The sequence below is a fragment of the Monodelphis domestica genome, chromosome 4 (genome assembly GCF_027887165.1).
Source record: "Monodelphis domestica isolate mMonDom1 chromosome 4, mMonDom1.pri, whole genome shotgun sequence".
Taxonomy (NCBI): Eukaryota; Metazoa; Chordata; class Mammalia; order Didelphimorphia; family Didelphidae; genus Monodelphis; species Monodelphis domestica.
The window spans coordinates 440,405,919-440,478,007 of record NC_077230.1 but is presented as its reverse complement, the minus strand read 5'-3'; the positions used below and the strand labels follow the sequence as shown (position 1 = coordinate 440,478,007).

Below are 72,089 nucleotides of genomic sequence, written 5' to 3'. Positions count from 1 at the left end.
ACCAAGTGGGATTTATATAAGGAATGCAAGAATGGTTTAATATTAGGAAAACTATCTGCATAATTGACCAGATCAGCAACCAAACTAATAGAAATCACATAGCTGCAGAAAAAGCCTTTTACAAAATACAATATTGTACTAGAAATGCTAGCAATAGCAATTAAAGAAGAAAAAGAAATCAAAGGAATCAAAGTAGGTAATGAGGAAACTAAACTATCACTTTTTTTATTTTTATTTGGTCATTTCCAAACATTATTCATTGGAAACAAAGATCATTTTCTTTTCTTCCCTACCCCACCCTCCCACCACCTCTCCCATAGCCCACGCACGATTCCACTGGGTATCACATGTGTTCTTGATTCAAACCCATTTCCATATTGTTGGTATTTGCATGAGAGTGTTCATTCAGAGTCTCTCCTCAGTCATATCCCCTCCACCCCTGTAGTCAAGCAGTTGCTTTTCATCGGTGTTTTTACTCCCACAGTTTATCCTATGCTTGTGGATAGTATTTTTTAGATCCCTGCAGATTGTTCAGGGACATTGCATTGCCACTAATGGAGAAGTCCATCACCTTTGATTGTACCACAATGTATCAGTCTCTGTGTATAATGATTTCCTGGTTCTGCTCCTCTCACTCTGCATCACTTCCTGGAGGTTGTTCCAGTCTCCATGGAATTCCTCCACTTTATTATTCCTTTGAGCACAATAGTATTCCATCACCAACATATACCACAATTTGTTCAGCCATTCCCCAATTGAAGGGCATCTCCTCATTTTCCATTTTTTGGCCACCACAAAGAATGCAGCTATGAATATTCTTGTTCAAGTCTTTTTCCTTATTATCTCTTTGGGGTACAAGACCAGCAGTGCTATGGCTGGATCAAAGGGCAGACAGTCTTTTATCACCCTTTGGGCATAGTTCCAAATTGCCCTCTAGAATGGTTGGATCAATTCACAACTCCACCAGCAATGAATTAGTGTCCCTACTTTGCCACATCCCCTCCAGCATTTAAACTATCACTTTTTGCAGATGACATGATGGCATACCTAAAGAATCTGAGAAAATCAATGAAAAAGCTATTCAAAATAATAATTTTAGTAAATTTGCAGGGTAAAAAATAAATGCCCATAAATTATCAGCATTCCCATGTTTCCAACAAAACCCAGCAGCAAGGGTTAGAAAAAGAAACTCCATTTAAAATCATTCTAGTCAATATAAAATACCTGTGAATTGACTTGCCAAGACAAATTGAGGAATTATATTAACATAACTACAAAACACTCTTCACACAAATAAAATTAGAACTACACAATTGGAGAAACATCAAATGCTCATGGTAGGATGAGCTAATATAATAAAATTGAGAATACTACCTAAATTAGTTTATTTATTGAGTGCTATACTCATCCAACAACCAAAATTTTTTTTATAGAATTATAAAAAAATTATTACAAAGTTCATCTGGAAGAACAAAAGATCAAGAATATCAAAGGAACTAACAAAAAAAGTGAAGGATAAAGAGCACATCACAAACTATACTATAAAGCAGTGATCTTCAAAACAATATGGTATTGGCTTAGAGGCAGAAAGGTGGATCAATGTTATAGACTTGGGGTAAATGACCTCAGCAAGAGAGTGTTCAATAAACCCCAAAATCCCAGCTTTTGGGGCAAGAACCCACTATTTAACAAAAACTGCAGGGAGAATTGGAAAACAGTAAAGGAGAAATTAGGCTTAGATCAACATCTCACACCCTATACCAAGATAAATTCAAAAATGGGTAAATGACTTAAATATAAAGAGGAAAATTATAAGTAAATTGGGTAAACATAGAATAGTATACCTGTCAAATCTAGGGAAAGGAAGGAATTTAAGACCAAGTAGGAGTTAGAGAATATTACAAAATATAAAATGAATAATTTTGATTATATTAAATTTAAAAGGGTTTGTACAAACAAAACCAATGCAACCAAAATTAGAAGAAAAGTAACAAATTGGGGGGGGGCGATTTATATCAAAAACTTCTGACAAAGGTATAATTTCTCAAATTTATAAAGAGCTAAGACAACTTTCCAAAAAAAAAATCAAGCATTACCTAACTAGCAATTGGTCACGGGCCATGAATAGGCAGTTTTTAGATAAAGAAATCAAAATTGTCAATAAGCACAGGAAAAAAGTGTTCTAAATCATCTAATTAGAGAAATGCAAATCAAAACAATGCTGAGGTAGGTGAAGATTAAATTAAACTCTCCCCTGATTATAACAATGAAAATACTTAACTCTCCCCTGATTGTGAAGATTAAATTATAACCGCTGTCTATTTTTAGGACACCCTACTTAAAGCTGAGTATGAAGATCTGCCTATTTTAGATTTAATCACCAAAGATGTAAACACCCCATTTCACACATTAAGTGGGAGGTCTGTGACCCATGTGTGAAATAGTAGGTGACAAATCAGAATCGACTGACTGCTCAGGGTGGGTAGTCCTAAGACAAAGCATCAACTGTGATTGGTAGACATAAAATTAGGGGAAGACACAAGAAATGATGCAAAAGAAGTGTCTTTAAAAGGAGCTGTTTCTTCCTGTGAGGAAAAAAGTCTTCTTGCTTTTGAGTTGAGGCTGGTGAAGAAGGACAGAAGGATCTGCTGACTGGACTGACACATAGTGAGTGAAAAGCTGACTCTTAACTGCTGTTTTTTTTTTTTTTCTGAAGAGACTGGCCTCAGGAAAAACTATCCTCTTGAGAGAGGCTCCCTGTATACCCAGGGCCTCTGCTACAAGAGCTGAGGCCCCTCTGGCTAAGAACTAACTCTCCCTGCTCAGGGGCTGGGATTAAATTACTTAGTGTTTAGGCTAGATATCTTACCTTATCCTCTCTCTGATTTCCTGCTTCATTTTTTCCTACATTTTGAAAATAAATTTTAAATAAAATCTCTTTGGAATTAATTAAATTCCTGGTGATCACACTTATAAAATATACGTCTAATGCCCTTAACAATTAACCCCTTCTCCCCCGTATGGTACCACCTCACACCTAAATTGGCCAATATGACAGTAAGGGAAAATAATAAGTGTTGGAGGGTTTGTGGCAAATTGGGACACTAATGCATTGCTGATGGAGTTTTGAATTAATCTAGCCTTTCTGTAAGGCAATTTGGAATTATGCACAAAGGGCTTTAAAAGAATGCATACCCTTTGATCCAGCAATACCACTATAGGGTTTATACCCCAAAGAAATAATAAGGAAAAATATATGTTCAAAAATATTTATATCTGTGCTTTTAATGGTGGCAAAAAATTGGAAAATGATGGAGTGTCCCTCAATTGGGGAATGGCTGAAAAAATTGTGGCATCCAATGGTGATGGAATACTATTGTGCTGAAAGAAATGATGAACTGGAGTCTTTCTATATGAACTGGGAGAACCTCAATGAACTGATACAGAGTGAAAGGAGCAGAACCAGATGAACACTGTACACAAAAACTGAAATACTATAGCACAATCAAATGTAGTAGACTTCTTCTACTACCAATGCAATGATCCAGGATAATACTGAGGAACTTATGAGAAAGAACAATATCCATCTCCATAGAAAGAACTATGGGTGTAAAAATGCAAAAAAAAAAACATATGATCAATTACATGGTTCGATGGTGATATGATTGGAGTTTTGACTTTAAAAGATCACTATTGCAAATATGAATGATATGTAAATAGGTTTTGAACAATGGTACATGTATAATCCAATGGAATTGCTTGTCAGCTCAGGGAAGGGGGAGGGAAGAGGGATGGGAAGAACATGAATCATGTAACCAAGGAAAAATATTCTAATTTTTAAAAAAAAGATGGGATTTATGAGACTTACTCTTCCTATATTTCTTCATTCTAGTTTTCTTTTTTTATATCCTCTCTATCCTGAATACAGAGTTGCCATGGATAGGGCTGAGTGCCCCACATTTATGAATCTGTTGTTATATTTTGCTATGAAATCCACAAATTCTCCTTTTGTAATTTTCATTTCTCTTCTGAACTGTACTATGTAGGAACAGGGTGCTGTGGTTTCATTTCCTCCTCATAATCCTGAGTTCTCTGACACATCGTGTTAGTTCACGTTCCTTTGTTTTACAGTTTTTGCATCATTATAGATGTTTGAAATATTTTAATCAATCTGTAGGCTATATTTCTCTCCTCCCCCCCCCTTAATAATATATTGGTTTGCTTGCTTATTTTCAAGGCATTTGAGTTTTCTTCTTCTTGTGATCTTTGGTATTTTCATTTTTTCCTTCTTGTTTTCCATTGTTGTTCATTTTCTGATTCCCTTCCTGATGATGGTGGTTTCCTTGAGGGCAGGATCTCTAACCAAATCAGGTTCCTCCCATACTAGGCAATTCATGGTTGACCAGCTGCCCTAAGTGACTTTTGGTGGATAGACCTTGCTCCAGCTAGATGCTAGGCTTTTTTCCTCAGCCTAGTGGAGTGTTACAAATATTTCTCCTCCCCCAATGCTCAGTGACCTGTTCTAGTGTCCTGTGCTGCTCTCTCTGTCCCTCAATTCTTTGGACTATCCAACAGTAGACGTTTTATTCTTATAATTTGGTTCTCCATATCTCTGGGATGAGGTGGGATATGGGATATGGTTTTGAGTTCTATTTGAAGCCCAGTCTTTCCCCTTTCTTGCTGACTCTCTTACAGAGATCTTTTGCTGTACCCCTGGAATGCTGGTATAGCACTAAGTAGCCCCAATATGTTTCTACCCTTGGAACATTATCTATAGAGGCCTGAGCAAACTTCCATAGTCTGGAACTACATTTCTAGAGCACTGGGGAGACAGATGGAAGACCAAGGTATGGGGTTCTTTGAGAGCTCCTGTATTAAGTCCTGGGGTTAGATCCTTGGTTCAGCTAAGTGTAACCTTATTACCCAGTGGCATATGGAGGAGGCTTACTGAGGGGACTCAAGGCACAAATCAGCTGATTTTAAAAATCCTTTTTGTGCCCAGGTTTCTAAATAATGGAGACAGCTAAAGTCACTTTGTCTTTGGCTCATAATTTCTGTCTTAGAGAGGTTTGGGGAGAGTTAGAGAAAATGTCAAGTTCTCCATATTGTTGGCCATGTTTCTAATACTGTTGTTGACATCCTTATATTTTATTGATGCTTTATTGAGATTCATGAATAAATCTGCTAGCAATACAAAACTATTAGTAACAGAGATAACTGAAGTTAGATAATTAGCACCGAAGAATATCATGGCCTTTGATTATTTAATAGCCAGTCAAGGAGGGATCTTGTACCTTAGTGGGAGTTTATTGCTGCTCCTTTGCATCAGTTCAAATCCTCAAAGTTCCCTTTGATCTGAAACAAATTAGAAGCTTAGGATCAGAATAAGAATACATAATAAATGAGGGGATATCTCACTGGGACATTTGGTGGAGATGGGTTAAGAAAATTTTGATAACTTTATGCCTCATGATACCAATAATAGTTTTTAAATTAATTTCCCCCTCTTATTGTATACAATACTTTCCAATGATTGCCTCTTCCTTTGGGAATTCCTACCTTCAGACATATGGAATGGTATTCTGAGAAGCAATTGATAAAATATAGAAGAACATGGTCCAAGATTCCCCACAGATATGTTAGGACTAAACCCAGGAAGCACAATATGAGAAAGACCACGGTGGGAAAGAATCTCTGGCTCAGAATTTTACCACCACTGTGATAAGAGTTTCATAGCTTAGTGTATAGAACACCATGTCTGGAATCAAGAAGACTCATATTCTTAAGTTCAAATCTTGCCTCAGACACTTACTAGCTGTGTGATACTGGAGAAGTCACTTAACCCTGTTTGCCTTAGTTTCCTCATATGTAAAATGAATTGGACAAGGAAATAGCAAACATTGGGTCCCAATATTCCCAATCCACAACAAAGAACAACTGAAATAGGGCTCTGAGCAGTTATTAACTTATTAGAGAGTCTGGTGATTCCATAGCAATTGGATTCAAGACCTTCCTCCTGGCCAAGAAACCCGTTGTTCAGGTGATGAGGGATTTTGTAGACCTTGCAATATCCTTGGGAGGTCTCTTCAGAAGTCAAGAAATTAATAATATTGGCTAATATTAAGAATCAGGAGAATCTCTTTTACTTGCTCAGGGCAACAAATATCAACCACAACCCCTCTGACAGCAGGCCTTCCAAAAAGTCATCAGCTATAGGCCACTTTAGCAGGGACTTTCCACATGCCATCTCAACAGGGGCTTTCCACAGACCATCAAACATTAGCATTTGGCCACCATTATACTAGCAGCCCAAGGAAGTTGTGGTTTTTAAAGCAAAAGACACTTAAAAGTAGTCAGTAGTGATTCATAAGGGGGGAGGAGTATTGTTAACAGAACAAGTTACCAACACAAGTTAATGACAACCCTTGTAACAGGCCTAAGTAATGCAATATAATTCTATATTATAAATGAAACATAAGTAATATAGCCATTATTACAGAGTGGATTAGTTAATTGTAACTCATACTTATAGCATTGCTGTTTGTCCTTTCTTTTGAAGAGGACCAGTGACATCATGGGGTGATGTCTTGACTCATGGGTGAATTGGATTTAAGTGAAGTGGATGTGCATGAAGTCTTCAGGTTCACTCTTTCTTCCAGGGTCATCAAAATCCAGTGACAAGATGAAAGTCAGGATGAATGGCGATGGCTCAGGATGCAGCAGATGAACTTGGTGTCTTTGATGGCTGACCAAATTCTAAGCACGCCACACCTGCTAAAGCCACCTTTGTGGATGTTGGACCAAATTGTTCTTATCTGCGATAACTCACTGATGGGTTCAAGGCCTGTAGGTTACCTTTAACCTGGTACAATCCATCTGAATAGATGGGGAAGGGGTTGGATGCTTATGCAATAGCTTCTTGGAGCCACAGGTGAGAATTTGGGGGAAAGGCAAATAGCAAATGTAGATGAGGAAACCTGAGAAGGACTTAGTGAGTCCTCACAACAATGTCACACTTGCTGAATATGTCATACACCCCTTAAAGCATTAACTAGCACAAGCAACTGAAACAGTTCTATTTTATCCAGCTCCCCAAATCAGTCACTGATAGCTATTCAATCACAGTGATATGAGTAAATACTGATAAAATTGAGGAAGGATAAAAATATTATTTTCATAAACTCCACTTCAGTATCTTTGCCAAGAAAGCTCCAAATGGGGTCAGGAAATGTTGGATGAGACTGAAAAAAACCCCAAACAAAACAGTAAGAAGATATTGCCTCCATTGTACCATCTGTGTAATCAAGGTTCCCAAACATTCTCTAGCTCCCACAGCCACCAGTTTCTCCATTCTGTTGTATATACTTTTATCTTCCTCTTCTGATTTCTGTAGAATTTTATTTATGTTGCTTATGTTTTCACATGCTATGTAAAGTTACTGAAGTTGATGATGTTCTAGGCTCTCTGACTTTTCCTTTCAGATGAATCTGTACTCCAAACATAAATAAAATCTGCAAAAAATTATCTTTGTGTCACTCATGCAGTGATTGGTAGCAGTATCCAATTAATGGACCCTTTGATGAGATTTTAATTTTGAGGTCTGTCACAGTGTCAAGAGTGAAGAGCCTTGGCCACATGTTCTCCACATGAGCTCCTCACCACCATTCAACTCTAATATTGTGTTCATTTCCCACAGATATGTATGTATTTGTGGGAAAATGTTTCTTTGGAATACAAGGAAAATGCTCTGTAATTGATATTCATGGTATCTGATCTGAGAAAATCTCTTTTTTGAGCTTATTCTTTTTTTACAAGATAACTGTTTGAGGGGAAGCTCACTAATGGGGGCTTGTGAGTTATAGCAGTAAGGAGTGCAGATCCATGAACTATCCCTGTCACCCTAAAGCAGTGTCCAGAGGCTACTATGGAAACAGTGAATGGGTTGTGTTGGAACATTCTCTTGTGCTGTGGTGGGAACTGAATTATGTCTGGGTGGGTAAAGTGATCAGCATTACTGTATCCCTGAAAGTAGGAACAAGACTAGATTCCTATGGATTTTAAAGGTGAGACCATGTCATTTTGCTCCTCTCTCTGAGACTGGTGATATTATAGCATCTTCTGGATAGATGTTTCCCATGGTTTCATAGCCTCTGACAGTGATGGTGAACCTTTTATAGACAGTGCCAGTCCCCTCCTCCAGACTGAGTGCTATGCCCATCCCTCCCACCAAGTGCTGGGTGCACCCAGTCCCTCTTTTACCCCACATAGGTGAGGGGGAAAGCACTCTCATTGGGCTGCTGGGCAGAAGGATGAGTGATGTGAAAAAAATGCCATCAGGCACAGTGGAGAGGGGGAAAGGAGAAGTTCTGCCTGAGTTCCTTTACCTTTCTAGTAATGAACTCTGGGGGCAGGATGGGGGAGGGTGGTTTTTTTTTCCCCACAGAGAGTGCTGTGCTTGCTATTTTGGGCACCTGTGCCATAGGTTCACCATCACTGGTCTATGACAAACTTATTTGCTGCCTATATAATCTCTTCTATGCATTGGTTGGTTAAATGCTACTAATATGTATGCTTTAGTGCCTCCACTGTCTTACTGCTAACATCCATGACTATATCTCAATATAAGTAGTGTTCTTTGCTAGATCATCCTTCCATTTTCTCAGTGCTCTGACATAGGTTCTCTTCTCTTTTTCCTCTATGTTCCTTCCTTCTCAGAGACCACACTACAGAGATTCATCCAGTGGTCTTTCTGAAGGTCCAAGGCTACTTCTGTCTAGGTGTGGCGATCCAGTTGAATAATGAAGATGAGAAACACTATGTGTTCAGACCCAGGTATGCAGGCATCACACACAGTGCTCTGCCTTAGTGCCATGGTTCATTTATTATATAGGTTTTCAGGTACATACTTCTTTGACACAAATCAATTTTCTACATATGTGACATTCTACATTCTGATTGAATATTACCAAATCACTTAAACAACACTCTTGTGATGTTACTACAACAAAGAATTCTGTGATCATGTACTACGTTTCTACAACACTCTGTGATGTATGTGAAAAATGTGAATAAAGTCGTTTGTAGGTTAGTACCCCTTGACTTGCTGAGATCATCATTGTGCTTTTGATCAGCTTTCACTATCCATCACAATTGCATGGGAGATGAATAACAAAATATCTTCATATCTAGGTGCAAAGTTAAAAGGTGACTTAAAGCAGACCAGATTTAGAGTTTTCCTCAATTTACAACTTCTGTTTTTCTTGTGTTGCTTTGAAGTGCCTAGCAATGCTGCCTGGTTTCTGTTCATCAACAAATTCATTGGGGTGTGACAACCGCATTTATTATGGTGCTCAAGCATTTGGCTGGTGTTTATTGTAGTGCCTTAGAGCATGTCTGTGCTTGAGAAAGGATGGGTTATGGGCAATAATCTTTGGACTTTAATTCTGTAATTGCAATCTTTTTGGGGGTAATAATCTAGGGGGATTAAAATGGGATATATTGATCCTATAAGTACTTGCTCTCATTGCTCTCATCTCTTCCCAGCTTCCCATTGCTCCCATGTTGGCTCCCCGCACCACATTAGCTCCCTTGGATTCAATAATTATCTCTATGCAGATGACTCAATTAGTAAATAAGCAACGATTGAGATAGAGTTAGTTAAGAGAGAGCATAAGAAAAAGGGGGAACTATTCAAAGCAAACATAACTTCCTAATCCTGAAAAGGGGATCTAAAGGAGAAGAAAAAAAAAGAACAAGCATGTAAGGAGGTGTCCTAGACTGCCTTTTAGACCATTGTGGAATGGATACACCAATTGTGGCAAATGAAAATGATGGAATGACATTGCACCATATGCAAAACCAAATAAAATTAACTCAGATTCCTGGACAATATAAACTGAGTCAGAATGAATGAAGCAGAGTCAGAAGAATAACTTATACAAGAACAACAACATTTTAAACAAAAACAACTTAGAAAGTTTAAAGACCTCTAAATAATCACCTAAAAATCACCTAAATCAATCATGCCTTCAAAGGATCTCTTATGAAGCATGGCACCCAATTTTTGTCTGAGAGGTAATGGATACAAAATACAGAGACATGTTTTTTAACATGACAACATCTGGATTAATTTTATTTAATTTGGAGATACCAGGAGAAATGTAGGGTCAACAATAACAGTAATGACAAAAAAGCATTCATGTATTTTAAAAATGAACAGAATATTCATAATGAAGATTATACAATAGGGAACATTTTAAGTGACATGCAAATTATATAAATGTATACACACAGATGTATGTATATATATATATATATATATACACATGAGTATATATGTGTATTTAACAGAGCAGAAATAAATGGAAATTCATACTTACACAATTCTCTTTTTCTGTTCTGTTCATATGAAAATACTTTCATTTTTGTACATTATGTATACGTATATATATATGCTTAATATAATTACGAAACTATATAGATTCTTGCCTTGATCCCCTAGTCCAAAATAAACCAATGAAAACCACACAAAATTCTAACTATGTATAATAACAATCATGCAGTAATCAGTAGGAAGGTGCTTACAAGGCTATGAGCAACAGATATTGACAGACTCCAGACAATTCTCACCATCATGCCCATATCTTTAGAAGAGCAGAGGTAGACTCAAGGACTATTTTCCTTTTCTGCGCCCCATCATTCCTTGATCCCTCACTGACTTCTCCACCTATCCTATATTCTAAGAGACTCCTACTTTTATATGACTCTTTGATTCTTCTCTTCAACTCATTTTCTAGAAGCATTGCCTGAAACTTACTCTGTGCAGACCCCCATGCTTATGCTAAAGGATGTCTACAAGTTCCTTCAGATCCAAAGCCTATTTTCAAGTTCTATCTGGGCCTGGTTTGACAGAATATACTGCCAACAAAATCCCACAAATTCCATGTAAGCAGTTATTCTATTTGAGGGACTGGGCTAGATACTGACAATATGAACAAGCTGGATAGAATAAGGGTGATCCTGAGAATTTCTTGATGGCTTTGTTGGTCCCTTTGTTTGAAACTTTCAAAGTCTATGACTCTCCTCAAAGAGTATGAATATGTCCATTGCCACCCTAGGAGGACATAAAACAACATAAGATTAAGTTTCAGTGAGTGGGTCTTCACCCAACCTCCAAAACTGAATCCTTTGCATCTTGCTTTTGGCCCATTGTGAGAAAAGAAGCAGAATGAAGGACTGTGGTTTTCACCAATATGAATGAGTTAGATCACCATTTGAGAGATGGGCTCCACTAGGAGGAACCACATTTTGTGTTGTGGTTCACCTAAGTGAGCTGACAGGTCTGCTCACCTTTATGTTGCCTTGGGTCTTTTTTTCCTCTTGTGATTGAGGGTCTGCGAGAACAACACAGAAATGAGCCAACCCAGACCCTCTTCCCTTGCCCTTCCTTCTGTCTTGTTGATTTCTTCAGCTTCCATGGGCTGAGTCCTCATCTCTCTACAGAGGACTCCCTTATCTAATCTGCCATTACCAATCTTCCTGGACACCTCATATAATATCCAATAGGTCTCTTCAATTCAAAATGACCTGTCCTTCTAAATAGCAATCATGCGTCTATTAAGTGTCTAGTCCTTGCCAGGCACTGTGCTAGCTTCTAGAATACAAAGACACAAAATGCAACAGTCTCTGCCCTCAGACTCTTGTGTTCTCTAAAAGGAAAGAGCATGTACATTTTTAGTGGGGAATAAATATACCGGACATAGATTGGTTCTGGAACCCTCATGAATATTTACAACACATGGAAAGGAAAAATAGTATTATTTGTTTTCTCAAGTACTGTCTGGAAAAATGATAGGTTAAGGGTGATGCTGGAGCACATGAATACCAGTAAAAGATCTAAAGGGCACCCTCACCTAGGGTAGGTGAGGGGGTGGAAGGTGTAAAGGAGACAGGAAAGGAAGGAGGGAGTTTATGAATGGTTTTATAACAACAGAAGATTTGCTACTTAGTCCTAGAAGTCATAGGAAGTATCTGTCATTTATTGACTGGGGTGTAAACATCATGAGATCAAATTGATAGTTGAGTGGAAGAGAGATTGGAGTAGAGAGAGTTTGGCAGCAGACAGACCCATCAGCAGCTATCAGAGTAACCCACATATGAAATAAGCCCAAAGTAGTTGTTATGATGACAGAAAAGGAGACATATATGACATGTTATGAAGGCGGAAAAGACAGAACTTGGCACTAAACTGGATAAATGGGGTGAGTTTGAGTGAGGAGGGCAGTGAGGTTGGGGGTCTCAGGAGCTTTTCCAGTGCTCTCATCCTTCATTTCCCGACTCTCATTCTATAAACCAACTACACTGGCTGATATTTTTGTCCTCACACACAATAGTCTTCTAACTCCATACTTTTATAGTGGGTGATCTCCATGCCTAGAATATTGTCCTTCCTCCTAGAATTCTCAAATTTAGTTAATATGGTTTCCTTTAAAATTCAGTTCTAATCCCATTCATTGAAGAAGGCCTTTCCTGGTCCCTATATCAGTTAGTGGCTTCCTCTATGAGATCATTACCCCCTTTCTACTCTGTCTATATCTTGTATGTATTTTATCCTCATAGATGAATGCACTTGGTTTGCATGACTTTGGACCCCAGTGAACAACCTCAGTAGGCATCATGTCTCCTTAGAGATGGGAATCTGAAGAAGATAGACTAGAGTCAGGTGAAATGAGTGTGGTGGAAAAAGAAGATAGAAGAAGGAGAGAATTCCTTTGTGAAAGGTGCTCAAGATTTGTTTTTGTGCTTGTCTTTCAGTCCAAGGACACAGTAGCATAGACTATGGTCTCTGAGGGTGTCTTCTTGGTGTCTTTATGCCTCTTATTCAGGGCTCCTATGTTCAACTGAGTATAGGTTACTCCCTGGAGGTCTTCAGTCATGGGAACCTGAAGGAAACAGTGAGAATCATTACATTAGGAGTTCTTAATCTTTTTATATGTCATGAACACTTTGGAAGGCCATCTAGTGCAATCTATGAATACATTCTTAGTCTCATACTTTTAATTACATGAAATGATCTCCATAGGATTATCAAGGAAATGAATGATATTGAAGTACAGTTATTGAAATATTGAAAAATTAATCCCAACAAATTCAGGAATTCTTAGTTCAAAGGGTCTGCATTGGAGAAGGAGAAGAAATAATAGGTAGGAAATTAAGAAATTGTTGAACCCTTGGGCCCGGATACTGTGGGGAAAAATTGGAGCCAAAGATCAGACAGGTTCCTCTAGAAGGCAGAAAGGATGGGACTTACTTACCAATGATTCCCTTGGTCTTCCTTTGGCTACTTCTGTATCTGAAATGGAAGAAATGTTCCATCATTCCCCCAGTTTTCATTACCAGAACTACCCTCCATTCTATTCTCCACCTCCCTCAAGATCCTGACCCCTTCCTGCCCAGAAAACATACATAGGACTTCCTTCCTTTGAGCCTCAGAGTGATGGGGCAGGCAGGTCCTCCTAGGAAGGCAATGGTAGTAGACACACCTATAGTTGGGAAAAGGAGATGAAATAGGACCCAGAGACAGTTCAATTTGGGATGCTCTGTGAGTGTCTTGTCCTTATCAGGTACTCTGTCCATCACAGAGGGCCCCTGGATTTATGGGAAGGAAGGAACAGGGGGCTTCAGGAAAAAGAGCCAAGTCTCCTTACCTCTCAGGGTTGTTTCTCTGCAAAGATCCTGGAGAGAGAGGCATAGGAAAGGAAATAATATCAGAGAAGTTCCCAAAATGGGCAATAGAAACTTTAGTAAAAATCCATTTCTTCATTCCTTCAGACTATTAAGGGTTTCACTCTCTTTTCCTCTATACTCACCCATAGATATAGATCGGTGGCACAGGAATGCCAGCAGGAGAAGGAAGAAGATAAAGAAGGAGACACAGCTGAGAGTGATGATGAGGGTAGTACTGGGCACTGAAGCTGGTGTGAGGAAGTAAGACGAATCTTTATGAATCATTGCCCTTAAGAGACCCTGACCTTGCCCCATAATTGTCCCTGAAATTTCTCTTACTGTGTCCCTCCAAAACTACCCATCACTATAAGGATCCAACAATTTATCACAAATGTTGCTCAGAGAAGGCTCATCCCTTGGAATTAGGGTGAGAAACCCAGAAACCAGGATAGAGACATGTGGCTCACAGAGATGTGGGGTCAGAGAGTGAAGCTTCCTCGAACCCTCGAGAAGCCTCAAGATAGGAAGATAGAGGAAGGATAGAAGTTCTGTATGCTGCGAGGGGGGTGGCGGAGTCAAGTTAGAGATATGAGGTGGCAGGAATGAGTCAGAAATCCAGGCCTTATTAATTATCAAGGAGCCACAGCAGAAACTCCGATCAGTGGACTACTCAGAAGGCTTATACCTGTCCAGTGGTCCAAATTTAATACCACACAGGTCGGAGATAAGATAGAGAAAAGAAAGTGCCTGGCCAAAGACCAGGTCCCAGGTGGGAGAGGTAGATCAGGAAAGGAATCAAAGATGGAGCTTGGCCAAGCTCCAGCTAGGACAGGCATCAGTGAGAGCTGAGATCCAAGTGAGGAAGAGAGGGAAGAGAGGCAGAGCTTGCTGTGGCCCTGTATTTAATCTCTTTGATATGCAAATATACACAATACATAGGGATGATTATCATTGGCTAATGACAAGGTATAGGTGTGGTTTCTCTTAGCCAGGAGAGCACAAAGAAACCTGTTTTCCCGCCTAATCTGGGGGAAGCTGGGGTCAAGGGTCAGAGGCTTTCCCAGTCATGCGCAAGACTGAGCATGCTCTCTTCTAAGCCACTCTGTACATACTAACTGTTTCCCTTGCCCATAGCTAGGGGTGGACTGCTACAGAGAGTATGTGGGGGGAACCTCATGTTCTAGCTCAGAATCTGAATCCTCATAGTCCTGGAATTGAGGTCAATGTCAAGTCTATTTTTTTTTTTAATCTTGTGGATCTTGACACGGGTTTGGGAAGAATAGCTGTTGACCACTTCCCCTGGGTCCTATGGGTTTCTTCCTCTTACCTCTCACTGTAAGTTCCAGTGGGTCACTGGATTGTTCCCAGAGACTTTCATTGGTGCCAGACTGGTAGCTGCAGCGGTAATTGCCAGAATTTTGGGGAGTCACTTGAATCAGGAACCACTGGGCCCCATCTTGAGTGGTATCCATGGTCAGCAAGATTTTCTCCTCTCTCTCCTTATATAGGACAAACCTAGTACTCCATGAAGGCCCCCGGCACAGGAAGGTCACATTGGTCCCTGATTCCACCTCTGAGTCAGGCCAGACTGAGAGGGAAGCCTTGTAGAGTGTATCTAGAAATTCAATCAAAGATGAGAGGTCCTCTCCAAATCTGTTCCATGATAGGATAGGGAAAGCAAGAAGGAAATGGAACTTGAAGAACCACCTACTACAGTTGCCTCTTTTGTTCATTCCATTTCCAAAGTCTCCTACATCTGAAGAGAGATGGGTGATAAATTTCAGATGTTCTCTGAGACTACTGAGAAACAGAGAAGTTCTTTGACTTTGATCTCTGCCACTTGATGTTGGAGTAGTTTGTGAGTTGGCCCATCCTTTTACACATGCCTTTGACATACATAGTGATGGAACTCCCAATGTCTATCTGATGATGCTGAAAAGAGCCTCAAATAATATGTCCACCCAGATTTCTTGCACTGTTTCTCAATCCTGACTCCAAATCTGCTAGTTTTTACCCTGGGGCCCTGGACACACCCTCACCTGTTACCCAGATCTCCAGGACCTCACTGGGCTCAGACACTTGATATGGAACTGTCCTAGAGGAGTAGATGCAGCTGTAGTTGCCAGCATCCTGGGCCCTCACAGAGAGGAGGAGAAAGTCAGCTGAGGTACCCGTTGGGCTCTGGCTCTGCAAGGGCTGAGGGGCCCCCACCTTCAGCAGAGCAAATGTCACCCCCCAGAGAGGTGACTGAAGAGGTTGCCGGCACTGCAGAGTCACATGCACACCAGGCTTCACTACAAGGTCTGGGAAGGCAAAGAGGGAAGGCTTGGGGAGAGATCCTGTAGGAGGGAGAATGAGGGACTCAGAGTCAGGACATCTAAGTGAAATCCTCTCTCTGCCCCTGAACCCCTGTGTAGCAGTGGCCCATTCACTCACTCAATATGAACTTCACTTATATTATCTAAAAGAAGAGGTTGGACTAGAAGATCTCTCAGTCCTTCCTAGCTGTAGCAGCCCAGGAATCTAAAGACTCATGCTCAAGGGAGCTTCCATAACCTAAGGACTCATGGGAGGAAAGATCATCACCATTTACGTTTTGTTGGCTCAGTGTTCAGCTTAAAATCAGGATTCAGGTCATATTCAAGGAGTGAGAAGACTCAGGCTTGGTTCCAGGGACTGCCACTCATTTGTTGAGTGACCCTGGACAGGTCCTTTCCTCTCTCTAGTCCACAATTTTCTCATAGGCAATGTGGCTTCGAGAACCTCCAAGACTCCTTTCAGCTTGAAGGCTCTGTAATTCTTTTTCTAACGCCCAACTCAATACCCATCATCTTTCTTCCCAATATTATGGATTAGAAAAGAAACGCCTCATTTCTTCCAAGACTTCTTAGTGCTAATAGAATCCAGGGGAGAGCTGGCTGTGAAGACACCATACCTTTGCCTCTGTGAGGATCCTATCTTGGAAGAGAACAGTAGAATCATATGCAGAGTTATTCTGGGGCTCACTTCCACTCCTTACCTGTCACTATCAATTTCAAGGCATCACTGGACTCTGAACCTTTGTCAGAGTCTGTCAAGTGACGGTAAGTACAGCTGTAGCTCCCAGTGTCCTTAGGTTCCACTGAAGAGAGGACGAATCGAGTCCAGGGCTCTACTGAGATATGCTCTTGTAAGGACTTCTGGGTCTCAACCTTCCATAGAGTGAAGATCACTTTTTCAAGGGAATATAGCTTGGGTCTTGAGCACCAGAAACTGATGTTGGTCCCTGGAAACACTATGAGGCCAGACTGGACCCACAGGATGGGTTTGGGAAATAATCCTGAAGGGAAAAGACACCAGAGGTCAAGAACAGATGTCATTTCTAGGCTTCCTCCCATAATCCCTCAGTGAGAGGGACAACAGAAGCCTAGCCTCTGTTCTCCTTTTCTTATCTGAAGCCTTCCTTGACATGGGAACAACTCTCCTATCCTGGGCTCGAAGCTAAAGCCATTTAGAATTGGAGAGGATCCAAAGGTCTCCTACAGCCTCCCCCCACACCATCCCTTCTGAACTGCTGGGTTTCCTCATATTTCTGTGGTCTTCTACATGACTGATGGGATTGGGGATCTGTGGCTGTTCCAATTTCTAGTCACCGAGCACTCTCAGCTCCCGGGTCTGGCTGGGTTGTGATCCTCTGTAGGGGGTTGTCCTCTTATAGTAAATACAGCTGTACTCCCCACTGTTCTCCTTCTTCAAGGCAGGAAGTGAGAAAGCAGCTTTGGTCCCCGCAAGGCTCTTTCTCTGCAAGGGCTCCAGGCTCTTTGCTTCCAGCAGGGCAAAACTGTAATCGTGGGAGGGTGTCATTTCTGACATTTGGCAATAGATGGTCGCTGTTTCCCCTGGGGATTCTGTGGATCCATCTGGACTTGAAATGGAGGGTTTGGGCAATTCTTCTGTGAGAGGAGGAAGGGGGAAAGTTAGGGGCTTGATCTCCCACTCTGATCAACTGAAATAATTATCTGAAACAGAAGGGGAGCAGGGCTGAGGATTCTTGTCCAGGTCCTTTTACCCAGGACTAAAGACTTGTTCCTATCTGGGGTATCTCAGTTCTCTGAGCCACACTCAGAAAGACATTGTGGGTCTAGGAAGGCTCTGAGAGCCCAGAGTGATAGGAGAGGTGGGACATGGAAAGATGTGTCCCTTGCCCACATGTCCCTTTTCTTACCTCCTCCTAGGAGCCTGGCACTGTCCTTACAACTTGACCTTCTGTCCTAAGGCAGGATGCTATTGTTATACCAGTGGGAAGTTCAGCCCTTCCTTACTCTGAAGCTTAAAGTTTTCAAAGCCTTCTCCTCCCACCTAACCCCATGGGTGTGTGGTTAGACAGAGCCTGATAACAAGCCCAGGGCCCTAGCCACTTCCCCACAAAGCCTCAAGGTGCCACATCTCTGTTGTTCTACCCCCCACCCATTCCTCGGTGAAGCCAGCACAGAGCTGGCAGAGCTATGGGTTTCCCGAGGAGTCTTAGAGAGCAGGATGGGAGAGCACTCTGGGCAGTTCAGTGAAGAATTTGATTTTGTCCATTTCTCCTGCTCTCTTTCATCACCCAACTATCAGGCACCTCCTGCTCAGTGGTAAAGGAACTCAAAAAGTGTAGAGAAGGTGTCACCCCTGGTGTCCTCGGGGAGCTTTACAGTCCTGTGATTCACCAGGATTGGATGACCTCATTGGATAATCCAGTCCGTGGGCTGCATGCCATGGAAGAGTAAACCAAGGTCTCCAGAGGGTCAGTGACTTTCCCACAGACACCTAGCTCGAAACTAGGGTTTCAAGTGTTTGATCGCCCTGCCTCAAGCTCCTAATCTCATGTTCTTCTCCCCTCGGCAGGCTACATCCAAACATGGTGACCTGAGGTGGTGGGAAGGGTCCCAACGTTAGAGCAGGCACCTGAGAGAGTGGAGGTAGCATGCTGGGAGCACCAAGGGCTACTTAATTCAATCAGGGGCAGAATCCTGGGGGAGCCAGTATCTGAGCTGCATCCTAAAGATGGGCAGGAAAGTGATGGAGGAAGTTGCAAAGGGCATCACGGGCATGGGCAAAGGCAGAATGGGAGGACATGAGAGGAAATGGAGTAATCTGTCCAAACTTAAGGGAATGTAATGAGGGTAGAAGGGAACAATGGCACAGGAAAGAGAATCTGGAAATAGTTTGCTCAGCAAAAGGGACCTCAGAAGTGTGTGCCCCTGTTTCCAAAGGTTGCCATCTGTCTGATGAGAGAGGAGTAGCCCATCTCTCATGGCTGGGTACCAAGGGGACATTTACAAGATGGAGATTTGGAAGTGGGAGATATAGGTTCAAATTTTGCCCCTGATACAAAAGGACCAAATGACCTGCTCAAGTCATCTTCCCTTCTCTCTAGACTTGTCTCCTGATCTCTAAAAGAGATAGAGCACACATATTCTCCTCCTCACAGGGTTATTGAAGGAAAGATTTCAAAACTTTACTTTTGCTCTCAAAATGTGCCAGGAGTTCGCACACCCTGGGGAGGTCTGGCAACGAAGCTTGAAAGGTTGCCATGCCAGCAGCCCATTCTCAAGAGAGACATCTGGGGCTGATCTTTTAGGTCTGGTCTCCTTTCCACCTGGGGTGGTTTTATAGCAGCCCCTCCTTACCTGTCAACACCACTAGTGCCAGGGGATCACTGAGCTCTGACCAAGAGTGTCCGTGCCTATAGCGGCAGCTGTAGTCTCTTGCATCTATCACATCATCCACATTCCTGAGCATGAACTCTGTTAGCTTCCTGGAGGCTTTTCTCTCATCTTGGAGCTCCTCATCTTTCCATAGCTGGTATATGTCACTTCCCAGGCGGCCCTGACATTGGAGGGTTACATTTGCTCCTTTGGCAACCACAGGACTCGGGTCAGCCCAGAGGGTGGGCTTGGGAAGATGATCTGAGAAATAAACAATTCCAGGGATTCCTCTGATCCAGACTCTTTTAACTCTGGATCCAGAGGCCCATCCCTGCGTTATCCCATGCATTCAAGCCTAATGTCCCTCGCTGATGATTCTCAGAATGGCTCTTTGGGCTGAGAGAGGGCAAAGAGAGGCAGGAGGACGGGAGAATCTTGTGAACAACTTACCCAGCTGTGCTCTAGTCCCACAGTCCAGACAGAACCCTGTAAAAGAAGCTCAGATTATATAGAGATGGCTTCCTACCAGCCTATGGTGACCCCTTCCATAGCTCTTGTTAAATTCCAAATATGGAAGAAGAAAACTTGCAGAAACACTCTGGTCCAGGGGCATCTGGGTAGCTCAGTGGTTTGAGAGTCAGGCCCAGATATGGGAGGTTCTGGGCTCAAATCTGGTCTCAGACACTTCCCAGCTGTGAGACCCTGGGCAAGTCACTTAACCCCCATTGCCTAGCCCTGACCACTCCCTCCCTACCCCCAACCCTGGAGACTCACCAACGGAGAGCAGGAAAGTGATCTGGGGGCTCATGGTGGGTCTTCAGCTCTATCCTTGGCTGCCTAGCCTCAACTGTGCAGAGGGGAGAGGTAGCAGGATTGGATACTGACCCAGGATGTGGTGGCCAGCTCTGCTAGCTTACACCCTCTAAACGCAGGCCCCACAATTTCCGCTCTGATGAAAAAGGGACCAATGGCCGCCCAAGGCTAAACTCTGAGAGGACCAGGGTGTCTTAAGGTAAGTGTTGCCTGGCGAATAGGAGATCCCTGAAGTAGACCGAAGCTCCCACAAAAACCTGGGCATGCCTAAAATGTATGGGATTCCCAACAAAATGCCTTCACTTGCAAAAGACCAATATTGGGCCATAAAGGTCTGCCATGGCCCCAGAAGCCTGAGCCACAGACCCAAAGGCAGCTGGTCATTGAACCCGTGTTCCTGGTGGGGTATCCCTTCTTGAGAAGTCTTATCCTCAGCTTTCTTGGGGTCAGCAACAACGGTAGAGACAGCAACACTAATGGCTTGCATTTATAGACATTATCCTCTTTGCTCCTTACAACAACATGGAAGGCACATACCACATTAGCCCTCGTTTGGCACAGCTAGAGGTTCAGTTACTTGTCCAGGTTCACACAGCCAGTATTTGAGGCAAGATTGGAATCCCAGTCTGTAGTAATGATTCTGGCACCAGCTGCTGCAGGAGATTGATGAAGTCCAAGGCCTTTTGGTCTTCAAGGACTTAAATGCACCAGTTTCTACATCTCCTGTAGGCCAACTGGCAGCCTATGAATAGCCAAGACGTAGTGTTGCTGCTGCATTTGCAGTTTGGTCAACCTTTCTACAGAGCTGATGCTCGTCCTGCAGAGTCTTGGGAGCCCTGAATGACAAGAGCTCACCATTGAGTACTTGCTTCCTTGCACCTTCCCATTCAATACTTCCCTTATTAGGAGCAGCACAGGACAGGCAGCCTCCAGCCTAAAAAGACCCAGCTCAAGCTCAATAACCATTTATTAGACTTCTTCCCTGATGCCTTGTGTTGGGAGTGCTCTCACGGAGCTTCTATTCTATTGTTAGAGGCGAAAATATGATTAATATTAAAATAGATGCGTGTCAGTGCTCAGTTACTTTCAGGTAGAAGGCACAGCTCTAAATTTGAAGAGAAGTCCCTTTCAAAGGGCACAGCAAATGAGTAGGAGGGACCAAAGTCAAATGACTGAGCCCTGACAGAACAGAGATTGTGATCCAAAAGGCAGATTTGGCTGGGGCAGCCCATGGCTCAGAAGCATGAGTGGAGGCACGGGCTGAAAGATGGTCACCACCTTCTGGCAATCATCAGAGGGACTGACTTCATTTCTAACCCTTCTATATGGAAAAGAGGGATGAGAACACATTTCATGGCAGGTCAGATGGTGATTGGTCCTGCCTAATGCCTGATGGATCATCAAATATTTATTCAACATCCATGCTGGCCAGGTTCTACGCCAACTGTCAGGGATCTGAAGACAGAGACTCTTAGGTGAGGCAACAGGTACACAAGGGTATGTTTATGCAGAATCAATAGAAAATAAACACACAAATGGGTACAGATATCATTTAGTAGGAGAGGGATGGCACCGGCAGCTGGGGAATCAGAAGAGACTTTATGTTAGAGATGGGGTGCGAGCAGGATCTGGAATGAATGGAGGGAGCCCGCGGGGCAAAGTCTGCATTACAGACATGACGTGATGGATGGTTGTACCAAGATGGAAACTGGAAATGGGAAAGCAGAGGTTAGTTTGGCTGGACCATAGAGGACAGGGAAGAGAACAATGCATGAGGCAGGAATGGTGTGGTGGAGATAGGTTGTGAAGGACTTTGAAAGTTCTCAATTTTATTCTAATGATTCTATGGAGCCATTAGTGTCTACTGAGTAAAGGAGTCACTTTGCCAGCTGCGTGGAGGATGGAGAGAAGCGATGTTCAGTGGAATCCTATGTCCAGCCTCGTCATAGAGGGGTGAGTCATGTCTAAGATACTCCCTCTTGTCAGGCCAGATCAGCTTTCCCCTAGGAGTGGTCTTGTTTAGTTGATGGTTTTCCCCAGGTTGGAGAAGTGGTTGTGTGTCACAGAAGGTTCACCATTCCTGAACTGTGTGCATGTTACAGTTGGCCAACGTATTTCCTTGAATGTGGCAGCCATAATGAGATTTGGGCAGAAAGAGCCTCAGCAAGGGCCTGAGGTGTGGAACCATACTTGCACTTCTGGGAGATGAGGAAACCCCAGGACAGGGATGTGGCATTGAAAAATTGGGCATGATGTCTCAAATTTCTAGTGGAAACATCTTGGTTAGGGTTGGGTCGGTTTGTGCACGTTAATGTGGAACAGTTGTTGCTACCACATCCTGTGCCTGTTTCTCTAGCCCTGTCCTTTCTTTCCTTTTGCCCCATAGAAGTGGGTACCAACACTCTCCATCCTTCTCTAGCCTAGGAAATTCAGAGATTACAATGGAGAACTGTGGAAAGATCTAGGGAGATCTTTGGAAAGAGGGCTCTGGGGGACAGACAGGGATGCTGGGGACCAAGAAGAGACCTCTTAGAATAAATAAATCCCAAGCCTTTGCTGCCCCTTCCAGTCTCAGTCTTTGGCCACAACTTGAATTGGTGTGTAGGTGTGGGGGAGATTGCCATCTCCTATGTAGGCTACTAGAAATTGTTGACACAAAAGGCAAAGGAGCAAAGAAGAGGGTCCATTTTTCTCTTTCAAACTTCCCTAGCACCTGATCAATACAGATGCCACTCCAGTGTAGCTCTGGAGGGTTGAGAAGAGTTCAAGAGGCTGAGACTGGAGAAATGATGAGTATGAGGACCAAAGTGACCATGGCGGGTGAGGGCTTTCTTGGAAGCCCAGGTGTTGACTTTATTTCACTTTTTAAATGTGGTCTCTTTGATGCCTTCTGTTCGTTGCATCATCATAATTATTCTCAGTAGTCCTGGCTCCCAGACAACAAATGATATTTTTAAAGAAAAGAAAGAAAAAAGCCAGCCCAACTGACCAATACATTGGGGAAAAGCACAACAATGTATGCAATGTGTAATACCTGTGGAGTCTCCTTTTGTTTTAAGTGATTAAAATTCCATTTGGGGAAAATAATAGAGAAATGGAGTAAAAATGTAAACCTACTTCTCAACATTTTAACAGAGAAAGGTAGGAAAAATCCAAGAAAATGAAAAAAAGAACAAAAGATTGGATAAGTAAACACACGTTCACAATAAATATACTTGCAAAGAGTAAAACTCATAGAATAAAAAAATTACTATGTATTAAGTAAATCTGAAAAAGCAGAAGATGCAATCATGCCATTAGAAAAATCAAGAACATTGACAGCATGCAAAGGGATAAACAAGGAAACTACATGATGAAAGAAACTTGGAGAAAACAAAAATCTCAATGTTGAAATAACATTTTCCAAATGCTTTAGTATCTAAATCCAAAAAGAAAGAAATACTGATTTAGTTATAAGAATATATAGCCAATAGCACAAAATGACAAGGAATTTCACTCCTAGTCTTGGTTAAGGGGAAACAAAAGTTAAATAAGTGGGTAAATACAAAACCAAAAAACATTGCTGGAGAAACTCTAACTAAAATATTTATGGTGTTTTCTAAATGGGACTAGTAAGGAATATTCATACTATGGAACCTCTCAAAAAAGACAACGTATCAATTCCCAGAGTTTGCAAACAATTACAAAAATACAGAAGTAGTAAATAAATCCTTTATAGACCATCACACTAAAACAAAATAATTGGTTCAGGGACCACCAACAAAAGACACCGACCCAAATAAAAACTTAAAAATGAAAACTTAAAAATGAAATCCTAAATAATGAGGCCAAAGTAGAAATCACAGAACAATTATAAGCATACAAAAGAAAATGAAAGCGATAAAAAAAAATTCAAATTTACTGGAATACAGCTAAAGTTTTGTGGTGAGAAAAAAAAAACCCACATCTTCAAATATACATTAAAGAACAGGAAAGAATGATTAACCAAACATTCATTATAAAATATAAAGTCATATTTGGTTATATGTTTTGTGGTTCTGATAAGATTATTCACTTTCAAAAATGAATAATATGGAAATATGTTTTGCATGATAATACATGTATAACCCAGATTGTATTGCTTACCAGCTCTTGGAGGGGGGAGGAAAAGAAGGAGGGAGACACTATGAATTATATTACTTTGGAAAACTTATGTGGAAATATGTTATTAAAATAAAAAATAAAAAAGGCATAGAAAACAATTATAAAGTCAACAAATAAAATAGTATAAACTAGTCCCAATAGAAAAGTCCTAAAGGGTCAGAGAGATACATAAAATGAAAGCAGAAAAATCTATAGAAGTGATAATTAAAAATAATAGTTGATTCTTTGAAAAAAAAAGCTAAAAAAGATAAATCTTCAGCCAGTCTGATTAAAGAAAAAAGTGCATGAAATGAAATAAATAAAATAACAATTGGGGGCATGTAGGTAGCACAGTGGAGAGAATACCAGGTCTGGAATTGGAATGACCTGAGTTCAAATCTGTCCTCAGATACTTTCTAGCTATATGACCTTTTGGCAAGCCTTTTAGGCAAACCCCAAATGCCTAGTCCTTGCCTTAGTTTCTATACTAAGACAGAAGGTAAAGGTTCCAAAAATAAATAAATACATAAAATAATAACTGAAATAGCAAGATAAAATCCCAAGAAAGAAGAAATTGAAAGGATTATCAGAACCTATTATATTGCTAAGAAAATTGCTAACACATAGAGGAAGAGCTTCAGAATATAAATTATTCAAATTTTCAGAACACCAAATAGAGATATTAAATAATCCAGTTTCAGGAAAGGATATGGAATTAGTTTTGAAGAAACTCCCAAAGGATAGAGGAATCTCCTGGTCCTGATGAATTGATAGAAGTAGTTTATCCAATTTTAAAAGGACAATTGGTACCCCTCCCACACAAAGTATTCTCAAAAATTGAGGAAAAAAAAACCTTACTAGTTTCTTTTTGTGGAACACAGATAATTTTTACATTTAAGTCAGGGAAAGATGAAGCACAAATGAAGAGTTATAGAGCAATGTTGTTTTATCAATGAGGTGTTTAATATTTTCCTCATTTTTTCACTCTTTTGATTTTGTTTTATAGCTTCCTGCTGCCTTGTGAAGTCATTTGCTTCTATTTGTTTGATTATAATTTTTAAAGACTGAATTTCATCCCTGGCTTTTTGATCCTTGTTTTCCTTTTGATCTATTTTTCTTTGTAGGTCATCTTTCACTTTCTATGCCTCATTTTCAAGTTGGTCAATTCTGGCTTTTAAGAAGCAGTTTTCTTGTTTTAGTTCATGTGCCTGTTTTCATATGACCTACTTTGCTTTTTAAGTTTTTTTTCTCAGTTTTCTTCAGTCTCTCTTAGTTTTTCAAATAGTGTTTTAAGTTCTTCCAAAGCCTGTGTCCAATCTACTGGAGTTCCTGAGTTTTTGCTTGGTGTCCTTTGGCCTTCCTTTGTTCCATTTATTCTTTGTTCATTGCCTGAATAGAAGCTGTTGATTTTAATTTCTTTTTTGCTGTTTATTCGCATTTAGATCTGACTTTGTGTTGGGAGCATTTTGCAATTGTATTCAAATTGTTCCTGTGTTTGTCTTGGTAAGTAGATATCAAGGAATTTTATGTTGTTTAGTTATTTTTAGTGAAACTTATCTTTCTATTTCTTGCTATTAGACTTTATTGGTAATATACTAAAATGCTGATGATTTATGTGGGTTTATTTTATATCCTGCAATTTTGCTAAAATTATTAATTACTTCAATAAGATTTTTAGTGGATTCTCTAGAATTGACTAAATATATCACCATGTCATCTTCAGAGAGTGCTACTTTTATTTTCTCTTTGGCTATTCTAATTCTTTCCATTTCTTTTTTTCTTCTCATTGCTATAGCTAGCATTTCTAGTACAAAGCTGAATAATAGTTATATAGTGGGTAATCTTGCTTCATCCCTGATCTCAATAGAAAAGTTTCTAGTTTATCTCTATTACAGATAATACTTGCTAATGGTTTTGGATAGGTACTGCTCATCATTTTAAGGAAAGCTTCATTTATTCTCATGATACCTTTCACAGAAATGGGGGTTGTAATTTTTAAAAGTTTTTTTTTACATATCTATTGAAATAATCATATTATTTCTATTGGATTTGTAATCAATAAAGTCAATTACAAGGATAGTTTTCCCAATATTATACCTGCCCTTCATTCCCATTATATATCCCACCTGGTAAATGTGCCTGATCCTTAAAATACATTGCTATAGTCTCCTTGCTAATGGTTTTTTTTGCACATTTTTGCATCAGTATTCATTAGGGAAATTGGTCTATAGTTTCCTTTCTCTGTTTTTTCCCCTGGTTTAAGTATCAGAATAATATTTGTGACATAAAAGGAATTTGATAGGATTTCCTTCTTCCTTCTTTTCCCAAATACTTTATATAGAGAAGGATGGAGTCAAGATGGCGGCTTAGTAGCAATGGAAACCTAAACAGCTCTGACAGCCTTTCCAAACCAATCTTTAAAAGCTGCCTCAAAATGATAGAACTCAAAAATGAATAGCAAGGTGTGAGGGGGCTTTCCTGCTGAACACAACTTGAAAGGTAGACAGAAAGAGGTGATTTTCAAGGAATAAGGGAACTGGAAGTAAAACTGCACACAGAGGAGTGATGGCTGACCATCCCCCCCACCTATTGCACTAGGTTCCCTAATTGGGCATAGGCTAACTTTGGGATCCCAGGACAGGGGTTACACAGCAAAAGAGCCCCTTAGACCCACTCCTTGATGTCCTAAGCCCTGACACCATCTGACAATTAGGCTGGAAAGTCCATAACACTGGGTCCTTTCAAGGCTGTTCTGTTGTAGAACAAACCCAGTCCCAGGGAAAACCAGCTAACACTGCCAAACCCAGTGTGTAAAGGGAAGCCCTTCCTTCAAGGATCATGAACTTTCTGCTTATTCAAGCCAGCCCATTAGTGATATGGAACTAGGGGTTATGGGTCTGGGTCAGAGAGACTTTGATTGGTTTCTGAGATGTGGCACACCAGCACAGAGGGAAAGGACATGATGTGGAGAAGGAAGACTATAAAAATGACTCCATAGAGGAGGCTGGGCTCTTTCTCTGGAGATCTTTGTCTGGGGGCTTTTGACACTCTTGTGGGCTAGTAAGATTAGGGTGGCAGGCTAGGAAATATTTTTTTTCTATTTCCTTCCCTCCTTATTTCTTTCCTAGATTATATTTGTATTAAAAATTGAATTGTTAAAAGCTACTATTCTTGTAACTTAAGGGTTAATTATTTTTATAAATGGCACCACTACAATATTTTTAAACAATTATTATATTTCTAAACAAATTTTGAAATATTATACTTAGCATATTACATTTTATACAATATTAAATTTTTAATATTACCCCAGCAAGCCAGCAGCAGAGGAGACAGAATCAGCAAGCAGCTTTCAGAATTCTTGGGCCATAGGCAAAAAAAGGCTGGGAAAATGAACAAACAGGAAAAGAAATATTTAACCTTTGAAAATTTCTATGGGGGCAAGGAGCAAAGCACAGAACCAACAGGAGATTGTGAGATATAAGCAAACACAAGCAAAACTAAAAAAAAAAAACAATAATAAAGCTAAAGGAGAATTGGTCTCAAAGTCTGGAAGAACTTAAAAAGGAATTAAAGAAACAAATAAGTCATATCCAAGAAAAATGGGGAAAAGAATTTAAAGTGATGAAAAAAAAAGAAAATAGCTTAAGAAGCAATAGGAAAAATAGGCACAAAAATCCAATGAAGAAAAGATTTCCAAATATTTTATATAGTATTGAAATCAATAGATCTTTAAATATATGGTAGGATTCACTTGTGAATTTGCTTTGCCTTGGGGATTGTTTTCTTGTGGAGCTCTCTGCTAACTTATTTAATTTCTTTTTCAAAGATGAGGTTGTTATTTTTTAAATAATTAATTAATTTTTCAGTTACATGTAGAGACAATTTTTGGCATTTATTTTCTGACATTTTAGTATGCAGAATTTCCCCCTCCCTCCCTTTCCCACCTCCCTGAATTGGTAATAGTCTGATAGAGGTTATACCAATGCTTTCATGAAATACATCTTTTCATATAACTCATGATATAATGGATAACAAATATCACACATACAATAGAAAAAAAATTCACACAGGAAATGAAGTGGAAGATGGCATGCTTTGATCTCCAATCAGACTCTGACACTCCCTTCTTTGGCTGTGGATAGCATTTTTCATCACGGGTTCCTTGTGGATATGTTGGCATAAATACAGAATCCTAGCAAATCAATAAAAAAGCTAATATAAATAATTAATAGCCTTAGCAAAGTCACAGGATACAAAATAAACCCCAAAGTAATTTCTATTGTCTATGATGATTTAAAATGGATTTTCCTTTCCTCTTTCCTTCTCTTTCTGTTGGACTTTGTTAGTGACCAATAGAAATACTGATGATTTATTTTGGGTTTATTTTGTAAACCTATTATTTGCAAAGAGTGATAACTGTATTTCTTCATTGTCTATTCTAATTCCTTCCATTTCTTTTTCTTTTTCTCTTATTGCCAGAGCATTTCTGGTATAATATTAAATAGTAGTGATTATAATGGGCATCCCTGCTTCACCTCTGATCTTAGAAAAAAGTTTTTTTTTTAGTTTATCCCAGGTAATTCTTTCTGATGGTTTTAGATTGTTATTATATTATCACTTTAATGAAAACTCTATTGCAGTATTTACTAGTGTTTTTATAATGAATGGGTATTAAATTTTGTGTTAAACTTTTTCTGCATCTATTGAAATAATTATATGGTTTCTATTGTTTTTGTTATAGATGTGGTCAATTATGCTCACCTGTTTTCCTAATATTGATCTATCCATGAATTCCTGGTATAAAATCCACCTGATCAGGGTATATGTTATGATCTCCTTGCTAGTATTCTTTTTTAAATTTCTGCATTAAGAGGACTAGTCTATAGTTTTCTTTCTCGATTTTACCTCTTCCTAATTTAGGTATCAGGACCATATTTGTGTAAGAAAAAGAATTTAGAATGATTCCTTCTTCTCCTAGTTTTCTAAATAGATGATATCATATTGTAGTTTGTTTTTTGAATGTTTGGTAGGACTTACTTGTGAATCCATCTGGTCTAGGAATATTTTTCTTATTGAATCTTTGATAGTATATATGTTACCAGATAGTCATTTATTGAACACTGCTATAAGGAAATAAATCAATCTAATTATAATTAAAAGGTCATGTATGTCAAAAGTAAAACAGTTCTTTATCCTGTGCTTCAGACAGATGACACTCCAGTTAAACACTGTCTCCAAGCCAAATAGCCATATATAGAATTGCTTTGTACTACAGATTGTCCTCCCTCACTAGACTGATTTGCCCAAGTGTTTATATGACCAAAGAAAGTGTTTATGCCCAAGAAAAATAACATGTGTTTATTCTTATAGAAGGATTGAAAATGGCAATTAGTTGTAAAATTGAGTACTTCAGCTAAATGAAGATATACACTGATATCACCGATAAATTGTAAATAATTTTAAAGCATCTCTTCTGTGTTTAAAATGTGTTTAATTTGCATTTCTTCTTAAATGTCTTCTGCTAAAGTATATCATTTGGGGCTGTTATAAAATGAATTCTAAGCTTTCAATAGAATGTTTATTTACAATTTCAGATAAATTGTCATCTCTTAAAGGCAGATTATAGATGTCTGTTACTATAGTGTCTGCATATTGGATATCGAAATAGAAACTTATTGTCACAGTGTATTAGAAAATTGAAAAACTTCACCTCTGCTTGTCTTTGTAATTAATTCTGAGCACGTTTTATTACTTAAGTAATACTGGCTTATATAATATCTTAGCTCAGCATCAGCACTAAAATGCATAAAAATTTGAGATTTTATTGTCTTTTCTAGAATCTCTTTTCAACTAAAGTAACTTGCAAAATTGTGGTCAGACGACACAGTTCAGAAAAATCCACGTGTAACACAAATCATCACCTCTGCCTTTTTACAGTTGGCTATTGCTTTGGCTTAATTATCTACCATGCTGAAAGGCAGAAACTAAGAAAATGATACATAATTTATTCAGAAATAGAAGAGGGGGACGTAAAAATAAATTCAACAGAAAGATCTGTTCTATGATTGTAACCGTTTGCTTTCATTGTATTACCAAATGATCTTCTGATTTTGTCCTAACAACAATGTAAGTCTTGTATAATTGTAACTATATTAACTGCAAGAGAAAATGTTATTACATTAGTAATTAGTAAATTATTTAAATTAGTAAATTATTTATTATGATCCTGGTTGATGGCGCTAAAGAAACAAGCTTTTTTCCAAAAAAGTAAAACAAAAAAAAAAAAACTTGCTCCAGCATCTTGGAATGAATACTACAAAATAAAGGAAAATGGTCTGACACTTGATTAAATAGAGGCATGTGTGGGATGAGGGAGAACCCAAAACTAAGTACTAGTCCAAAACAGAAATGAGAGTTATGAGGGCAGGATTTATGGGCTGCACAGTAAAAGATGCCTATAGAGGTGATGCGGTCAGTGCTAATTGAGTCTCATCCAAAGAATTGATTGACATTCCAGACTGACTCCATGATGAGGAACCAACTTTATTTTAGAAGAATATAATCGTAGTGTGGCTAGAGCTAGCTAGTGTAGTAAGTAGGTAAAAAGGTTGAGTTTTCAGGACTGCTTTTTATCTTGATTAATTCCTAAGGAAGGGCCAATTTGTTTGGACATTCGTTGTCCTGTTTTTTCCAAGGAATCACCATCACTCTACTATTGGTCCACTGTGGTCTACTTGGCTTTATACATGGATTCACTGAATGCTAATGATAGCCAAGGGCAACTTTTGGTCAAAATGTGCTCTTTTCTGCACAGACTCTAAGGAAGGTGGTGAATATTGTTTGAATCTGCTCTTATGGGACAGGGAAACTGAACCACCTGTATGTGCTGTTCAGAGACTCCCGAAGATAATTCCTAGTCTTTCTGGATCTAATTTGTTCTGTATAAGGTTGATATATTCAGGATCTGATTCAAGTTTCAAAGCTTTCATCCTATCTTCTGGAAGTGTATGAAGTATAAATCCATTTTCTTCCAGGTCATAAGTTTGAAAACTTGTCCTGACTTGCTCTCAAGGAGCTTCAGGAATAAAAAAGGCCAAATCTTTACAAAGAAGACAGTGACGTGACAACAACTAAAATGAGGAATTTTGGTGATTTCAAGTAAAAAAGAAACCTTACAATATCTTAAAGATTCCATTAATGTTAAAAAATTATACTTATTGTTTATATACTCCAAGAAGTTTCATTCCTGACCACTTTACATCTCCACCTCATACATTAGGGACAGCATGCCCAATTAGAAGAACGTTAAACTGCCACATCCATATATAGAATCTACCAAAGGTTATATTGAATCTTCAATTTCATTCATAAGACAGGGAGGCTATATTTCTTTTTGCCTTTATTATTTATTATGCTTCTTATTTTAGTTGCTTATGTTCAAGGTCTTTGAGTTTTCTTCTTCCTGTGATCTTTGGTAAGTTCATTTACTCTTTCATTTTCCTTTGACATCCATCGTCTGATAGTGGTTTTCTTGAGAGTTGAATCTCCAAGCAAATCAACCTACTCCCATACTAGGCAATTCAAGGTTCCTGGTCCCTGACCTAAGTGACTTTTGAGAGGGCACAAATGGCCCCAGCTAAATGCTTATATCTTTTCCTCAGATCATGCAGTTCTAAAATTCACCCCCTTTTCTATTTCTTTATAAGAGCAAGTGTGCACTCAAGGGCTCTTTTCATCATTTGTGCCCCATAACTTCATGACTCCTGATTGACTTCTCCATTTAGCCTGTATTCCAAGGGATTACTCTTTTTTACATATTTCTCTAATCTTTCCCTTCAATTAAACTCAATATCTAGAATCACTACCTAATCACCTACTTTGTGCAGACCACCATGCTCAGACTAGAGGATATATATATATATATAGCTCCTTCAGACCCTAAATCTATTTTCAAGGAGTGCCTGGGTTTTACCCGGTGGAACTTGCTACCAAAAATATACTAAGCACTTATTTTATGTGAGGAACTGTACTAGACATTGACAATATGAATATAAGTGAATCATGATCATGAGAATCCCATGATAAAGCTGTTGATTTGTCTTTGGGAATTTGATTGTCTGTGCCCATTTAATCTCAGAAAGACAGAAAAAACATAGGATTAAGGCTCAGTTTTTCCTCACCACTTGTGGTTGTTTGGATCCTCCTTTTGACCCATTCTGAAGAATGAGAATTAGACTGAGTTGTCACCAAGATGAATAAGTTAGGTTGGCTTATACAATTTTGGAGAAAGGATCTACTAGGAGAAGTCACCTTTTGTGTTGTGGTGTACATTAGTGAGTTTACAGATTTTCTCAGCATTTCTATGTATTGAGTCTCTTTTCCAGCTTTCTTTAAGGTTCTGAGAGAATAACAGAACCATGAATGAACCTAGATTCTCTTCTTTAGTCTCTTGACATCTCTCTCTTGGTGATCTCAGCTCCCATGGGCCAAGTCCCCACGTGTCTGTGGCTGACACCCATTTCTAGTTATGCAATACTAAGCTTCCTGGACATCAAACCATATATCTCATAGGTCTCTCAAACTCAACATGACCCATCACCTTAAATTTCAATCATGCATTTATTAAGTGCCTGTTCTTTACCTGGTACTATGCTAGATCTTGGGATATAAAGACACAAAGTGCAACAGTCCCCACTCTCATGCTTTTATATTCTCTAGGGGAAGACAACATGTGCATATGATTGGGGAATAAATATACCTGATGAGCTTTGTTTGGATGCTTCATGAATATTTCACCACATTTAAGTTGATATGTGATATTAATTGTCCTTTCAAGTACTAACATCTGAAATAATAGTAGGATGAGGGAGGTACAGGACAACACAAATACCAGTGAAGATTCCAGAGGGAGCCCTCTTCCACCAACCAAGAATGTGTTGAGAGAGTGTAAGGTCTAAGGAGACTTGAAAGGTCGTGAGGTTATGAGAGACGATTTTATATTTTAATCCTAGAGGTGAAAGGGAACAAATAAGTTTATTGACGAGGTGACTGAAATAATCAGACTTTCACAGTAGAAAGATAAGTTGATGAGTGAGTAAAAGAGTACTGAAAAGTGTAGAGAATAGTGAGAGGTTATTGCAATAGTCCAGGTGTGAGGTGATCCACAGGGTAATATCTATGTGGTTGGAGAGAAGGAGACATATACAAGAGATGTTATGAAGGTGAAAACAACAGGACTTGGTACCAGACTAAATATATGGAGACAGTTGACTGAAGAGTGGAAAATAGAAGGGAGGTTGTGAGTCTCAGTGGTCTCCTTTATTAATCTTCTCACACTTCATTTCTATTCATCACTGTATGAGCTAGCTTATATTGACCATTTTTGTCCTTACATATAATAGTCTCCTAACTTCATGCCTTTGTAGTAATTGCCTCTCTTACTTGGAATTTATCTTCCTTAAGGCCACTTCTTAGATTGCCTGGTTTCCTTTAAAATTAAGTTCCAATCCCATCTAATGCAGAAGATTTTTCTTGGTCCCAACAACTACTAGTGACTTCCACTCTGATATTATTTCCCACCTGACCCTCTGTATGTCATCATAGGTAGATGCACTTTGTTTGTACAACTCTAGACCTCAGTGAATATCCCCATTAGCCATCATGGTCCCTCTGAATTGGAAAACTGGAGAAACTGAGAAAAGAAGGGAGAGAATTAATTTTGAAAAGTTCCCAAACCTCTGGGCTAGTCCCTTATTTCAAATACAAATTGGCATAGACTATGTTCTCTGTGGGTGATTCTTTGGGATCTGTTTGCCTCTTCTCCGGGGTTATTACTTTCAGCTCTGTATAAATCACTCTTTGGGGATCTTCAGCCATGGGGACCTGAAGGACAAATAGAAAGGTGAGGGAACAGTGAGTAGTATGTGAGCAGGAGTTCTTAAATTTTTGTGTACCAGCAAATTCTGGCAGGTCGTCTGGTGAAACCTATGGATTTCTTCTTAATCCCATGCCTTTAACTACATGAATTCTGTACGATTATCAATAATCTTGAAGTACAATTATTGAAATATTTTAAAACATCCCCAATAAGTTCAGGGATGTCAAGTTCAGAGGCCCTGCATTGTGAGCGAAGAAATAATAGACAAGTTATTAGGAAGTAGTCCAAGTCTGGTCCCAGAGCCTGTGGGGAAAAGTTAAAGTCAAGGATGGGATAGACTACTCCAAGTGGATGACAGGATGGGACTAACTCACCCCTGATATCCTTGATCTCTCCTTGGTCACTTCTGTATCTAAGAGGAGGGAAAATTCCATAATTCACTCAGCTCCCAAGTCCAAGACTCCCTTCCACCATCATCTCCCTGTGCCCTAGGAGACCATGCCCCTTCCTTCCCCAGATAACTTACACAAAGTTTCCTCTCTGGAGGTCTCAGGATTATGAGGCAAGCAGGTACTCCAAGGAAGAGAAGGGCAACCAAAGCACCTGTAGTAGGGAGAAGGGGTAGAAAATAGAGCAGGGGGCTAGAGTTCCCCCAGGAGGCTCTGTAGTATTGTTTCCTCATCCAAGATTTTGTCCCGTGAAGAGGGTCCCAGGTTACATGGGAAGAAAAAATGGAGGACTAAGGAAATAGTCTCCTTACCTCCTCAGACTGTCTCCCTGCAAAGACCCTGGTGAGAGAGACATGGGAAAGGAAGAAACAAGGTCAGAGAAGATCTCAAAAGGGTATATGGAGATGCCAGCCCTTACTCATTTCTTTATTCCTTCAGATCTTTATCATACTTTATCACACTCACCCATAGGAATGGATCCACAACAGACAAATGCCAACAGGAGAAGGCAAAGGAGGAGGAGGAAGAAGGAGATACAGCTGAGGGTGATGATGAGTATATTACTAGATTCTGAAGCTAGAGTAGAAGAGAAAAGAATCTTCATAAATCACTATCCTGAGGGGACCCTCACCTTGCCCCTGAAATCATCTCTGCATTTTCTCCATATACCCTCATTCACAGACTCCCATCACCACCAGCACCCAACAAGGGCTCATCTTTTGGAATTGAGGTGAGAAACTCAGAAAATGGGATGGATAAATGAGAGTCACAGGGGAGGATGAGGGAAATTCTCATGTACCAGCTCAGACCCCTGGCCCCAAGGGCCCCAAATTTAGGGCAATGTCAGTCTCTGTTTATTCTTACATGATGTTTCTAGGTCAGAGCCAAATGGAGTTTTTATTTCATTTCCTTAAAGGGGCGGAGTGAGGGAGGGGTTGTTGGCACCCTCCACTGGGTCCTGTGGGTTTTTTTTCTCACCTCTCACTATCAGCTCCAGGGGGTCACTGAGTTGTGTCCAGAGACTGCCTTCGGTGCCAGGCTGGTAGCCACAACTGTAATTGCCAGAATGCTTGGGCGTCACATGAGTCAAGGAGAACTGGGCTCCATCTTGAGTGGTATACATGCTTGGCAAGATTTGCTTACCTCCTTCCTTGTATAGAACAATCCCAGTACCTCTTGAGGGCCCCTGACATAGGAGGGTCACATTGACCCCTGAGGCTATTTCTGGGACAGGCCGGACTGAGAGGGAAGCTTTGGGAAGTGCATCTGGAAACCCAAACAAAGGCTAAGGTCCTCAAGGACTCTTCCGCAGTTGGGGTGAGGGGAAGTAAGAGGTGGGAGGTCCCTGAAGAATTCCCTGACCATCAGGCTTCCATTAACTCCTGGTCATTTCTTGCTCAAAGCCTCCTTTGATGGAGATGGGTAGATGCTAAATCTCAGATGTTTTCTAAGGCTGCCTAGAGAAAGAAGGTTGTTCCTCCTTCATTCCTTATTGCTTGAGCTTAAAGGATTACCTGATCTGGTCTATCCTTCCATAAGGACCCCCAATCCAAATCCCAACCTCATGATGCCCTCCCAGACTTCTGGGGCTGCTTCTCAATTCTGACTCCAAATCCTCTGTTTTCACCCTGAAGACCTTGAAACACCCTCACCTGTCACCCAGATCTCTAGGACCTCACTGGGCTCAGACACCTGTGATAGAGTCATCATCTCCTCATGGTAGACACAGCTGTAGCTGCCAGCATCTTGTGCCCTCACAGAGAGAAGGAGAAAATCAGCTGAGGTTCCACCTGGACTCTGCCTCTGCAAGGGCTGAGAGATCCCCACTTTCAGCAGAATGAATGTCACTCCCCAGAGGGAAGAATAAGAAGGAGGATGCTCACACTGGAGTGTCACATGAGTACCAGGTTCCACCACAAGGCCTGGGAGGGCTGAGAGGGTGGGCTTGGGGAGAGATCCTGTGAGAGGAAGAACATGGGGCTGGGAGTCAGGATATGTGAGCCATCTTTTCCCTGGCCCTGGGTCCCTATATGACCATGATCCTCTCTGAGCTTTAGTTATGTCACCTGAAAATGAATGGGCTAGACCAGAAAGTCTTTTAGCCTTTTCTAGCAATAGCAACCTAAGAATCTAAGGGAAACTTGCCCAGTCTACAATGCCATGTATCTCTGATGACTGATGAAAGGGAAGATAATCACCTCCTCCCATTTTTCATGTAGGGTATCATTAATAGGTTCAATGCTTAGCCTAAAACCAAAGATCATAGTCAAGGCATGAGAAGACTCAGGCTTGTTTCCAGACTCTGTCATTTATTTTCTGGGTGACCCTAGAAAGTCCTTCCCAATTTCTGGTACTGACTTTGGACTTTGGTTTTATGAAAGGTTGGCTTCAAGTATCACCAAGGCCTCTTTCAGCCATGAGTCTGTGACTTTTCTCCTAACCCCCAAACTCAGGCCCCACCATTACCTTTCTTCCTAGTATTCTAGATCAGAATAGACATGTCTCATCTCATCCAAAATCTCTGAATCCTGAAAGACCCCAGGGCAGAACTCTCAAGCTCCTATCTTAGCGGATAACAGAGAGATCATATTCAGAGTTAGTTATTCTGCGAGTCAGCCACGCTCCTCACCTGTCACCAGCAACTTCAGGTCATCGCTGTTCTCTGAATTTCTAGCAGAAGCTGTCATTTCCTTGTAAGTACATCTGTAGCTCCCAGTATCCCCAGGTCTGACAGAAGGGAGGAGGAAGCTGGTCCAGAGTTCTCCTGAGCTCTGCTCATTTAAGTACTTCCCGGTCCATGGACGCCATAGAGTGAAAGTCACCTCTTTAAGGAAAGACAGCTTGGGTCTGGAGCACCAGAAAGTAATATTGGTTCCTGGAATCACCACAAGGCCAGACTGTGTCCACAGGGTTGGCTTGGGGAGTTTTCCTGAATAGAAAGGGATATGAGAGGTTGAGGCTGTTTCTAGACTCCCTCCCCTGACACCTTAGAAGAAGAGGCGATGGCAATCTAACCTCTCTTCTCACTTTTTTATCTGAGCCTGCCTTGAGCTGTGAATACCCCCATTATCCTGGAACCTGAAGTTGTGTCTGTTTGGAACAAATGACCCTAGGGTTTCTTCCAGCCTCCCCTAAGACAATTCATTTAGAGTTTTCAGGATTTTATGCTGTCCCTGTAGATCTGTGGGGAATGAAATTGGGCATTTGGGGGGTTTCCAAGTCCACTTACCAAGTACAGTCAGCTTTAGGGCCTGGCTGGGTTTTGATCCTATGTAGGGGGCTGTCTTCTTGTAGTAAATACAGCTATAGTTCCCAGAATCCTGGATCCTCACAGATGGAAATGTGAAGAAAACCGTGTTCTCTGTAGGACTCTTTTTCTTCAGGGGCTTAAGGCTCTCTGCCTCCAGCAGGACAAAAATGTAGTCCTGAGAGAAAATGCTGGGTAACTTTTTACAAAGAATGGTCACTTGTCTCCCTGGGTTTACCTGAAGGTGGATGTGGGTTGAAATTTGGGGTTGGGGGAAGAATCCTGTTGAAAGAAGAAGGAAGAAAATTAGGGACCTGATTTCCCATGGGAATTCCCTCAAATAATACCTTGAATCAGAGCTGAGAAGGGGGAAGGTGGACTGAGGGTCCCTGATCAGATCTTTTTGCTTAGTCTTGTATGCCTGCTCACTGCTAGGTAACTGGACCCCCTAGGCCACTATCAGAAAGATATTTGGGGTCCAGGAAGCCTCTGAGGGCATGGAATAATAGGAGAAGGGACAGGAGAAGAAGATATCTCCCTGCTCCACTTGCTCCTTTTCTCACCTCCTCCAAGGAGCCCAGCTCTTTTTTTTTCCCCTAGCCTGGGCTTCCAGGACCAAGGTAGGATCCTAACATAACTTCACTAACAAATTCTGATCTTTCTCTTAAGCTCTGAGGTTAGCAAAGCTATTTTCTCCCATTAACCTCATGCCTGTGTGGTTAGACAGATGCCCTGATACCAAAAGCAGAACTCTACCCACTTCCCCACCCTGCCTCATGGTGCCAATTCCCTGTCTTGTTACCCCTCCCCATCCCTCAGTGAAACCAGAACAGTACTTACAGATCTGTGCCTTTGGGTGGTTAGGGGCTGGGAGAGGAGTCTGGGGGCTCCCTATGGTAAGCTCTATGAACAATTTGGATTTGCCTAGTTCTGCTGCCCTTATTCATCACCCAATTATCTGATGCCTTCTCAGCAATGGGGGAGCCTCAAAGCTCTCCAGAAGGCAATACTCCTGCCAGAGGGCACTCAGGGAGTTCACAGCCCAAATGAACTCAGGCTCCCAGCCTCATGTGTTTTTCCCCCTTCCACAGGTTGCCTTCAAACACAGGCCAGACGCATGGTGATTAGGAGTGGCAGGAAGAGGCCTGATACTAGAGTAGGGTATGAGAGAGGTGTAGGCAGCACACAGGGAGAGCCCAGGGTCAGAACATTGCCATGTGATGCACTCAAGGATAGTGTTCTCGATGGCCAGTATCTCAGCTAAGCTTTAAGGAAGTGGAAGGGCACCACTGGCAGGGGGGCAAAATCAGAACCCTGGGGCACAATAAGAGGTGAAGGACTCCTGGCTGAAGGGAACATAGTGAGGACAGAAAGGAACATTGGGAGGCACAACTGGTCAGGTGCATGTTGCCAGTTTGGGAAAGTTTATATAGATAACATTTGCTCAGTAATAGGGAGCCTTCTCCAATGGCTGCTGTGTATCATGTGAGAGAGGAGCACCCATATCTCATGACTGGGTCACCAAGGGACACTACTAACCAGAAGGGAAAAGATCCCTGGATTGGTGATAGGAGACATGGGTTCAAATCCTAGCCCTGATACTAAAAATCAGGTAGCCTACTCAAGTACCATTCCCTCCCTCCAGGCCTCAGGTTTCCCATCTATAGAAGGGAAATCATGGTACATGGGCACTCTTATTCATAGGGTTATTAAGGGAAAACTATTTTAGAACCTTATTTCTGCTCCCAAAATGTGAGCTGGGGAGCCAGGGTTTTCTCAAGCCTGAGGAAATGGGGATGTTGAAGGGATGGCACATAATAAGGTCTGAGGGTTTGCCATGCTAATAGCCACTCCCTAGAGAGGAATTCGGTACTGATTCATCAAGGTTGGCCTCCTCCCCCCAGGAATTGTTCTACCCCAGCACCTTCTCACCTGTCACCACCAATGCCAGAGGTTCACTGAAATCTGACCATAAGGGCCCCTGCCCATAGCGGCAGCTGTAGTTTCTGGCATCAGTCATGCCATTCACATTCCTGAGCTCAAACTCTGCCAGCTCCCTGGATGCATTTCTCTCATCTCTGAGCTCTCCATCCTTCCACAGCTGGAATCTTCCACTCCTCAGTGGGCCTTGGCACCTGAAGGTGACATTTGTTCCATTGTAGACCACAGGACTTGGCAGAGCCCAGAGAGTAGGCCTGGGAAGGGTATCTGAGAAAGAGAAGAGACCAGATTTCCAGAGATTGCTCTGGCCTTAGTGTTTCCTTTAGATCTTGGCCCTGAATCCCCTCCCCAAGTCACCCTATCCATTAATCCCAGTGTGTTCTGTCTTTCCACTCTTATCACCGTAGAAGTGGCTATTTCAGTTGAGTTAGGACAATGAGGGGGAGGGGGCCAATAGAGTGTTAGGGAAAACTCACCCATCTGTGCCTTAATTACCAAGTCCAGAAACAGCTCTGTAAGAGAAGCTCAGATTATAGATCACTTCCCTTCAGCCCATGCTGACTCCATCCACAACTCTTTCCAAGGCCCTTGAATCTCTCATTCAGCTTTGTTCAGAATGTGAAGGAAGAGCCCTTTGACAAGACACCTGGTCCTGCTCTGCCCAAGAGGGCTCTATCTCCTCCTTAGTGCTCCTCCCTGTCCTTTAGACTCAGTCAACCAAGTACCTTGTTGTCCCTCTGTTCCCAGGCCTAACCCTGGAGACTCACCAATGGAGAGGAAGAAAGTGATTGGTGGTGCCATGGTGGGTCTTCAGCTCTGTCCTGTGCTGGGCAGTCTCAACTATACAGAGTGGAAAAGGTATCAAGACCAGGGGCTGGCCCAGGAGTAATGGCCAGCCCTGCTGTCTTATACCCCCTAAACCCAGGCCCTACAATTTTCCCTCTGATACTGATAAAAGAAGGACCTTAATTCTTCAAGGTTTGGTGTTAAGGAGATCAGGGGTACGTGTACTTTGGCAAGGACCAGAGGCTCTGATGGATATCAAGAATCAAAGACCACTGAAGAGGACCAGGGCCAAAAATACTGGGAGTTGCCTGGCAATGAAATGAGCTCCCCATTAGAGCTTTACCTTGAAAGGATCAAGATTGGCACAAAGGCTGAAGGTCCCCAGGACCTCATGACTTAATTCCAGATAGTCATTGTGTGTCCTTTCTCCCTATTTGGTATATTTACTGGATAATTCTTATCCCTTGCCCTCTTTATATGAGTAATGATAATAACAAACAAAGTAATAATAACTAATGTTAATTAGCATCGTCCCATTTGCAAAGACCTTTACACATATCATTTCACTTTATCCACACAATAATCTTGAGAGGTGCCAACTTTATTACCATTTTACAGATGAGGCAACTGAGGCACAGAGAGGTTAAGTGACTTGCACAAGTGTACACAGATAGGAAGTATCAGAGACAGCATTTGAACCCAGGTCTACCTGGATAAAAATTAAATTATATCTCTAATATAAAAAACATATTTTATGAGGTTTATTAAGGATTATTAGATATCAAGGATACAAAACAAAAACCACGAGCCCATGCCTGATTAGCCCATTCAAAATCCCCACACTTAGCTTACTTGCTACATCATTGCAATGGAAGAGAGAGAGGGAGGCTTTACTACCAGTTAAATACCAATTGTGATCTCACCAACTTGGGGACTCAGGTGAGATTATAGGGAATTCTGGGAAATACCAAAGACTTCTGGTGATTGATGTCTAGGGTTCAAAACCTCTCCATTTTTACACCTGACTCAGAGTTAAGTAAGGTTATGAAGTTGGATCACATATTGCAGGAGTTCAGTGTAGATAGGAGGTGCCCAGCATTCAGGAATTTAAATGTTCCAGTTCTTGCATCTCCTTTAGACCATACCAGTGGTATCACTGTTCAGTCCAGAAATGGCCAGTCACAGCATCAGTTGATCTGTTTGCAGTTTAGCAGACATTGTACCTACCCATGGAACACCCCCTTGATCTATGGCAGTGGTTCTCAATCTGTGGTTGCGACCCCGGTGGGGGTCTAACAATCAAAAGACAGGGGTCACCTAAAGCCATCATAAAATACATATTTCTGATGGCTTTAGCTGCTGAGAAATAGTGCTACTTGACAGCAAGATCTTGGAAAGAACAGGGACCCTGCTGCCTGCACACTGTACTAATATTAGTTACTTATCAGCAGCCCTCCCCCTATGAGGGATGATGGATTTACCCAGTTGCCTGGAGACGGGACTCAAACAGAGACCCAGAGAGAGCACCTGGGCGCTGGCTCCGGAGGGGTTAAGAACGAGTCCTGAAGGGGATAACAGAGCTGAGTAACCCCAGCAAAGTGAAGCCTCAGCTTGAGCTGGAGGGAGATGACAGGAAGAAGAAGTCAGTGTCTGCCGACCCCGTCCCCAGGCAGGACTTACCTCCTGCCCCAACGCTCAGGCTGCCTCTTGCTGGATTAATATTTCTCAACATATAATTAAATATTGTTTTTGTGATTAATCGCTATGTTTAAATTATGTTTGATTTCTAGCAATGAGAATATATAATGCATATCAGCTTTTACATTCTGAATCATAACTGTAGCAAAATTACAGTTTTGAAGTAGCCACCAAAATAATTTTTTGATTTGGGGTCACCACAACATGAGGAACAGTATTGCGGGGTATCAGCTTTAGAATGGTTGAGAACCACTGCTCTATGGTCTCAGAGACCATGAGTGACAATAGCTCTGTGCCTCCTTTTATAGCATCACTCAGTGCTTTCCTGACCTGGAGCCCTATGAGGCAGGCAGCCTGCAGTCCAGACACAAACATTTAAAAGCTCCCACTCCATGGGAGTACAAAAAGAAAAGAGAACCAGGCTCCTGCCTCCCAGGGCTTAGACTCCATTGGGTGGGTGGGACAAATCACTTAACCCAGATGGCCTCAGTTTCCTCATCAGAAGGAAAGAGCAAACCACTCTAGTAGCTTTGCCAAGAAAACCCCAAATGGGATTAACCCCAAAGAGTTGACCTTGATTGAAAAACAACTAAACAATGACTAGTTAACTTCCAGGGTTACAAAGACAGAGAGGTCCTCAAGGGGCTTCCATTCTCTCAGGTGAGAAGACATGTACACAGGTAATAGGTTTAGGCAGAATAAATATAAAGGAATAAATGAATGCATGTACTTAGATAGAACTTAGTGTGGGTCAGAGTGTGCTAGTGCTTTGGTGGGTGGGAAAGTCTCTCTGCCTAAAGGAGTGTGGAAGCAGTGTTTTGAATAAAGACCAGGACCCTGTTGAGTTCAAATCAAGAGGGAACATGTTATGGTCATGGGGAATGTGTAGATTGGATTTGGCTATCTCCTGATTGAAACAATGAAGGTACTTTGCTCTTCCTTGATAGTGAAGATTAAATTGCAATCCCCATCTATTTTTAGATTTTAATCCTGGAAATGTTAACTCAGTATTTAAAGTAGATCTACCTATTTTAAGGGCAGGGAGACCATAAATGGAGATCTGCGCTGGGCGTGGCTCCTTTGACTGGACCTTAGAGCACAGGAAGGTGAACTAAGGTAATAAGGTAAGAAAGGTACTTTAGAATCAGTTTGTGAGGGACATTAAATGTCTCACACAGAAATCTGGATTTTTTTTTCTATAGGTAATAGGGAGTCACCGTTATTTACTGAGTAAGGGGGAAACATGATCAGTCCGCCAGCTGTGTGTATGATGGATTATGGAATAGGGAGGGACAGTGGAGTCTGGGGGCCAGAGGGCTGAGGAATGTTGGGGATACTCACCCCCAGCCACATCGATACAGCTCTGTCCTAGGACTTCACAATGTCAAGTTGAATATCGACCCTCTGACTTAGCACAGCAGAATTCTTCCTAAATCAGAAGCCGGTGTGGGATGAGAGGGGTTGCAGAGCTCTGGTCCTTCTTGATGCCAGGATGTAGAGTGGTTTTCCACCATCCCTCCATGGGATAGGGAGCTCATTACCACAGATGGCAGCTGGGTCTACGCTTGCACAACTCTGACTAGTAGGAGATTCTTCCTTACCTTCAGCTGATTCTTCCTCCCTTATACTTCCCCCACCTTGATCCTAATTCAGTCACCTGGGGTGTCCTGGAATAAGCCTTGTCCCTAGGGCACACCCTGACAGCCCTTCTCACTCTTGAAGGCAATCCTCCTGTCTCACCCATCTCCAACAACCTCAGTCTAGTCAAATGTCCCCAGTTCCTTCAATAGATCTATGAAGAAGATTAGCGCTAATCTCCTCCCATCCCTTCATCCCTTAGCCCAACCAAGCAATTCCAGTGACTCTCACCTGTACCTTCTTTGGAAATATCTCCTTGAGTGTGGTGTCCAGAATGAGGTTCAAACAGAAAACCCTAGGAGGGCTTAACAGAGGAGGAGGTTTGAGCTAGAAGGAGCAGCTAGGCCCTATGGGATTTGGAGAAATTTCAAGATGGGGAAGATGGAAATATGACCCTGATTTCTCAACTTTCTGATGATTAAGTGTGGGCTGGGGTTTGGCCAATTTACATTTGTCTGTGGGACAGCTGTTCCTTCTACCACATCCTACACCCAGCCTCAAGCCCTGCTCCCTCCTTCAATCTGACCAGCAGGAGTAGTTATCAGGCACCCATCTCCTGGTTATGGCCTTGTGACTTTAAGGACTTCACTAGAGACCTGATGGAGGATCTGAGGAAACCTTTGGAAAGGAGGCTTTACAGGTCAGAAGGGGCCTGGGGCTAAGAAGAGTACAGAACAGAATCCATTCACCTTTCTGTCTGTCTGTCTCTGTCTCTCTTTCTGTGTCTCTGTTTCTCTCTTTCTACTCTCTCGGTCTCTGTCTCTCTCTGTCACTCTCTACTCTCTCGGTCTCTGTCTCTCTCTGTCCTTGACCTTCAGCAATATCTTGAGCCCAGGACAGTTTGGGTATGTGGGAAGGTTTAGGTGAAAGGGCTATCTTCAGTGTGTGGCTGCTCCATAATTCAGAAGAACAAAGAAAAGGAGGCTTCCTATTTCTCCTTTAAGACCCCTTGTCCCTGCTCAAGACAAAAGTTACCTTGGTGGAGCTCAGGAGGCTGAGTCTGGAGAAACAAACTCAGGAAAGGATGGAAATGTTCTTGGAAGATCAGACCTTTATTTTCTTCTAAGGACACACTGCCATGGCTCCCCTCTGGAACCAGGAGGATTCAGAGGTCCCTAGAAAGTCTGACATGAGACTTTGTCACAGAGACTCCCTAGAAAGAAGAGTTTTCCATGATGGAAAAATAAAAATTTCAGAAAGCTCAGAAAATTCTTCTTTTTGGAAGTTATGTCTCCCTGCAGAATAGAGAATCTGATGATGCAGAGACTTGACTGATGTCACTGGAAATGATCCCTTGTTAGGTGTGGTGTACTGGAGACTGCTTACATGGATGGGTCATGGCATGTCATTGCTGAGGTCCCTTCTAAAAATCATGCCTAGCAGTTCTGTTACCCTTTGATTCAGTGGCCCTTTGAAAGCTGGTTGAGCCAGATGAGGGGGAAATGATACCTGATGGGAAGGCTGCAACTGTGGATAGACCAAAAAATGGACAAAAGGTTCTGTTACATTAATAAACAGCATTAGTGACTCCATTTTGCCTTTATCAATGATTTTGTGAAGCTAAGTATCAGCTGCTTATAAGTTATCTGATTTTGGAGAAGTCACAAGATCACTCCCACTTTTACTGTCCCCCAATTGAAGGAATAACACAAAACTACCCCTCTCTTTCCCTCAGTGTCTCCTGATCCCTTCCACCAATAAGAAACCAGGTGTCTCAGTTCCTACATCCTGTTGTTCCTAGTTTTCACTCCCTCCAAATTGTATATTGACTGTGTAGAAACCAATGGTCCATATCCTTGGTTACTAAGAGTCTAGGAATTGAGTTGTTTCTGCAACCTCACGCATAGCTACATAAATCACTGACTGGATGTAACTTCTTAATTTCTTTATTCTGACAAAACTACCATTTCTTCTAGGAGTACTCTATCCAGAAGAAAGGGAACAAATAGAATCTGAATCTAGCATGCATGGATAGAGGAATCAGGACAGGATGGTTGGAGCTGAGGATCTCAGGCTCTTGCATATACTTTGTGGAGAAGACTAAGGCATGGCCATGCTCCATGAGCCAACAGAGCAGAAAGGAGGAATGTTCCTCAGCTGCTCAACCCCCTCTTTTAGCTGAGTCCCATGGAGATGAATGGGAGAGAGTATGTGAGACCTTACCTTCCATATCTTGTGTCTCTTATCCCCAGATTTTCCCATGAACTCTTCCTCTCAGCCTGACTCAGCTATAAGCTGGCCAAAGGAAAAAACATCTTCTTGAAGTATGGGGAACAATTTAGGGGTGACACCCAGGCTCTTCAAGGAACAGTACAGGAAGTATTACCCTTGACTTTTCATTGAAAGATCTTGTTTTAGTGAAGGGAAAGCTTCAGAAGTCAGAATCATTGTGAGATGGCAGCCCCAAATGGAGCTGAGATCTTCATCTGGATTAAGAGAACATGCGTAGTGAAGGTCTTATTGTACCATACCCAGGTCATACCACATCCAAAGAACTGTGATAAGAGGTGAATGTGATACTCTAGAAGTACATGGTTAACCTGCAGCTAGCCTAGTGTGGGATCATCAGGATGGATCTTATTTGCATCAGAGATCATAGATATAGAGTTGGGAGGTCCTCAGAGGAAGTCTATTCTAACTGGCTATAATTTTACAGATGAGGAAATTGTGGCCCCAGGAGGTTACTTGACTTACTCAAGATAAAGGGATGGAAGACCATGTCTTTGATTGATAGTTTCCTTTCACCATATGCCTAGGTAATCAATCACCAATCAGAGCTTGGGTGTAATTTGTACACCCCTTTGGGTAAAAACATAAAAATGTACCAGAGGCTCTAGTCATTGCCTACTCCTAGATGTTCACAAGGACAGACTTCTTTGTGCCCCACACTTGGAAATTTGAGGATCCAAGGGCTGGAGAGTGGAGCTGATTGATGGATTACCAGAATGCCACTTCATGGAGAAACTCATGGTCTTTGCCTGGGCAGAGAGGGAAGCTTGTCATGGGCACCAGTGCACATCTTGCTTCCTGGGTCCTTTAGGAATTAGAATGATATTTTGTACTGAGAGGGTTTAGTGTTTCCATTAATTATTGCCAGCACTGATGGCTGTAAGTCTTCTGAGTATGTTGTTAGCCTTACTATAAGTATATGTAACATTAAGTTGATTTTATGCATGTACCATGTACCATATACTATAGTAACGTTTACTGGAGGTTCTTATGTAGGCAGAGGGAGACTCAATATTCCTTAAAGTTCATTGAAACTGAGAAATTCTCTGATTCTATCCAGCCAAAAGAAAACAAAAAATCTTGTGACTATTCTTTTGTTCTTTAACCTACTGAGTTTCTTATTGATTGAGGTTTTGTATTTATGAGTGGTAGAGCGTAGGACCTGTGCTTTTGTACCGCCAGGACTCATTGGTTATTCTTTTAAAAGTCTATTTGTGTCTGTATTCAATATCCTCCACTGGGACTCAGTCCCAATCACTGGTAACTCCTTTTTTAGATCCAATTAGAAAACAGATCAGTCCCATGTTTTAGTAAAAGCAAGGGTTTTCCTTCAGTTAGGAAACCAAAATTTTAAAAATCCATCAGATGTAGTCATGATTTAAAAAAAGCATTTATTAAGTACCTATTGGTTTCCAAATATTGTATTAAGGGTTTGGGATATAAATATAAAAGTAAATTAGACCTTGTCTTCAAGGAACTTAATATTTCTAATGGAAGAAATAAAGTCCCTGTATTTCTGTTGTGTGGAGGAGCACTTATCAATAGGGAGAACTGAAGAGCAGGCCTTTAGGGACAATGGAACTAAGCTAATTGGTGTTGATGGAAGGTTTTTGCTTTTAGAAATGGGGGTGGGGGAGGGCAGGGCCATGTGGTTATTGAGGAGGCAGTAGCCAGAAAGGAGTGAAATGAAGAATGGCAGGAGCTTGTCTGAAATAGTATGGGTTAGGAAAATGAGGCACATGGTGGAAGTTCTTCCAAGGCATGATCCCTCGTGCTTGTGGTGAGGTGGTTGTATTCAAAGAAGTTTAGAAGTTGGTTTCCCAGAAGATATAAACTTAAAAGATAACTATCACTTCCTCTTTTCTATTTTTAATGTATTTCTCCAACTGACATTTTTTCACTCTTCCTCATCCTCTCCACAAGCAGAAAAAAAAAACCACCAAATCAAACCACAACTCTTGTAACATAGTTAAACCAAATTCCCACTTAAAAGTCAAAGTGGCACTTTGACTTACCTATATTACCATGCCCCAAATGAATATTTAATTCTGCATCTTGGGTCCCTCTCTTCTCTTTTAAGAAGCAGACATCCCATTTCGCCATTGGTAGATATCATAACTTCCCAGGGTCAACATTCTTCACCCCCATTCAAGTTAAGTTCTGGGAAGAAGGTGTTATGACCGAATCCCCATTGGTCACAGTCCTATTTTTTCTATCACTATCTGCCCATCATTCTTCTATCTCTGCACCTGTCTTTACTACCTCCAACTTCAGGCTGGCTGGTTCATCCTCTACACCCCACAAAGAAGGAAAAAATAAAACTGAACTGCAACATCAAAGGCCTCACCAAGTGACTGCAAATCTCCTTTTCCTAAATGTTTGATATCTGCCATTTTTGTCATCCTGTACCCAAGAATGGCTGGTTCATTTTCACCCACCATCTCCTTCCCTTCCCTTCTCACACACTGAAGTTATTCTCAGTTGGTTGCTGAGAAACCAACCGGGAGGGTGACATGTTGGGCACCCTGAGCTTAGGAGTTCTGATCAGATACACAAGACATCATTAAGCTGCAAGGAGGCACTCAGCAGGGAAGGGAGAGGATGGAAAAATGTGCTTAAAACAATGAATGACAAAAACAACTACACTGAGGGGGGGTTATATGTTCAAAGTACTCCCCAGTCCCAGCCATCCTTCCAACACTGCCCTGGAAGGTTTCTTTTTTCTTGATTTGAAAAACAGAGGTGAGATAGCAAATTGTGTAGAGAGCAAAAGTTGGAATAAATTGAACCCAGAATCAAAAGCCACACTGAACAAAGACTAGATGGATGACACTGGGAAAACTCTCTTAGCTTTTCAAAGTTGCAGATACCTGAATTTTATTCTGCTTACTGTGTCATAGATGGGTGCAGATTGGCTTTGGTGGAAGGAAGTTTTACACTGGGAGTTTCACATATGGCTAGAAAAATGATAATGACAACAATAATGAACATTTATAGGGTGCTTTATGATTTGCAAAACACTTTACAAGTATCTTATTCCATACTGAGTACCAGCATTTGCAGAAAACAGATTAAAGGCTTCAGTGACTTTCCTACGACTGCACCTTAAGGTAAGATCAAAACATGACTTTGGCAAGATGACTCACAAACCAGTTTACAGTCATTCTATATCATTGTTTCCAATATGTAGAAGGTTCTTTTCTCTGTGGATGATTCTCATAGCTCCAAGTATCAGCTTTCCTCTATGGGGGAAAGGGAACTAATACTTTGCTATATATTTAAGAATCCAAATTGCTAAGGGATGGCCTTTTCTTCCCCTCCCCTCCAGCCTCTGCCTTTCACTCTTTCCTTTATTATCCCTTTCCTTTCTCCTGCCCTCCCTTCCTCCCCTCTTTTCTATTCTTTCCCCTCCCTCCATGTCCCTCCCTTCCCCTCTCCTTCCCTCTGTTCCCCTTCCCTCTCTCCTCTTTCCCATTCTTTCTCTCCAGTCCCCTTCTCTTCTTTTTTATCTCCCTTCCCCTCATCTCCTTTTTTCTCCCTTTCTTTTTGATAAGAAAACAAGGCTGTGAACTATCTTTGCTCCCAACACCCAGGTAGTAGCATCTCTGTTCCCCACCTCCTTCACACTGACCACAGGTTTCCGCATCAAACCACAAGCCTAGCCACTCCCACCAGCAGTTTATTGGAGCGAGCAACTGGCTTCCATCTCACTTTTCTCTTTAGATCATTAGAGGCTTAAGGCTTTTGCCCTCCTCACAAATCTGGTAGAGACCTAAGTGAAGATGGAATGTGGAGGGCATCCCATATCATTCCTAATCTTCTGAAGACTAGTTCTAAAACTAAACCTTTGAATGACTTTGATGGTTCTAAGTATTGGCTTGCTCCTCCCAATCCCTTTGTGGCTCTTAGTTTGCCACAAAAAGCAGCTATTTCGAGGAGAATTTCAGCAAATGGTAGGATATTATGTTAGTGGCAGAGTGGAGACTTCCTCTTTTCTGTGGGATGAGAGGGGTGGCAGAGCTTTCGTCCTTCTTGATGACCCCCACCAGAAAAGATCCCTGACTCAAAGAGAAAGACATGATTAACTTTTGAGGCAAGATTTGAATTCAGTCTACCCTTGTGCTCCTGACCAAACTCATTCTCATTTTCACTGAGATGAAAAAAAGTAATTGTTGGTTAAGATTTATTCATTCTACAGATATTGATTAGACTCCTGGGATGCCTCATTCACAGTGAATGGTCCTGCAGAGACAGAGATAAAACAGAACTATGTCTCTGCCTTCAAAAAAGATATCTAAGCAAATATGACAAATCTCCAAATGTGTATAATAAAGGAATAATGTGAAAGATTATATTATATTACAATTATGTGGTTAGGTATTTTCTAAATAGAGGAGTAAGAAGGATTTCAGGAGGAAAGCATTTATTTAGTTTCTACTATGTGTCATGTCCAGTGCTAGGCACTAGAGATACAAAGACAAAGGTTCCAAAATGGCCTCAAACATTTACTAGCTATGTGCTTCTGGACAAGTCACGTAACCCCATCTATTTCAGTTTCTCATTTATAAAATGACCTGGAGAAAGAAATGGCAACCACTCCAGTATCCCTTCCAAGAAAACCCACAAAGAGTCAAACCAAAATGACTCAACAAGAACTACCACAATGATTTTGCCCATATTTTATATATCAGTATATATTTTCTCTACCAACAGACAATAGCCTCTTTGAGGTCAGGGATTATTTTATTTTTTATTGTTTGATTAAGTTGAAGGTCAAAGTCAATGGCAAAAATTCCCTTTAGCAATTAAATCACACATCCAGACTCTCCCCTCCCCAATCACACACACACACTCACACACACAAACTCACTGCAACTTAACATCATTGCTAAGCACTCTTCAGGATATGCTTTCTTTGATGTAGTAAGTATTGGACCAGTTGCCTCAGGGAGTGTATCAGCCTCTGGATGGGAAGAGGGTATAGACACCTATGACCAGTGTGAAACAAGGATTCTTCTGGCAAGGTTTGGAATATGGTCTTCCAGCAAACACTGATCAGACTATCACTTCTTCCACCCTGACCTCCAAAATCAATGTTATATATGTGTGTGTGTGCATATATATATATGCGCACACACACACACCCATATAAAAATAATGGGTGTGTGTGTGTATGTGTGTGTGTATGTGTGTGTGTGTGTGTATCAGATCCTACCTGGCTCAGAGGAAGCTGGAGTTTTCTCTCTCTCTCTAATTCCTTAATATCTTCCCTCTATTGTAAATAAACTACCACAAATTCCATTTACTTTAGTAATTCATTTGGGGATTTAGAAATTAAATCCCTGGCGACTACCAATTTAAATATTAAGTCCAACCATAAATTTAACATAGATCATGTAACCAGAACATGGAAGTTAAACAGGAGCTTCCATATTTGGTGGTAAGTAAATAAAGACCATCAAACATGTGAATGTGTACATACATACACATAGACACAAACACATATACTTATACAGGTGTTTAGACACATGTACATATATACACACATTTATTATACACATACATGTACTCTCTCTAGGTACCTGTGTATAGATGTATATTCATTTACATATATATGCATAAATGGTTTTGCATGTATAGTGGAAATAGGACCTACTCCTTGCAAGGACAGAGCTTGATTATAGAGTATGGATTCCTACATGCAAAAGATTCTGGGAAAGGGTCCCACTTGCAATATTCCCATACAAATGAAAGGGATGCTCAGGGGAAATAATAGAGAGCAAATTATTTTATCTAGAATCAGAGGAAAATAGATGAATTGGAAAATGTAATCTTTCCATTAAACAGCTACTAAAATGATGACTTCTAATATGAAGATGCTAAAAACTTGTCTAAGTCCCATTATGCCATAGATAAGTAGTGAAACAATATGAAGGAATGTTTTTCGATAGATGGAATTTTAGAGTAAACTGATCATTTCTTTGAGATCACTCATTCATAAAAACACTAATTAAAATAACCCAAGGGTGTGATTTTAAGGGCATGTGGGAAAAAGTAAGAAAAAAACAAAAACTCAATCACAGATGGGATCATGTCAAGATGGGGCAGCACAATTACCTCATCAAAATGGAAAGCTCACCCCATAGAGTCACTGGCATAAATTGTCTCTCTGCACATATTTTCTGGCATTTGTACCTTTCAACATCAGTTCTTGGCCACTTATGATCCCCACAGGTTCAACCATCTACATGCATGCATATGCTGGTCCTGCATTCTCTTCTTACATGCCTATCTATAGGTGTTGTCTATCTGTGGTCACTCTTTCCATTATTGTTATGTCATGTCATTAAATGCCATTGCTTTGAATTTGCAAAGGTGTCATGGTATAGTGACTAGACATCTGGCCTCAAAGCCACAAAGCTTTGGGTCCACCTCTGGGACATACTGGCTGTGTGACCCTGAGTAAGCTCAAGGTAATAGCCTAAGACTCTGACTTATAGAGAAGGTGTCTGGGTAGTGGGAGTCTTCTCACCCCAGAGCTCCAAATACCAATGAAATCACAAGTGTGGTACCTTTTTCTAGGTCCTGTGGTGGACAAGAAGATGTAAACCTTGAGGTGGGTGCTCATAACCTATGGTGTTAAATATATATATATATATATATAAATATATATATATATATATTTATATATATATATATATATATAGCTGTAGGGACTCTGTAGGTATATATATATATATATATATATATATATATATATATATATATATATATATATATACCTACAGAGTCCCTACAGCTTGGACTAGCCTAGACTATAATGCATCTCCCCCAAGTGCTATATACAAATAGAACCAAATCCACGTATACTTATCCATCTGTCTCTTTGTCTCTGTCTCTGTCTCTATATGACTATCTCTCTCTTTCACACTCAGTTATTTTAGTCAGCCAAAAAGGGAGAGACACATTGGTCAAGATGTCAGGGCTTGAAAAGAGAATTATCTGGGTTTAGAACAACCTCTTAGTTGTGTTACTGCTCACAGCTTCTCTGATTCAAGACTCTTCCCTAGGACCAATTTTCTCAGTGCTCCTTTCACATCCTTGTTCCTCAAGGTATAGATGAGGGGATTTAACAGAGGTGTGACCACAGTGTAGAAGAGAGACACAAACTTTCCTTGGTCTTTTGATTTACTTTTGACTGGCTGGAGATACATGAAGATGATGGTCCCATAAAAGATGATCACAACCACCAGGTGAGAAGAACAAGTCCCAAATGCTTTTTGGCGTCCTGTTGCAGATTTGATCCTCAATATGGCCTGAGCAATGTAGCCATAGGAGACCAGGATGAGAGAGACAGGCACCACAAGGAAGACCACACTGGCCACAAAGAGTTCAGCCTCATTGAAGGTGGTGTCTACACAAGCCAGCTTGATCAACACTGGCACCTCACAACAAATGTGATCCAACTGGTTATGACCACACCGAGGTAGCTGTATAGTGAGAGAACACTGGATCAGGGAGGTGACCAGGCCACTGAGCCATGCTGTGGCAGCAAGTGACAGGCAGAGCTGATGGTGCATGATGACTGCATAGTGGAGGGGACGGCAGACTGCTGCATAACGATCATAAGACATGACAGCCAAAATAATACATTCAGTGGATCCCAAACCCATGGACACATAGAGTTGTACTACACAGCCACTGTAGCTCATGATCTTGTCTTTTTTCCCCATGGTGACCAATAACTGTGGGGCAATGCAGGTGGTTAAGCAGAGGTCTACAAAGGACAGATTGGTAAGAAAGAAGTACATTGGCGTGTGAAGTTTGGGGTCCAGGCAGGACACTAATATGATGGTCATGTTCCCCACTACATTCAAGATGTAGAAGACCAAGATGACCACAAAGAGAATAGTCTCTAACCGGGGCTTGTCAGAGAAGCCCAAGAGAACAAAGCCATCTTGAGAGTTGTTTGTTTTCATTGACCTCCTGCTTTTAGCTTCTGCCAGGAATGAAAAGAGAGGTATAGGGCTGATGTGCTGTGGAAAGAGATCAATGAGATAAAGTGTTGAGGAATCTCAACTCTTTCTCAATAGAAAAGCATCCTTAGCTCTTTGAGAAGAGCCAGTAACTGTTTGGTAAATGTGAAAACAATGATCTCCAGAGCCCAGGTCTTGAGGAAGGAAAAACATGCACCAAGAATATGTTTGGGAAGACTTCCAAACAGCTAGAAGTCATTTGCAACAGAAAGATCACTGGGCAGCAAATTTAAAATCCTGAAGTTCATTACTAATTCTCTCGTGAATTAGTTAGGAATACCTGGGCATGGCATTTTACCCTTTTTGCTTTCCCTCCTTTGTGATATGAATAGATAAAATTAGATCAAAGACTTACTCACTGACTTCCTCAAGACGGACAGGGATATCCAACTTTCTCATTAGACCATCCCATTTGGGGTGGGGGGCAGGGAGGTGGAATACTAATCAACCTTTTTCATTTGACCATCCTTAACCCAAATACCTAAACGAATGACTAGATTTTTCAAATGGTGTCATTGATGTATATATGATCAGTCTTCCTTGAATGTCTTTCTTGCTTTGAAAAGTATACAATTTTATTGTCATTAGATTAAATAAAATAACTCTATTAGTCAAATTTTAGACATAGCATGTACTTGATTTTTTGGGAAAGGATTTTGTGATTACTCCATTCAAATATTACATAATTTTGGGCAAATCACTAATTATTGACTAAAGTATAGACCATCTTCAGGGTTTAGCATAATGGAGAAAGGATCCTGGAACACATGTTTTTAGGCAGTATAAGGTTCCCTACATTTTGAAATCATGTTGTTGGATTAAATCCTAATAACAGTGACCTTCATCAAAATAATAATCAAAATAAATTAATGAAATTCTTTTAGTGTAAAAATGTATCCTATGGCACAAGACTCCAAACTCTAAACTTATATAGATGATATATAATATTGGGGACCATCCCTAAAATTCCTACTTTATTTTTATTTCCCCCCACTCAGTGATTAAACAATATAATTTATATCTTAGTCTCAACATATGGGGGTCAAAGGGTACCCACAATCCAAGCAAGCATTTAAAGTAGCAATGATTTTCAGGTACAGAACAGACATTTCACCCTATAAAAATGAAAATTCTAAAGTTTTTACAGTAATGCAGCATTAACTTACATAATTCTCATCTATCTCTGCCAATATCTAACTCATCCTGAGGCTCCAGATAATTGCTTTTTAGACTTTTCAGTTAAAAAATGCTTTTTGCTGTAACTTTATCACCCAGCTCATATGGTTGTTGTGAAGATCAAATGATTAATACTTGTAAAAGTGCTTAGTCCAATGTCTAGTACATAGTAAATGCTTAATAACTGCTTCTTCCCCTCTTAGTCATAAATATTTTATATTTAAGGAGCAAGTTGGAGCCTTGTATTAGAAATTATGAAAGATCAAACATGCTTCACTTTTAATCAAACATATATAGTAAATGTAAGAAGATTGTGGGAACATCTCCCAATTTGTATTCCATCCTGAATTTTCTTTGGTTTATTTACTGGGCATAAAATTAGTTTATAGCATGCTTATGAATGAAATCCTTTCAAGGAAAATGAACTTTGGATTGCTACAGAGAGAGACTTGACATTTCAGTGATTTTCACTTCCACTTAAGTACTGTCCAGGAATTCGATCTTATGAAACTACACAGAAGATTTGGACTCTTTTGGAAGGAAATTTCTCTTGGAAATTCTGACATCATCCACCTCATTCTCATCTGAGCTACAAAGTAAAAGTAATTTATGAAAATAATTCAGGGTATGAGTGTGAGTGTATGTTTTTGAACGAGTGTGTGTATGTGTGTGAATGTATGTGTGTGATGTGGTAGTTGGAGGGATAAGTTAGATATTTTACTTCCTTCATGTCATTGTCTTATTGCTTTGCTCCCCAGTAATGGGCACCAGGTACAAAATTATCTCTATGAGGTTAGTGTGTTCAACCACACTCTCCTTTCGTTAGAAGGATGGACACTTTAAAGGAGTGTTGCCACCTATAAATTCCTCCTTCTCTTTTTAGAACTCTGGATAGTGGAACTCTCAAATTTGTGTTTGCTAGAGGTGTCCCTGTGGCAGGTGTTATGCTGAGGCTTAGAAAACCCCAGGAATTAACCCATACTTGAGACAGATGTTTGGGTGCATGTTCAACTGTCATATAATTCTCTACTTCTGCCTCTCCAGGGAAGAGCAGAGGAACTGAGAGATTAGGGGCTAAGTGCCTTTGCTTTGTCTTCTTATCCGACTCTTCCCTTTGCAAAGGATGATTTTCTATTTCCTTCTCCAGGTCATTTAATAGATGAGGAAACAGATGCAAAAAGGGTTTAGTGACTTAGCTATGGTCTCCAGCTAGTAAGAGTCTGAGGTCAGATTTGAAAACAGAATGATGTCTTCTTTACTCCAAGCCCAGTTCTCTATCTACTATGTGACTTAGTTGCCTACAACCTGGGTAAGTTCATTCAATTTACCCTGGACATTCCCTGATCATCCTCCTTCCCCTCAGGTTTCCCTATAGCATCCATAAGTAGTCTGGGCAAGCATAATTCTCTCCAATTTGCAGATGAAGAGGAAACCAGACTCAGAAATGGTTACAGTACCAACGATTACAGAATCAGTATCAGAACCAATCTTAAACCCAGGTTACCTGACTTCAAATACCCTGCTAATCTAAATCATCTCACTGCCTCTCAAGAGGAGCAAAATCACCAGTGACATCTTTTTAATCATACTCCATATTTGGCAAATTCCTCCACAGGCATCTAGCTCAATGCTTAAGTGGATGAAATACTCTGTCTTATGTCAGGAGGACCTGAGTTCAAATGTGACCTCTGATACTGATTGTGTCATCCTGGGAAAGTCACTTAACCTTTTCAAGCACAGTTTTCTCAACTGTAAAATGGGAATGATAATAGTACCTACTGCTCATGGATGTTATGAGGATGAAATAAGAAAATGTTTGTAAAATGCTGGTACAAAGTAGGGACTTCATAAATATTTCCTTCTTCCATCTGAGTGTGTCTGTTGATAAGGTGAAGTTACATCATTAAAAATTCTAATGAGGATGGTTAAGCACATACAGAAACATAGGAATGATATCTTCTGGGATTTCTTTTTCCCCATCTACCTTGCTGGGAAGATGGTCTGTGTTTCGCTACAATTGTGCCATTGAATCCAAGAAATTCAATATAGATGAAATGATTAGATTGTAAACTCTTTAATTACCCAGGTCAGTTCTCTTCTTGTAAACATTGGTGGGTAGACTGTAAACTCTTCACTATTTGTAGACATCAGTGGGTCCATGACCAAGCTAACAAAACTAGCAGTCCCCTTATTCCCTGATCCCCACATTTGCATGGATGGGGTTTCCCTCACTTTCCTTCCTTCCTTGGAAATTTAACTTTCTTTTCTCTCTTGCCTTCTCCTACTGCAAATTTAATTTCCTTTCCAAGCTAGTCATGAAGCCAAGGAGATTAGGGGGATGTCTAATATACTCTTAATTTAGAAAACCACAGAACCATCAAAGTAATTATAAAAGAATTAGGACAAGGGAGATGTTGCTCCTATGGCCAACACACAGCTTCACACATGCATCACACCTAGCCAAGCTCTGGGACTCTGGGAACAATATCTCTGGGGGAAAAAAAAACACCAGGAGAATGGGAATTTCCATTGAATTGAAGAATTTGGGACCTTCTTTATACACTTTCCAGAGTCCAGGAAAGGATGCTCTACTGATTGGCTTAGATGAAGGCTAGGGTAAGAGGATTCTAGCCACAGGCAAGAATGAGAGTCAAAAAGAGAAACTTAAAATTCAAAGGGGGTACTTAAGACTTGTACACACTTCTATCAGTCACTCCCATTCAGGGTACTTAATGGGTGCTGGATGGCCCATTGTTCAGTCTGAATCAAAGGGTCAGTCTTGGAACATTTGGGTTTCATAAAACAAGGTTGTCAGTACCCCAGTCAGCCAGCCAGCCACCATGGTGATTGAGGCAACTACATTCCCTATGCTCTGGGAAGTTAATTTAATAATAAATTCTTTCTCTTTGAACAGAAGCTTCCATCCATGGACACTGGTGAAATCATTTAAATATCTTCTCTTATTGTGTTGCCAACCCCCTTAAGCATGCAGCCATGTACTAACTAGTACTCAGAGCTTAATTAATCAGTATTTTAATTACTTTGAATATAGTTAGAAATTTGACATATAGCTTCCTAAAACTCTCAACTTCGCCCCTAAGAAGGACAGCAGAATTCATCTTTATCTTCAAGAGATGTGGAATCATAAGTGGTTGACTAAACAAGCAAATGGAAACTTGGTATAGTGGGCTAGAATGAAGCCTATCACCCCCAGACATTCTTTATCTTTGGTCCCCAGCTTGATTCAGTATCAGATATTGTTCTGCTTCTAGTAACTCCCTTGGCCTCTACTCTCCATTGCTTTCTACTCCAAGGTTGGGAGATGCATATATGCCTTTGCCTTTCTCCAAGGCCATATCAATCCCTTTTAGCCACAGTCAACTTCTTTCTAGAACAGCTCCTGATGTTTCTAATCCCCACCCTTAAAGCATCTTTCTCCTGTGTTTTTCTCTCTATTTTCTCTTTCTCTTGTCTTTGTCTTTGTCTTTCTCTAGCTCTTCCCCTCCCTCAATGACATCATCTGCCTGTTTGTTACATTAATCCTGTAGAATGTAAAGTCCTTTGTTTTTCAATCTCATTTTTTACTACCCAGAACACTACCAGTTACAGAGCAAGCATAGATTACATTTTAAAAATTTTGAATTGATAAACTGAGGCCCATCTTCACACACATTCATCAGAATGCTCCCTTATGTTTCTTCCAAAACATTCATTTCCTATGGCCCACAAGGGAAATTATTGAAAATGCCCATCATCAATGTTGGGTACCATCATCGATTCTAAGCACCATCTTACTTACTGATTACAGAGTAGGCTGCTCTTCTCTATCTCTCACATAGGTCCTGGATGATTTGAATCAGTGGTCAGGTACACTAACTTATAGGCAAACTATCAAATGATGGAGAGAATCTAATACCTCATTGTCTCAAATGGGCTTTGTGGCATTGGCATCTCTGGACTGAAACATGATGAAGGGGATTCTGCAGAACCTCTTTTCAAGGAAGATGAGGTCTATAATCAAATTGAAACTGTTTTAAGAAGTGAAGGCAACAAGGGAATGGGAGCCAATAGGGAGGAAGGGCCAAAGTTTAGGAAAAGGGTTATGCTGAGGACCACTTCAGGGACTGTGAGGCACCACTTACTAATTAGGATTTAAATGAGGCCCTGGAGGAGTCTTGGGAAGGGTTCCTTAGGCAGAGACAGCTGACTCCTCCTTGGACCTCAGGTCCTCAAAGGGAAAACAGTGACTGACTGTTAATGTTCACCCTATGCAAAGACCTTATTCAAAGCTGCTCTGTCCCTTGATTCTTCATTTGTCAGCCCTCTCAGGGTCTTGAGGTGACATTTCACCATTACATCTTTAAAAAATTATCCAGAAAAGTTTAAACATACAGGGAAGAGGAAGGGAACTTATTAAGGAAATGAAATTAATTCTCTGTGGAAATGATTAAAAATTGGGGTTGTTTAGATGAGAGGAGATTTAATTGTTGCTTTTTATGGTAAATTAGAAGTTTCTATAAGAAGTCAATGGTGAAAAATTGCTCTTCATACATGAAATAATGAACAAAACCTGATGAGCAAAATATTGTCATATTTGTACAGTGTTTTTATCTTTCAAAGAATTTAGTGTATATTTCTTCATTTGAGCTTTATAATCTTGGGGGTTAAATCTTAGGGTGCCCATACACCATTTTAAAGTTGAGAAAAGAGGTTCCGACATATTTGGTGACCTGACAAACATCAAATAGCTTTTTAATAGCCAGGTCCATGCCAGATTTCAGTTACTTGACTCTAAGAGGCATCCTATCATAGTGGAAATATCACTGGCTTTGGAGTCAGAGGACATGGGCTCTAATCCTACCTTTGACAGTCAGTCAAATAGTTCCCCTGTGATTGACAGTATGAAAGATGTGGGAACTGCAAAAGGCTGGCTTTTGCAATCATTTCTAACCCCATTATTGCTGGCTTGTTGTATTATGCTCTGTCCACACTGGCATTGATTTATTGAGCAGTTCCTATCTACAAAGCACATATGAAGCATTTTGAAGGGTATAGAGACATATATACCATAGTGCCTTCTCTCAGATGGTTTATAGAATAGAATGAAAATGAGACAAAATATGTGAAAAGTGGGCACCTCTACTTTATCTTTAACTCTCTATACTCTTGTTCTAATTCCAACTCTTCTTTTCTCTCCTAGAGCCTTCAATACTCTCCAATCCTCTGCCTTCTCTTCCTCAGCAGATGTTTCACACTCTATAACACCGAGAACATAGAAGCTTTCCAACTTAAGTTCCCTCACTTATCTTCCTTGAGTCCTCAAAATGCCTGTTCCCTGAGTCAGGCTATACCACTTCATTCTAATATTAGAGGACCAGGCATGTAGTTCTGAGTTATCAGAGAAACTGTTTGCAGATATTTCCCAACTGGACTATTTTCTTTCTAATTTTAATTGAATTTATTTTGTTTATGCAAAAGATTTTTTTTTATCAAATGAAAATTATTGATTTTATTTTTCTAACATCTTCTTTATCCTTTCTAAGGTCATAAAATTCTCTCCCCCATCCATAGCTTAGAAACTATGTTTATTTTTTCTTAGGTCACCTAACATTCTTTATATGACCTTTTAGGTCTATGTCACATATCTATTTTGAACTTATTAAGGGAGATAATGTCAGATACTGGTCTAAATGCAATTTATTTCAGAATGATTTCCAGTTCTCCCAGCAGAAAAAAATCCCTTATCCAATAGCTGTCTTATTTTGGGATGCCAAACACCATGTTACCATGTCCATTTTGCTATATGTTGTACCTAGGATGTTCATCTGATTTTTTCTATTTTTGGTAATATTTGGTGGGGTATGTGAGATGTTCAGGGAGGACTAGCTCATCTGATGTGAGGTCTTGTTAAACCCTTTTCAGGGCTGCTTATTCATCTTTGGTATCTGCCTTTCACTCAGCTCTCCCCTTTGGCTCAAAGAAGCTGTGGCATGTATAGCAGTCACACTTTGATTAAATAGTCTCAGTGAAGTGGTACACTTCACAAATGAGTTCAAACACTAGAATTTCAATTATTGGAACTTTAATTTATTAATAAAAGAGAGAAATAAAGAATCTACCAGCTGGGACAGAATTCCCTAATGGAAAACTGCATGGATTTGACATTAAGAGACAGTTTATATAGGACAAGTTATTTCTCTTCACTACAGGTTCTTATCTGACAACAAACAGACTTTAATACAGGAATTCAAGGTTGGAGAAGAGAAGATGATCCTGGGGTTGTGATCTAAGGAGTGTTTATATTCACTTAGTCAAATGTTAGTTCACTGACCCTTTGATATTCCTGAAATTCCTCTTTGCCTTCTGCCCCCCAAGCTAAGTAGAAACTAATTTGTTATCTGCGTAAACAGCTTAAACTCCTGGGGGAGGGAAGCCAGGTCTGTTCTCTAAAAATGATGACAGGGGCCTATTTGCTTTATCTCCTTTTAATTTTTCCATCTTTAGCCTTTTGGGGGCTACTTCATCAGCAGATGAGCAAAACCAGGCTGAGGGGAAGTGACTAACCATAATCCTATCAGTAAGTTAAGGGGGCATGTATTCCAAGTTTGTGAAGATTTCTCTGGCAGAAGAGATGGATAAGAACACTTTGTTCTAATGGATGTGAAGGCAGTTGGAGCAGATTCTGGAGAATCCTTAGAGCTTAATCAGACAGTGAAGATGCCAAGGTCATCCACTGCATTGTCTTGTCATTTCAATGATTATGGAAGAGAGGCTGAAGTTGATGACTGTGCAGCTCTGGCTCACTAAAATCCAATTCACATGGAAGTCATCACCCCATGATGTCTTTGATCCTCTTTGAAAAGACAGAAAACAACAAGATGTGTTACTCATGAGCCCTACATTCTCCCAACTTTTATTCATTATTTCCCATGAGGATACTGATCATTTGTACCTCTAAATGAATTTCATTATTGTTTTTTTCTTATTCTCTAAATAAATCATTGGTAGTTTAATTGATATGACACTGAATAAGTAAATTAATAAATGTAATAATGTTAGTTTCCTTATATTGGTATAGTCCCCAAAGTATTTACTAACTCTCTACTTACTTGGCTTTGTTTTTACTTTTGTGAAAAAGAGTTTCATAGTTGAACAGTTGGGACTCAGAAAGTGCAAATAAGGAATCCTGTGGTCACATTTGAATTTATGCTATATATTTCCATTGCAGAATGCTACTTTAAATAATTTGATTTCAAATATGTAGCCATTTCCTGGGGTTCTTTTTTTACACTTACTATAACCTGGCTCTACCCATAGATTTCTTATGTATGTCTAAATAACTGGATTCCTAAATAGATTAGGCATTCTGTGGTTATTCTGAACAAAATTTCTCTTACTTTCTGTCTCTACTTTGTAGTGTTAGCAATATACAGAAAGGTGGTAATTCATATGGGTTTTTAAAAATTCTGATCCTTTGGTGAAGTTTCTAATTGTTTCAACTATTTTAATAGCTCTTGTTGTGTCTCTTCAGTTTTGCCTTTTGACACCCAGAATTCATTTTGAGGCTCAGCTTGGAGACCTCTTCTCAAGCCAATAGCTATAAATGTTCTTTGCCTAATAAAACTTGGAACTGAGCCTGTTGTATTATTCCCTACCAAAGACTATAAGTCCCTTGAAAGCAGAGATTGTCACTTTTTGTTTTGATACCTCTTGTGCCTAGGATAGTGTCTTACACATTCTAGATATTTAATAAATGTATGTTAAGTTAAAATTAGAGATTATTTCCTGAAATATAAGATATTCAAATAAGAAAAATAGAGACTCTGCACAACCCCAAATTAGAAAAATATGAGCAAATCAAAAATAAAATCAAATGAATATCTAAAAGATCTTCTCAAGCCAGATGAATGATGGAATTTCAAGAATTACAAACAATTTTTATTTAACATAGACCATTAAAGAAATAAAGAAAGTACATTATCAGATTTCTCATATACAAACATAATTTAAGGTTAGGAAATATCCTCCTAACTCACATTTGTATTCCCTAGTGAACACAATCCTATCCATCCTAAATCCAAGGTACTCTAGAATGTACGTTAACTTAAAAAACTAAGTTTATGAGCCCCCACTAATGTGTTTCCCTTATTGGTCCTCCAGAAGACACATTTTAAATCAAAGGCATTTCATAAGAGAACCTAGTAAAGAAATAGCATGGTAAGAAAAGGACCAATAAAACCTATATCTCATGGATATCCATCACATTGTGTTTTAAGGCTTGCAAATCTTTATAGTCTTTTTTATCATGAACTCTTCACACCCCCCCTGCACAGTAAATGTTGTTATTATTATCATCTACATTTTATAGATGAAATAATTGAATGCAAAAGAGTGCTGTGGGCCATGATACTGGTGGAACTAAGGAAACTCAAGTCAACTCCCTGTATTCTCCAAACACTAGCTGAGATTTCTGTGAAAGAGAAGTTATGGAGCAGAAATTTTGTTCAGACTGGAACAGTCTGCATTGACTGTAGTTGAAGATAGATTGAGACCCAAATGTAGAGCCTTTCAACAAGGAAGATATGAAAAAAGCTCTAAGGCTCTGAAAGTGAGTTTATGAGACACCAGGGAATTTCCTTGATGATTGCTTTTATTCTCTTAACCAGCATCTTTTATTTGCATTTCTTTATTGTTCTGTGAACTGCTTAAAAATGAAACTGGCTTGGGGTCAACTTTTTCTTGGAATCATTTGAATTTTTTGGGGGGGAAAGATAATGCTTGTTTTAATTGCCAAGATCTGAGTGATGCATTTCATCAAACCTAGAACCATGACTGTGATGGATAGAACTCAACTACTCAGTGTCTAAGGCAAGATTCAAACCCAGGCTTTCCTAACTCAAAAGTCCAGTGCTTGAGTCACCATTCCCCCTCATTCTTTTATAACTTTCCCACCAAAATGAATTAGTTAGGAAGAGTTAGATACAACAGTCCTGAGGAATACAGATATGAGGAGGAGATGGATAAAATATGTGAGTAGAAGTATACACACTGGGGAAAGACATATGACTAGGAAATACACATAGTCATGAATATAGGGAAATTAAGGCCAGAATGAACATGTGGGAAGTTATACATATGAGAGCAATCTATTCAGAAAATATGCAAGGAAGGAGGCATACAAAGAACATAGGGCATTAGGACTTATGTATAAAGAGGGTGATCCATGCCTCTGATTATGCTGGGCTATCAGTATGTTATAATGATGCCATTCTGCTGCTTCCAATGGGCATCCTTCCATTGCTCCAATGAACTTTCATCATTATGACAATGATATGGTAATCCCAGCATTTTAGGAAGATCAAGGTGACAGCTACACCGAGGATAGAGCAGAGAGTTACATAATATGTGCATTCATACATGTTATTGTGTTTGGGGCCACTACTGGGAACAACCGAGCTGATGAGATCACCCATCTATCTGACTGTTTGAGTTCTCTAAAATGGACATGACATATACACATACATATATATGCTGATATATCTAGTCTATGTAAAATCATTTAATCTACATGTAAAGAAAGGAGGAATTGTTCTTCCTAAATTGTGCTGCTTTTGTCCAATGCTACAGAGAGAAATGGACAGTCAGTGCTTAGAATCATCAGAAATGAGAGAAACCCCATTATTTTATGTCCACTACAGTTTTTCTGATCTAATAGTCTTTTCCAGTATCAACTTTCTCAGTGCCCCCTTTACATCCTTGTTCCTCAGGGTATAGATGAGGGGATTTAACAGAGGTGTGACCACAGTGTAGAAGAGGGACACGAACTTGCCTTGGTCTTTTGATTTACTTTTGGCTGGCTGGAGATACATGAAAGTGATGGTCCCATAGAAAATTATTACTACAACCAAATGAGAAGAACAAGTCCCAAATGCTTTACGCCGTCCTGCTGCAGATTTGATCCTCAATATGGCTTGGGTTATGTAGCCATAAGAGATCAGAATGAGAGAGACAGGCACCACGAGGAAGACCACACTGGCCACAAAAAGCTCATCTTCATTGAAAGTGGTGTCGACACAAGCCAGTTTGATCAACACTGGTACCTCACAGAAGATGTGGTCAAGCTTGTTATGACCACACAGAGGTAGCTGTATAGTGAGAGAACACTGGATCAGAGAGGTTATGAGGCCACTGAGCCATGCTGTTGCAGCCAATAATAGGCAGAGTTGAGGATGCATGATGACTGCATAGTGGAGGGGGCGACAGACTGCTGCATAGCGGTCATATGCCATAACAACCAAGAGAATGCACTCAGTGGATCCCAATCCCATGGCAACATAGAGTTGTGCTACACAGCCATTGTAGCTCATAGTTTTGTCTTTGCTTCTCATTGTAAACAGTAACTGTGGAGCCACTGTGGTAGTCAAGCAGAGGTCTACAAAGGACAAATTGGTGAGGAAGAAGTACATTGGGGTGTGCAGTTTGGGGTCCATGCTAGAGGCCAAGATGATGGTCATGTTCCCCACTAGGTTCAAGATGTAGAAGACCAAGATGACCGCAAAGAGAATTATCTCTAATTGAGGCTTATCAGAGAAGCCCAAGAGAATGAAATCCCCTTGAGAAGTGTCGTTTTGCTCCATGGACCTTCGGTTTTGAGTTTCTATTGGGATACTAAAGGTAGAATGCAGTGCTGTGAATATTTCAAGGTGACAAAAGCAATGAGAATAGTCAAGTCAACAAGTATTTATTAGGGACATTCTATGTGACAAGTGCTGTGATAAATGTTAGGGATATATAAAGGCAAAAAAAGTCCCTGTTCTCAAGGAATCCACAGTTTAGAGGAGCAAGAAATATTCAAGATATATGTGTGTGGCTTTGGGCTTCATTTGTGTTTTTTTTTTGCCTTCTTATGAGTAGGTAAAATGTCTTCTCCAACATCTCTTTAATTTCAAATATTCTATGATTCACTAAGTAGTCGATCTTTATGAGAAAAAGATAATTTAGTCAAATGATTTCATATACCACTAACAATGAACATTATGGCTGCAATTTTGATTTTCTATCATCACAAAAATAATTTATTTTTTAAAAACCCTTACCTTCCATCTTAGAATCGATACTATGTGTTGGTTTCAAGGCAGAAGAGTGGTAAGGGCTAGGCAATGGGATTTAAATGAGTTGCCCAGGGTCACACAGCTGGGAAGTGTCTGAGACCACATTTGAACTCGGGATCTCCCATCTCTAGATCTGGCTTTCAATCCACTGAGCCACTGAGCTACCCATAAATAAACTTTCTATGTCAAATGTACCTGCATTTAATTATTTATTTTAAGTGGCACAAAGTCACAACATTATAGCATTATGTGAGGGTAATAAGGTTGTCAACTTCAACTGAAATGATGTAATGTTGGACCTTTTGGAAAGATTTCACTGGGTGGTTAATTAAAATCAGACCAATTTAGGCAATTTGGTCTTACTGTCCAGTCCATTCTAGAGTATTCTACCCTTGGGCAATTGCCTGGGGCTCTGTGGTTTTCAAAAGTCCCTCACTTTACCATTTTATTGTCATATATGATAACAATAGTAAAGGCATATATAAGGTCCTTGAGACATACATATAATTATAATTTTCAAAGCCTTTCCATACAATAGCAATGCAAAGTAACAACTAGTATAATTATACCCATTTTACAGGTTGTGTTTCAAAGGTTTGATGGTTAAGTATAAAGAGTTGCAGAGTTAGTGTCAGATGTGGGACTGGAATCCAACTCTTCCAACCTGAAATCCAATGCTTTCTCAACATGTCTGGGTTCCTTTCAACAACAGAAGCAGCAATAGCAAACTTAGGTCATGTTTATGGTGTATAAAGCAGTTCCCAATAGAGTGTGAAGAAATCTCAATGAGAAGAGTTTCAAAGACACATGAAACACAAGTCTTCCATTTTCTACAGTCTAATAGGAATAGTTCCTACATGTGGTTATGTTGTACTCCATTGAATGTCAAAGAATTGATGTAGATATCTTCAAGTTCAAAGAAAGGTATTTCTCATACCTTATTTACTTAAATCTAACGCCTTACTTACTAGCAAAACTCATTGGAATTGTGGCCAATTTCTATGGAATAAGAGAGTTGCCTTCTGTTATCATATGTACTTTGAGAACTCTCCTCCTTAATTAATAAACCAATAGATTTTATGCATCTACTATGTGTCAGGTGCCAAAATGGACATTTTCACCAACAAAGGACTTATTGACTTCACCTTTTGAGCTCCCCTTTGCAAAGTCAAATCTATCTGTGTCTGGTAGGGGAACCGAGCATGTTCTCATTACAAAAAAGACACTGCAAATATATATGTCCTATTGGAGAAAGCAATCAACAGAATGGATACCCTGGTCAGAGACTAGTGGAATGTTCTACTTTAGTTATTACATTGTGCTACTGGGGAAATACTAAAGAAAGTTTTTTTTCATCTTTTACCTCTTAGAGAAAATTATTATTTGCCTTCCAGAAAGGGCAGTAGATAATCAGGGCAAATCTTCCTCTTCTTCCTCTTCCTCTTCCACCTCCTCCTCATCCTCTTAGTAATAATAATAATAGAATCATACAATGAGAAAGGACATTATATACCATTTAGGCTTAGATCTTTCCCTTAGGAAATGAAGTCCAAGATTAGAAAAGGTTAAATAAAGTAGGTCACTTAATAACACAGTGATATAATGGTATTATTAGTAGTAGTTGTAATATCATAATATTCAACAATGAGAGGCAATGTGGCATGGTAGAAAGTTTACTCATCTTTGAATCATGAAGAACTACATTCAAAACCTGTCTTAGACACTTACTAGCTTGATGACCTCAAATAAGATATTGAATGTCCCCAAGACTCAGTATAAGCATCTCTAAAATGCTTGGGTTGGATCCATACCTTTAAAGTTTCTTATAGTTCTAACTCTGTGATCATGTGGTCTAAGATAGGGGATATGTTTTGGTAGGCTCAGAAACATCTGGCTTCACATTCTGGTTCCCACATATACTGGCTATGTGAACCTGAGGTAGTCTCATAACATCCTAATGACCCCCAATAATTAAGACTATAAATTGCAGAATAAATCCTGAATGTATTTTGGAAGAGACTTTTTCCTAAACTAGAATTCCTAATCTATCCTCACAAAACTCTTTACCTTGATGGTAACATAGGTATCAATAAAGGGGATTTAAATTAAGCTTCTTGCAGTGGTTAAGGGAGTTAAACTGCTCTTGCCCACTAAAACTTAAAAAGAAGGCTTCTTTCATCCTTAACTTTGAAAGGCTATCCCCTGTCCAGTCCATCTGGAATAGGACAGTTAATCCTGATTATCATGCTTATAATGATCTACTCATTTTGGGGTCAACTTAATCTCTGTTCTCAATTGAATTTTCTTCTCAAATCAGTCACATTTGAATAAGTATTAACTTATTGTGCTTGGGTGAAATTGTACATTTGGGACATTTCATGGAGATAAAAAGCAAGTTAATGTCAAATAACTATGACACTCAAATCCCACTATAAACATATTTACCTAACTTTAAAGATGCTTCAGAATCAGGAAGAATCCTTTTACCTGTGTTTTAATTCTAGGATTCTAATTTATACACAGATATCTCTCGATCTCCAACTTCTCTCCCGAATTTCAATAATACATTGTCATTTGCCTGCTTACATCTCTACCTATATGTCTCAAAGACATTTCAAACTCAACAAGGTCTAAAGGAGCTTCTTCATATTACTTCTTATGTCTACATTTTCTTCTAACTTCTTTGTTTCTGTTGAGGAGCTCACCAAATTATCGCCTTTGAGATGTTTCCCTTGAGTTAGCTCTCTGTCATATCCTCATTCATCTCCATTGGCAGTCAGTTGCCAAGTTTTATCAATTCTATCTCTATACCATCTGTGACATTTAAACCTTTTCTCATACTCTAGTATATGTCTTCATCACCTCTCATGTTGACTTTTGAGATAGCCTCCTAACAATTCTTCCTGCTGTCAGTTTCCCTCTTTCCTAATCCATCCTTCACATGGTGAAAGAACTAATGTTACTAAAGCACAAAGCCAGTCATGTTTCTCCCTTACCCTGAAACATCTAGAGACTTTCTGTTTTTTTTCTAGGATAGAAGCCAAACATAGTTGACATTTAAATCTGTTTCCTACCACGCTCACATATACCTTTTCACATTGCTTTTCTTCATATACTTTTTGATCTAGCCAAGCTGGTTTGTTAATCAACCTCAGCAAAACATCTGGATTTTTATCTTTGTCAGGTCTCTAAGGCTTGGGATGCCTTCCCTTCATAATCCTGCCTTCTTTCAAAACTAAATTGACTTTTCCCCTCCCACAGTAAGTCCTCTGATTTCTTTAACTGTTAGCATTTTCTTCATGATTTTTCTTGCACTTACCTATGTATGTGTTCTTTCTTCCCAAACAGAATTCTTGAGGGTAAAGGAAATTTTGTTTTTGTCTTTGGGTCCTCAGTACCTACTTCTGTACTTTACACACTGTTGCTGACATACAGAATTAGAGAGCTTATCTAGCCCAAGGCATTCACTAAAGGAATTGCAACCTTTACATACACCAAAGTGGACATCTACTTTCAGTTTGAAGACCTTCAAGGAAATTGCACACTACTTCTTACTTAGCTCATTCCACTTTAGTTTGACACTCATTACCAAGAAGGGCTCAAAAAAATCCTCTTTGTGACTTCTGCTTGGTTTTGCTTCCTAAGCCCAAACAAAACAAGTCTAATCTCTTTTCCAAATGACAGCCCTTTGAATACTTGAGGAGAGTTATGATCCCTCCTCCCCTAAGATTCTTCTTTTCTGCAGGCTAAACATCACCAGATCCTTCAACTTCTTCTCAAATGACAAGGATTCATGATCCTTTACCTTCTTGGTTGCCCCCTTCTATCTTGGTGGATCTCTATCTCATCAAGATCCTTCTTAAAACTAGGTATTCAGAACTGAACAGGATACTTGAGATGATGTCTGGCAAAGGCAAAATGCAGTACCACTCTCCCCTCCCTGTTTCTGGAAGCTATAACCCTCTTAATACAACACATGATCACACCAGATTTTTAGATTGATACATTTAACCGCTGGTTCAAATGAAGCTTGTGTCTTTGTTAAAATAACTTTTGCAAATTCATGCTTCTAACCATCTCAGGCTTGGGAAGTTCATTTTTATCACAAGTGTAAGACTTTACATCTAGTGTTCCTGAATTTCATCTCATTCAGTTTGGGCCAGTGCTTTATCTGGTTGAGATCTTTTTGGACCCTTCTTCTGTCATCAAGCATGTAAACTTTACCTCCAAGCTTTGAACATTCCATATGACTATTCCCTCTGTTTCTTTATCCAAATTATTGTGTTTGTGGGGGACAGGGGACAAGTTACAAAAAAGGTTTGCTGGGCATAAGACTCAACATAGATCACTGGAGCATCACTGGAGACCTCCTCCTTTAATGCAATTGAACTGTTAAAAGAAATTATGCTTTGAGTCTGACCTGCGAGCCAGGTCTAAAACCATCTATTATCATTTAATCTCTATTCCTCTATTCTCTGACCAAGAATATTCTATATCTTATCAAAAATTCTGCTAAAATCAAAGCAAACTAGAGCTAGTAAGCTCCCCCCTCAGTTCCTAGTTTAGTAATACCTACCCCCTAAAAGTTAATCCTTATCTTGATGCTCACGGATTTTAATTGTGGATATTTTATTTTGCCAATAGTCAATAGATCATAAATCAGAATCCCCTTCAAGAGCTCTTTCCTATTACCCACCTGGCAGCTTCTTTAAAATACTTATTGTCATTGTTAGGCACAGTCTTCTTTCCTAATGATCATTCACTAGGCAGTTCCTTACTCGGTTTCTCTCTCTCTGGAGACTTAAAATGCTTTTAATCTAAAACCTGAATCCATTGACTTATAGTCAATCTATCATAGGGCAGAGGGGACCTAAGTTCTCTTCTGGTAAATATTGGAATTGTGGCATATACAATGGCATCACTTGATTGTTGCACAGTGATAGAGAGTCCAAGAGCCATCTTTAATGGAGAGTGTCATTAAATTGGTCCCACTTTGTTGAAAGACTCACATGTGGGAATAGAGGTGCACCAAGGCTCCCAGGAGGGAGGAAGAGCTAAGGTTTAGGAAAAGAAATTATTGATGTTGATGACATTTCAGGGGCTGAGTCCCCACTTAGTAATTAAACTCTGGCTATACCCTGAAGATAAAATGTTCTGAAAGAAGTCTCTCAGGGAGTGCTGCCTACTGTTCTTTGGACCATAGAACTGCAAAGGGATAACAATGACTGGGAGATATATGCCTTGAGGTATGCAAGGACCTTCTTTGATTATAATGACTACATCTACTTTGCCTTTGTCATTCTGTCAAGGGGTTTGAACAAGTAGTCAACAACATTAAAACTGTTGTGCAAAAACCTTATAGAGGACAGTGTAAAGAAAGGGAAATGATCAAGGGAATAAGGTTTATGGTCCAGGGTTAACTGAAGAAGAGAAAACAGAATTGTGTTCAGGTAGATGAGAGGCAACAATTAGGAGCCTATGATGGTGAAATCTGGTTCTCTCTGGGAAGCCATCTTACCCCTGCTTTCTGACAGAGTCACAGCCAGGGAAATGGAGGCTGCAGAGCAAC

General features: G+C 40.2%; 3 protein-coding genes and 1 long non-coding RNA gene across 4 annotated transcripts; 1 reads left to right on the top strand and 3 right to left on the bottom strand.

The window, feature by feature from the left end:
* Positions 1-12,809: 12,809 nt before the first annotated feature.
* Positions 12,810-40,647, bottom strand: LOC103104464 (immunoglobulin superfamily member 1-like). Its single transcript, XM_056826274.1, has 14 exons — positions 40,572-40,647; positions 39,838-40,155; positions 37,888-38,187; positions 37,288-37,587; positions 36,311-36,616; positions 35,637-35,924; positions 19,377-19,655; positions 17,358-17,657; positions 16,745-17,044; positions 15,765-16,064; positions 15,053-15,340; positions 13,869-13,973; positions 13,314-13,351; positions 12,810-12,941 (listed from the first exon to the last, which is right to left on the bottom strand). The coding sequence occupies exons 1-14, from the start codon at positions 40,645-40,647 to the stop codon at positions 12,810-12,812; spliced, it is 3,330 nt and encodes a 1,109-aa protein (XP_056682252.1).
* LOC103105221 (uncharacterized) lies at positions 34,944-36,699 on the top strand. Its single transcript, XR_008911678.1, has 4 exons — positions 34,944-35,031; positions 35,130-35,388; positions 35,650-35,773; positions 36,293-36,699. It is a non-coding gene; the product is annotated as an uncharacterized LOC103105221 (long non-coding RNA).
* A 12,484-nt stretch (positions 40,648-53,131) lies between the features above and the next one.
* On the bottom strand, positions 53,132-54,176 carry LOC100619275 (olfactory receptor 2G6-like). The gene has a single exon (XM_003341106.3). It carries the CDS (start codon positions 54,174-54,176, stop codon positions 53,235-53,237), a length of 942 nt encoding a protein of 313 aa, XP_003341154.1. The 3' UTR covers positions 53,132-53,234.
* A 7,304-nt stretch (positions 54,177-61,480) lies between these two features.
* On the bottom strand, positions 61,481-66,046 carry LOC100619311 (olfactory receptor 2G6-like). The gene is made up of 2 exons (XM_003341107.4): positions 65,239-66,046; positions 61,481-62,262 (listed from the first exon to the last, which is right to left on the bottom strand). Exons 1-2 carry the CDS (start codon positions 66,044-66,046, stop codon positions 62,225-62,227), a joined length of 846 nt encoding a protein of 281 aa, XP_003341155.2. The 3' UTR covers positions 61,481-62,224.
* Positions 66,047-72,089: the final 6,043 nt, after the last annotated feature.

Coding starts and splice junctions, on each gene's coding strand:
- LOC100619275 (XM_003341106.3), bottom strand. CDS start 54,176: ATGAAAACAAACAACTCTCAAGATGGCTTTGTTCTCTTGGGCTTCTCT.
- LOC100619311 (XM_003341107.4), bottom strand. CDS start 66,046: ATGGAGCAAAACGACACTTCTCAAGGGGATTTCATTCTCTTGGGCTTC. Junction 62,263..65,238: donor AAGTAAATCAAAAGACCAAG/GCAAGTTCGTGT, acceptor GTCTTTTCAAAG/AGGATCAAAGACATCATGGG.
- LOC103104464 (XM_056826274.1), bottom strand. CDS start 40,647: ATGGCACCACCAATCACTTTCTTCCTCTCCATTGGTGAGTCTCCAGGG. Junction 40,156..40,571: donor GGGAACAGAGGGACAACAAG/GTACTTGGTTGA, acceptor GGAAACACTAAG/GCCAGAGCAATCTCTGGAAA. Junction 15,341..15,764: donor CCTGGAGATCTGGGTAACAG/GTGAGGGTGTGT, acceptor TTGAATTTCTAG/ATACACTCTACAAGGCTTCC.